We start from the raw sequence: 68,715 nt of genomic DNA, 5'->3' as shown, positions 1-68,715 counted from the left end.
ACTGAGCGACTTTGGCAGGCTCTTCCGTGGTTCCTCAGGACTTATGCAAAAAGTTCAGAACCTGTGTACCACAGCGTGAAAACCCATGCGTGGCTTACTAACCTCCAGTTCAAACCCAGTCTCTCCCTACAGCCTAATGATTCCATTGGCTCTAGCTACAAGGAATCTTTGGGGGGTTTTGGACACATATCTGGCTTAAGGAGCATAATCTAACATCTTTCAGTACCCTTTTCAAATGCGGTCTCTAAGAAATTCCTCTTGGAGCCCTTCTGCCCCAAGCAGGAAGTCTCAACTGCAGCTCTTTGTCTGGCTCTCTAACTGCCTGAAGGTCTCTTACCTTTGTCCCCATAGCTCTTAGGCGGCATCTCTCTCCGTTAGTGTAAATTTAGAGGTTAGTATAAACTTAGAGCAGGAACATTATCTTGGTTCACCAGTGCCTCCCAGCACCGAGAATGTCTGGAACAATGCCTGCCACACAAACGATGCCCTATATGTTTTCATTAGATGAATGAATTGTTTCTTGAGTGATTAGGGTTCTTCTTCAGGATTCCCAGACCCCAAACCAGTCCTCATCTCCTAGGCAGAGCAGATGGCCCAACTGTGGAGTGTAGATGCTCAGGATCCCCAGGTGGATGTCTGAGAGAAAGAAAGATGAGAACTAGGGGTTATGCTCCAGGTCCAGCGGGAAGGGAAGATGTTTATTGAACAAGAAATACCATCTAGGGGTGCCTGGGTGGCTCAGCTACTTAAGTGTCTCCCTTTGGTTTGGGTCATGATCTCCAGGTCCTGGGATTGAACCCCGCATTGGGCTCCCTGCTCAGAGGGGGAGTCTGGTTCTCCCTCTCCATCTGCTTCTCCCCTCACCCTCCACTCATGCTCTCTCTCACACATAAACAAATAAAATCTTAAGAAAAAAAGAGAGAGAGGGGCACCTGGGTGGTTCAGTGGGTTAAAACCTCTGCCTTCGGCTCATTCATGATCTCAGGGTCCTGGGATCAAGCCCCACATCTCTCTGATGAGCAGGGAGCCCTCTTCCCTTCCTCTCTCTCTGCTTGCATCTCTGCCTACTTGTGATCTCTGTCTGTCAAATAAATAAATAAAATTTAAAAAAAGAGAGAAAAGAACAAAAGAAAAAGATCATCTATATGTTCCTTACTATGTTCTGCTGGCTTAAATTTATGATACCCATTGGAGACTAGAATCTTGACCTTCTCTTTTTCACTAATTGACTGAGGCATCCAGGATTCCCAAGGTCAGGTCACACTGCACAAATTACCCAATCTCTAGGTCAGCGGCAGTGTATGAATTAAAGTTTAGGTTGGAAGCAGTTCACCTTTCTGTCTAAGTGCCTGTGCTTGTAACAGCTGTTCCTCTGGTTGAGGGTATCTCTTTGGGTTGGTCCTGAAGTGGGAATGTCCCTGACTTGCTGTGACCCCCTCAATTGGTCAACACAATCTAGGTGGGTGCTTCCAGGGGCTAAGCACTCATCTGCACTTGTGAAAGTTGATTCTGTCACCTGAACATTTAGTAGAGTTTGACTGAACTGGACAAAAATTAAAATTTGAATCTGCTGTGTTTCAAAGGGCCACTCAGAAAAAATGATGTATTTGGAAGAAACCAGCAGAAGGAGTCTACTGGGGAGTTGTCATGAGCCTCCGGGGACACTAGCTTGGTGTCTGAGCCTGGGGTCAAAGCATCCCAGGTAGACAGGCCTTTCCCAAGCTCCAACTCTAGACCCAGCCTCAGTGACTTGTACTCACACAGCACCTGCTGAGAGAAGGCACACTTTGCCATGACCTTTCACCTGACTCAGTGCATTCTGAAGACAAGCCTTTGTCCGTGCCTAGTCCTGTTTCTGCCAGGACTAGGCACCTGTTTCTGCCACAGCTAGTACCTCTCATGCTACCTGCTGACTCACACAGGCAAGCTATCTTATTCCTGTCCACAGTGTGGAAGGTGCTTCAGGCAGAGGACCACCAGTAGACCCCAGTGCCAGCCTGGTGCCGTGGACCTCAAGGGCTGACACACGGGTGTGAACTCTGCCCTGGGCTCTTCCTCAGGAGCGTCCGGACCCATCTGTGAGTTTCCAGCACCACCCAGACCTCTTCCAGGCCTGTGTGTGAGAAGCATCACTGTGAAGGGTGGGCAATGACATGATAAAATGCCATTACTCTTACTGAAATTTTGTGTTTTTGTTTTGTTTTTTCTCCTTGTGTCCTTCAGGGACCTGAGGCTAGGGGTAACTAGGGCTCAGTCAGATCCCTGGGCAAATCTGCATCCTTACCTTTTCCCAGGCTTTTTGTCTTTTCCTTTTCCCCCTTCTGCTTTGATCACCTCTACTTGCCCAGCTCCTCTAGTGTGGGGAGAAGCATCCACCAGATACAACGCATTAGGCAGAAGCCTCAGGAAGACCTCTGGAAGAAGGCAAGCAGAGAGAAGCTCCAGACTAGACCCCAGACGTGGTGAGGGGAGGTGCATTTCCAAGAGGTATGTGAAATGCAGTGATTTAGGCAGCCAAAGGAAAATTATCAAGTCTTCTTAAGGTAGAGTATTTATGGGGCGCCTGGGTGGCTCAATGGGTTAAGTCTCTGCCTTCCGCTCAGGTCATGATCTCAGAGTCCTGGGATGGAGCCCAATGGGCTCCCTGCTCAGCAGGGAGTCTGCTCCCCCCCTCCTCTCTGCCTGCTTCTCTGCCTACTTGTGATCTCTGTCAAATAAAGAAAAAAAATTTTAAGAAAAAAAGTAGAGTATTTATGAAGGCATGTGGGGACCCAGAGAACGCCATCCATAAATGTGTGGAGTGAGAGAGGGAGGCTGGAGGTAGAAAGGATAGGGAGCGTTGATGCCATTTGTTCATAAGGTCCCAAGGAGGAGCCCGCAGGGAGAAGAGAGAGATGATGAGTTCAGCTGGAGCCCGGCCTAGTGCGAGGTGCTAGTGGGAATTCGTGCGGGGTGGGGGTGGGGGGAGGTGGCTCTGTGATCAGAGCTTAGGAGCGAGGCTTGAGCTAGAAGTAAACAAATGTTTGAGAGGCCTCCTGCAGGGCATGTAGGGAGAAAGTAAGCCTGCAGAAGGTGGGTCTTTCTTTTTACAGACCTTACCCAACCCCCTCCCAGCCGCCCCCACGATCTCCTGAACTATAAGCTCCCAGAATTTCAGGCTCGAAGAAGCTTCCAGTAGAGAAATTGGGAAAAGTGCGCTGTCGCCCAAGGACAGGCCCAAAGCCGGAAACCCACTTAGGAACCTCCCGGCGACAAGTCTCGTGAAACTCACAGGGGCAGAGCGGGCGGAGTCCGCCCGCACCTCCCGCCGCGCTCGTCCCGCCTCCAAACCCCGGCGGGGCTGAGGCTGCACCTCCCAGTGCGGCGGTTGGTGCGGGCCCCTCGCAGGGCAAGGGTGGCCCAAAGCCACCCCCTCCCGCACTGGTAGCCGTCGCGGCCATTTTGGCTGAGGGCTCGAGGACAAAGACACTTGGAGACCCCGGGGGAGGCGTCATCGGGACACGGTTGCGTAGGAGCAACGTTCGCGCGGCGCGTTGCCGCCATTTCTGTCCGATGCTCTGTGTCCCTTCCGCCAGCGGCTCTCAGTGTTTGGCCGTGGGCCCTCGAGGGGCCGGCTGCTGCGGCTTCGGCCCGGCTGGCTCCGCGGACCCCGGCCTGGCCCTTGCCATGTCGCCGCTGCGGACCCCGCTCCCCGCGCGGGAACCGGTCGGCGCCGCGCGCGAGCGGAGAAGGCCGGGCGCCGTGAGCTTCGCGGACGTGGCGGTGTACTTCTCCCCGGAGGAGTGGGGCTGTCTGCGGCCCGCGCAGAGGGCCCTGTACCGGGACGTGATGCGGGAGATCTACTGCCACCTGGGCGCGCTCGGTGAGGCCCCGCCTGCTCGCCCGGGCCACATCCCCGCCCACTCCGCCCACCCTCCCGGGCGGGCGCCTACAGTGGGAGGCCCGAGAGCCCGGGATCCGGGAGCGCGGGGGTTGTCCTCCCGGCAGCGTGGGGTTTGCGTTCTCCTCCTCCAGGGTTCCGAGGCACCAAGCCAGCTCTCATCTCCTGGGTGGAGGAAGAGGCCGACCTGTGGGGCCCGGCTGCCCGGGATCCGGAGGTGGGAGAGTGTCTGCCAGAAGCAGACGCAGGTGAAGTATTGGGGACTGCGTCTCCTGGGACCGCTTCTGGGCCAGAGCCATCCAGCTGCCCTAGGCCAACACCCTCCCTGCTCCTCATTTTCTTCCCTGGATTGCTTTCCCCGCTGAGGTTTCCATGGCGGCCCCTGCCTCGCTGCAGGGTTCAGTCCAGAAAGTGTCTGGGAGTGTGGCCCCGGCCTCTGCTAGCGCGCAGGACCCCAGCTACCTGCCTCTCCAGCGAATCTGTGCCCCTCTGTTCTTGTTGGTCCGGAAGCTCTGTGGGGTGTTCCATTGTCCTGCAGCTTCCCTACACTTCAGCTTCTCTGCCACCTCTTGTGTTTTAGTATCCTTTCTTTCTGTTGTATTTTTGTGGGCGTCTCCTTTCTCTTGGGTTCCACTGTTTACTTCCTCCCGTTTGTCCTTGCACTGTACCCCCTCCCTGTGAACTTGTCAACGCCGGCCACCTTCCTGCCTCTCCTCCACTGTTCCTGCTGCCTGGAGTGTCCTGAGACCTCCACTCATCCTCCGTGGTCCAGCGAAAATGTCCCCTCTGCTCCCGTTTCCCCAGCTCTGAGGCAGAATGTATGGTGCCTGCCCCTCCCTCCCTCCCTTCTTTCTTTCTTTCCTTCCTTCCTTTCTTCCTTCCTTCGTCTCCGGGTCTTTTGTGTCCTCTGCAGCCCAGGAAAAGGTGTCACTCCGAGCTTCCCTGCCTGTCCCCAGCTGAGTCCCAGAGGCTGTGGTGGGTCCAGAAGGTGGCTGTGTCTAGAAGGCTTTTCTGTCACCATTTGAGGTTTGGCCTTAAGGACCAGGATAAGCCAGGGTCTGAGCTCTCCCCTTACCTCCCAGCAGATTCCAGAAACAAGGAAGAGAAAAGACAAGGAGAAGGGACTGAGGCCCTGGAGAAGAGCCTTTCTGTGGAAGCTGGGCCTCCTGGACTGAAGGCTCTAATGCAAAGTTCTTCTGCTGGGCTCCCTTATAGCTTGGAGCAGCCGTCCAAGGCACCTCGCCGGAGTCGCCCCCAACTCTGTGCTCACCCCCCTGTCCCAAGAGCCGACCAGCGTCATGGCTGCTACATGTGTGGGAAGAGTTTTGCCTGGCGCTCTACGCTGGTGGAGCACCAGTACACGCACACGGGTGAGAAGCCCTTCCGCTGCCCGGACTGTGGCAAGGGCTTCAGCCAGGCCTCCTCTCTGAGCAAGCACCGGGCCATCCACCGCGGGGAGCGGCCCCACCGCTGCCCGGACTGTGGCCGGGCCTTCACCCAGCGCTCTGCCCTCACCACTCACCTAAGGGTCCACACGGGCGAGAAGCCCTACTGCTGTGCCGACTGCGGCCGCTGCTTTAGCCAGAGCTCTGCCCTCTACCAGCACCAGCGGGTCCACAGTGGCGAGACTCCCTTCCCCTGCCCGGACTGTGGCCGCGCCTTTGCGCATGCGTCAGACCTTCGGCGCCACATTCGCACGCACACAGGCGAGAAGCCCTATCCGTGCCCAGACTGTGGGCGCTGTTTCCGGCAGAGCTCCGAAATGGCAGCCCATCGGCGTACCCACAGCGGTGAACGCCCCTACCCCTGTCCTCAGTGCGGCAGGTGCTTCGGCCAGAAGTCAGCCATGGCCAAGCACCAGTGGGTCCACAGGCCTGGCGCCGGGGGGCACAGGGGCCGTGGTGCCAGTGTGTTGCCTGTGCCTCTGGCCTCCAGCCAAGAGGACCTGGGCCCACCTGTGGGCTTCCAGCACTACCCAGAAATATTCCAGGAGTGTGGGTGATGGTCTCAAAGATGTCCAGGCAAAGGGTGACGATCTAGACATTGCCTGAGGCCCAGGTTGGGCTCAGGGGCCTGAAACTTCTGAGGCAGCTCTAAGGAGGTCCCAGAATTCCAGGCAAAAGGTGGACCTGGGGAATGAGGACCCTTTTCTCTTAGGCCTTCACAAGCTTGATCAGCTGCCACCTTGCTCCCTGTGGCCCCAGACCCCAGACACCCCTCTGTTCCGTGAGGGCTGAGCTAAGCACATGCACAAGACCTCCGCTGTGCGGGAGAAAAAGCTGGTTTCCCACTTAGACACGTGAAGAGGATTGAGGCAGAAGGGAAATTTGCTGTATCCATTGTCTTACTGCCGGAGTTAAAAACTGATGGCCATGAATCTGGCTTGTAGCAACCTTTCACAAATTCTTTTTGGTCCAACCAACATTTAAAAATGTTACAGATCATGGTTAAGACTTAAAAGGATATTTCACACAAAAATTCAGGTTTCTGGCCTCTTTGGAAAAAGCCAAGGATTTGACAACCGGACCCGAGCTCCCACAAAAGCACAGTTGGCAGGAGGTACAGGGCAGCTGCTTGGCCTTGCCCACTAGCCCTTCCCAGCTTGCAGCCGGTGTCAGCTGGCCCTTGTCCCCGCTTGTCCTTGTCCCTGGTACAGCAGGCCCTCTCTGCTGGCCATTTTCCCCTTGTTTTCCTGACCCGTTGGGCTCCTGTAGCCATTTGAGTTTGCAAACTGGTGGACAGCATTCATGTTGCCCTGACCCAGGGATTCTGGGCAATGGCGCCTGTGTGAAAGCGCGGTTGGAAAGAAGGAAAAGCAGGCTTTATTTCAGACGTTTGCTTGTATCACGTTCTCTGGTTTACAAAGTCTTGTCCATCAATTCATTTTGCCCTTGTAACTGCCCAAGGAGGGAACCGTGTAGCTGGGAAAGAACAGCCCAGTCAGGAAGAGGCTCTCAGGGCTCTCTTTGCGCCAAAACGAGAGGTGTCTCTGCCCCACCACGGGAGGACTCTGGACTGATGGGCAGTTCCTAGTTTTGAAGACGAAGGCTCTCAGTATGCCTTCCAGTCCTCCTTGGGCCTCCCTGGGACAGCCCTACCGCTCAGGCCTTAGCCACCCTCCACCCAGCCAGAAGGGACTCATCACATTTTGGAACTGGAAGAGATCTTAGCTTTTCCATCCTTTTGCATCTGAGGACTCTGAGACTGGGGAAGGCAAACAACTCGTTCAAGGTCACATGCAGAGTGAAACTCCAGGGGTCTTGGTTTACTGCTGTCTTTGCCACACTACTCCTGAATTCCTTGCCCGTGTCTCAGCCAGGGTTCTGGAGGCATCTGCTCCCTCCCTATGATGGCTCCCAAGCAATGAACCTGGACTGGGGACAGAGCAACCCAATGCCAGTGAAGCCCAGTTCCAAGATGACAGAACAGCCACATAGTAAAGCAAGGCAGGGAGCAACCAGCCTGAGATGAGAGTTCCAGGGCAAATAGAAGCAGAGCTTCCCTCTTCTCTTTTTACGTATCTCATTGTGAACAAAGAGGGACAAGGCCAGGAACACTTGGGGTTAGTAGCCAAGGGAACGGCTCATCTGTATTCCCAAGCCAGGTCCCTTGTGACTCCATTATTCATCAGCCACCCAGTTCCGCTGTGGTCAGAGTCCAGCCTTGACCCACTGACGAAGCAGCAAGCCACAGGCACACTTGTTCCTGCCTCCCTTACCCCCTCAAGGAGGGGCTTATGTCTTCTGCTGGTCTGTGCGCACCTGCCTTCCTCCAGCTGTACCCCATATCCTGTCTGGCTTACCTTAGGAAGAAACCAGATTTGTCAACCCAGAGAAGCTTCTAAAGGAAGAGGTAGAAAATTTGGGGGAAAAGACACTGTTCAGGTCAAATAACCAACTGAGTTGACATCAATTTAATCTTCAAATCTGACCCCACCAGGACCTGGCTTACCCTAACATTTACTGGGAGGGTTGGCTCAGGTGCCATCTCGTCACAAGGGAGACATGCAGTGAAAAGAAGTACCTTGGCAACAGGAACTACCTTTGTGCCAGCTTTTAACTCCCTAAAGAGAAGCCAGGGTGCAACCCTTCCCTTGCCTCACCCTCAGCACTGCCCGGGGAAAGCCCAGCCTGCAACACCAGTTGTCAAATTCAAAGCCATATCTGGATCCTGCCCTCAGCTTGCCAATTAAAGTTACCATAATTACTACTTTTCTCCAAGTGCTTTGAAGTTTTCAAGGCTCGTTTAGGGCCCCCAAACCAGACCGAGCTCCTCTGCTTCCTGTCCTTGTGACCCATCTTTCTGCCATTTAATTGATTTTTGAGTGTCAAAATCATGAAATCCTTCGTGAAATTCACTTAATCATGAAATTAAGTGAAATGCTTAAGCCTCAGCCTCACTCCATTCTCAGCTCCTCATTTCTTGGCATGGATACTCCCACCAGAGATGGGGCTCCCTCTTCTCTCTGCTACCATAGGTCTTTAAAGGCTAAGACCCCAAAGCACTTTAAGCCGGAAGAGGGTTTTCCTACTGTTCCCTTGGTGCATCAAGAGAAATGCTTGTCTGAACCATAATAAATGAGCCCCATCCACATGGCCAGATTGAAAGGTCAAAGTCATGACCACATGACCCATTCCTAACTAGTCTAAGCCATGTAAAATAAGGGCAAGTGTTGATTTGCGCTTTTAAAGACCCCTAAACATTTTTTTAAAGGATTTTATTTGGGAGAAAGCACAAGGGGGAGAGTTGGGGTGGCAGGGGAGTAGAGAGAACCAGGCTCCCCACTGGGCAGGAAGTTTGATGCGGGATGTGGGGCTCCATCCCAGGACCCTGAGATCATGACCCGAGCCAAAGGCAGATGCTTAACCGACTGAGCCATCCAAGCGCCCCAAGACTCCTAAACATTTTTAAATATTTATGTGTGTCTCTCCAAGAACAGAATGTATAAAGATGTTCATGACCCAAATAGGCCAGTATTTTTCTTTTTTTAAAGATTTTATAAGAGAGAAATGGAGCACAAGCAGTGTGGGAAGGGGCAGAGGGAGAGGGAGAAGCAGACTCCCTACTGAGTGGGGAGCCCAATGTGGGGCTTGATCCCGGGACCCCAGGATCATGACCTGAGCTGAAAGCAGGTGCTTAACTGACTGAGCCACCCGGGTGCCCTTAGGCAAGTGTTTTTCAAAGTAAGGCCTTTCTGCCACAGAATCCCACTCAGTAACTTTAAAACATAGCCAGCTCCCTGGGGTCTATCTCTGGACTATTAAATCAGAATCTCCAGGGATGGACTCTTATACCTGGTAATGATGCTCTGAACAAAATATTACACTCCAGCTGCTTTTAGTTTTGCAAATGCTTGAGGTTGGAAGATGAGCTAGCCATATATAAAGACTCCCATTTTCTTTGTTCTTCTCAAAGGGGCCTGTGCCATGGCCGAGCTCTTGCTGGGCACCTCAAATCTTCTTGAATATACTGGGGTGTCTCTTGTAGCATCTGACAGAAGGTCCCTTAGAGGGCTTGTCCGCATACAGGGAAAGAGCAGTTCACGCAGGAGTCCCCCTCACACCGAGGACCTTCGTTCAAGTGTCAGTCAATTTGGCCAGACCAGAAGTCTTGTCTGCACACTGAACACCTCGGCCTCATTGCTGCCGCACACCAGGAATAACGCGGCAGACAAAGTGGTTCCCCGACTGAGCTTTTCTTCACCAGGACACGTGGTAGAATAAGGTCAGTGGACTCTAGCCTTGAATTAGCTGGTGCCGGCTCAAGCTGGGACCTACATCAGAGGATTCCCTGGTCTTGAGCCTCTCATTGCAATGGGTGAGTGGTTGGCAGGCCGGTTGTTTCTCCAACCCACTGCGTGGATAGGACTGGTGCTGGAGGAGGCTGCCCGAAGTCAGCGACTCTTCTGCTCTGGGCACTGGGAAGACTGGTTTTCCACATGGTAATGTGGGTGCCAAAGCAGCCTGCAGCCTTGGCCTGACTTCCACTACATTTGGGCCTCATAGAGAGGGCTGCAGGCAATAGGACGGGGGTCAGAGCTGTGGCTGGAGGCCTTGCCACACACTGTGCTCTCCTGTGTAAATCTTCTAGTGGGTTAGCAGGTTGGAGGTCAGAGAAAAGAGTCTCATGAGACTTTTGCTTCTCATTTGTGTGAGTGCTTTGGGAATGACCAAAGGGTGCTCCAGGCCCTGCTCCTTCCGTAGTCCATACCCATGTCGGGTGTCCTGCCCATGTGGGGCCTCTAGTGCTGGATGGTGTGAACCATTCTTCACAGAAGGCTTTAGGACAGATAGGGAGTGGGAGACAGGTCTGGAGCTGGAAGCTGTTCCTCTGCAGGGAGGAAAGTGCTCCTGCTTTATTTGTAGGAAGGTAATTGTGATTCTTTGTGTAAGCCTCTGTTTTCTCTAAGCTCGTACTACTTGCAATTCTCCAGATTCTTGTTCTCATCTCTTTTCAGGAGAATGGAAGGTGCCATCTTTCCTCCTAAACCAGTTTCTTTCCTTCATTTGTCTGGGAAGGCAACGAGAAAACAATCTTGGCCTCTGCATCACTCACACAGTGAGAATTTGGCTCATCAATTGTCAAAGATCGCTACCAAAATACTTTCAGCAGCAAGGGTAAAAAACGGGGATAAGAATTGTTTTCCAGAATCACTTTTCCCTTGATTCAAAGCGGCACCAAGGGCAGTGTTTCTTAGGTTTCCTTCTACAAGCTTCTGTTCAAGCCAGGACTGGAGAGAGCTTAGCTCCTTTAAAGGCCAGAAGTTTCTCTGCTTCTCCTGAACTTGACCACCCCCCTCACCTGGAAGTAAGTCCCATAGGATCCCTGCCTCTCTGGGAGAAAATCCAGGAACCAGGGACTAAGGCTCTCACTTCGGGGAAAGGTGGAAGGGATAGGCAAGTAATAGAAAAGAAAGCAGCCTCCTCTGCGGGAGGATCCGCCAACCGGCCCCCTCGGCACCTGGAACCTGTTGCGAGAAAGGAAAGTGCTGGGAAAGGAAGCATGCGGAAGACCAGGGGAGGAAGGTTGTCCCTTTCCAGATCCCTTGGCTTTCTTCAGGGAGATAAGACATAATGAACGGTAAATGGGGGCGGGAAAAGTTCTGAAAACACCAGGCCGACCCCTGGAAGGGAGACGCGGGGAACCTCCCTCTCAGCCTTCTCGCAGGCCTTTCTGATCGCTGGGGAGGTGGAACCGGCCCGCCCTCCCCCCCATCCAATCAGAAAGGCGCCTCGCGTTCCCTGGCGACCAGTAACGCCTAGCAGTTGGTGTAGGGGGAGGAGGCGGGACGACGAGAGGACGAGCTCCCCCGGCCAATCGCTGTACTCACTGGGAGGTAGGGGCGGTGCCTCCGGAAACCGGAGGCGGAGCTGTTTCCTTGGCAACGATCCTAGCCCTCCCAGAGGGGGTAGGGTGGAGATTAGGAGGAGCGGAGAGGGAGGGGGTCAGGAGGAGGTGGAGGGGGGGGGGGGGGGCGCCGGGGAGGAGGAGTAGAGTTCGGGTGGGGGGGGGGTGCAGTCCCAGATTCAGGAGCTCAAGGCTGGGGGTACGTCCAGGTTCCCGAGGCGCGGCCGGAGCTCACCCCAAGGCCGGGGAGGGGAGGGGAGCTAGACGCCGCCCCCGCTGGCGCCGGGAAGCGTCGCTCCTTCGTGCTGACCTTGGTCTCGCTTGTCGCCTCGCCCTTGGCCACAGGCACTGACGGATGCAGGGCCCGGGTGACGGATAGATAGGCTCCTGGACGGACGGAGACCTAGGAAAGAGCACACTAACCACCCCAGCTTTTCCCGCTGGCTGCAGGGCTCTTCGTCATCCCCCACCTCAAAGCCGGGGCCATCCAGCCCAGGGTTAATGCCAACGAGTTTCCACCTCCAGCCGCTCCTAGAGAGGCCGTGGCGCGAGCCAGCGGGGGAAACTGGCCTCGGACGGACACTTCCTGTGCTGGGGGGGAAGGGGGGAGGGGGTCGGACAGCCGCAGCCCAGCCGGGGCTGGGGGGCCAGACGGCGGGGTCGCGGGCGGGGAGCGGCATTCGGGGGCGGCAGGGCGAGTCGTGAAGACCCTCACCACTGAGGCCACGACGCACGGGGGCCTTGGAGGGCCCCAGGGCAAGGCGAGACCTTGGGGGTGGGGGCGGGGCCGCGGGTAGGGGAGGGGCCCGGCCGGCCAGAGAGGCCCAGGGTCAAGACGTCCGGCCTCAGGGGCCCGGGCTGGGCAGCCGGGTCCCCTGGGCGGCGCTGAGCAGGCGAGCGGCGAGGGCCCGGGTCTCAGGGGACTCAGGCCTGATCGTAGGATCGTCCGCCATCGCCGCCGCCGCCGCACTGGGAGCCGGCGGGGATGGAACGGGAAGCGTCGCCGTGGGGCCTGGAGCCCGGGGATGTGCAAAGCCCCGACGAACTGGGGAGCCCCGAAGGGTCTCTCAAAGGTGAGGGAGAGAGCGCCTTTCCGAGGAGCGTGCCTGGGAACGGGAGCGGGAGAGGGGGCTGTGGGCCGTTGGGAGCCGGGGGGGGGGGGGGGGGGGGGGGGGGGACACCTGGGACTTGGAGGAAGCGGGGGCGGGGACTGGACGTCCTGGGTCCGCGGAGGGGGAGGTGGGAATTTCAGCACCTGCTCAAGGGCTAGCGACCCTGCTGGAGGAAAGGGAGACGTTTGTGGCAACTAGTGGTGGGACCAAATGACCTTCCAGGCCCCACACTACCTGGATTTTCTGTAATTCTCTGATCCTGCAGGCAACATGAGTGAGAATGAGGAAGAAGAAATGTCTCAACAAGAAGGCAGTGGGGACTATGAGGTCGAAGAGATACCCTTTGGGCTTGAACCCCAGAGCCCTGGGTTTGAGCCACAAAGCCCTGAGTTTGAACACCAGAGCCCCAGGTTTGAGCCTGAAAGCCCAGGATTTGAGTCCCGAAGCCCTGGGTTTGTGCCCCCAAGCCCTGAATTTGCACCCAGAAGCCCTGAATCAGGTTCTCAGAGCCCTGAGTTTGAAACCCAAAGTCCTAGATATGAGCCCCAAAGCCCTGGGTATGACCCCAAAAGCCCTGGATATGAACCCCGGAGCCCTGGGTATGAACCCAAGAGCCCTGGGTATGAACCCCAGAGCCCCGCATATGAATCCCAGAGCCCGGGATTTGAACCCCAGAATCCCGAGTTCAAAACCCAAAGCCCTGAATTTGAAGCTCAAAGTTCCAAATTCCAGGAAGGTGCTGAGGTGCTTCTGAATCCCGAGGAAAAGAACCCCTTGAGCATCCCCTTGGGAGGCCACCCCTTGGACTCCTTCACCCAGGGGTTTGGGGAGCAGCCCACAGGGGGCCTACCCCTAGGGCCACCTTTTGAGATGCCCACAGGGACCCTGCTGGCCACACCACAGTTCGAGATGCTCCAGAATCCCCTGGGCCTGACAGGGTCCCTTCGGGGCCCAGGCCGGCGGGGTGGCCGGGCCAGGGGTGGGCAGGGCCCTCGGCCCAATATCTGTGGCATCTGCGGGAAGAGCTTCGGGCGGGGCTCCACCCTGATCCAACACCAGCGCATCCATACGGGTGAGAAGCCCTATAAATGTGAGGTCTGTAGCAAGGCCTTCTCCCAGAGCTCTGACCTCATCAAACACCAGCGCACCCACACGGGCGAGCGGCCCTACAAGTGTCCCCGTTGTGGCAAGGCCTTCGCCGACAGCTCTTACCTGCTTCGCCACCAGCGCACCCACTCTGGTCAGAAGCCCTACAAGTGCCCGCACTGTGGCAAGGCCTTCGGCGACAGCTCCTACCTCCTGCGGCACCAGCGCACCCATAGCCACGAGCGGCCCTACAGCTGCCCCGAGTGCGGCAAGTGCTACAGCCAGAACTCTTCCCTGCGTAGTCACCAGAGGGTGCACACGGGGCAAAGGCCCTTCAGCTGTGGCATCTGCGGCAAGAGCTTCTCCCAGCGCTCGGCTCTCATCCCCCACGCCCGCAGCCACGCCCGAGAGAAGCCCTTCAAGTGCCCGGAGTGCGGCAAGCGCTTTGGCCAGAGTTCGGTGCTGGCCATCCATGCCCGCACCCACCTGCCAGGCCGCACCTACAGCTGCCCCGACTGCGGCAAGACCTTCAACCGCTCCTCCACGCTGATTCAGCACCAGCGTTCCCACACGGGCGAGCGGCCCTACAGGTGCGCCGTGTGTGGCAAGGGCTTTTGCCGCTCCTCCACGCTGCTCCAGCATCACCGGGTCCACAGCGGGGAGCGGCCCTACAAGTGCGATGACTGTGGAAAGGCCTTTTCGCAGAGCTCCGACCTCATCCGCCACCAGCGGACCCATGCAGCTGGCCGCCGCTGACCTGGGGCCCTGCCTGGGGTGGGGTGGGGAGGCGGTGGGCGGAGGAGAAGGGGCCGGGGAGCTAGAGAAATTGTTAGAGGGAATAGTGGAAATGCTGGGGGAGGATGGAGGAGCTGAGGGCCGGGGTGGAGGAAGGTACATGCCCTGGAGACTTCTGGCAAATGGGCTCTGAAGAGGGGTTGGAGAGAGGCCAAGCAGGCAGTGGGAGGTTCTGGGAGAGATCCAGAAAAGAGGTCAGCAGAGATCTGGCCTTCAGCAGCAGCTTGGCCCTTGGTAGGTGCCTGGCTTGGCAAAGCGCTAGGCGGGGGTGGGAGGGGAGGGGGGAGGGTTACTTAATTAGAGTGGGGTAGCTTAGATTGGTAGCTACTGAGACCCTCATTGAGTCAGGAAGGGGTGAGGGTAGGTGGGGTGGGGAATTGGGCCCTGGGTGGGGGCTCCTGCCTCAGTGCAAACCCCAGCCTCCCTTGTCTTCCTCAGGCTTTGGAGCCCCTGAATTTGAGTTCAATAAAAACCTTTATGTGATAAAAGAGACTTGTCCTTAAAATGTGTACATGGGCAGTGCCCTGGGCAGTGGGAGACACTCAGTGATAATAACTACACAGAGCTGGTAAAGCCCTAGGGACCTGTCTAGGAAGTGCTTTTATGTTCCAAGTTTCCCTGGAATCTTAAAATCTGATGCTCAGGAGACACAACCTGCCCATACATCCCCAAGTTTTGTCTCCTGCTTTGAAGCCGGCACAAACACAGAGGGAGGTCATTGTAGGAAGTGTGAGAAAGCTTTTGACTTTGTGGGATATCCCTTTTACCAAACAGGGTGTGTCCTGGTCCAGAGAACAGACCCTGTTCTCATAGCCAGGCATAGAGCCTGTGCTCCATCTTTTTGGCTCCCAGCACCTAGCTGTGCCATCCTCCTCTCGCCTCCCCAGCCAGAACCTCTAGTCCTCCCGTCATGCAGACCCTGAATGACCAGAACCACAGAGAGTGCCTGGAGTCCCGGCCCCACCTGTAGGGGGCACACGGGGGACCCAGTGAGAGGATCAGAGGACTCTAGCCTTTAAGATCCACCCATCAAGCTGGGCCTGATTTGCCACACCTCTGCCTCTTTTTTAGGACCCCTGGGCCTATTGGTATCACCCTGCTCCCACCCCACTTTTATCCTGATTTTCTTTCCTATATGAGTCTCATCCCTCCTAATACGTGGCCCTCAGGAAGGAATGGGGAGTTGGAACCTGCAGTGAATCTGTGGGATCCTGGGGTGTGGTCTGCCTTGACCTTGGTTGAGTAGGACAGGCCACACCTAGGGGAATCACCCAGCTGCCGGGAGCATCTTCAGATGAATGCCTACAAGGGCCCAACGGCCCTGCAAAGATTTTTTCATTCCATTTCAGGGATAACTGACCTGCTTAAAGTCACTCCGTGGACAGAAGGCAGGTGAGACATTCTGACCACATCTGCCTGGCTCCATCAGTCCCAGCGACTCGGCCACATAGGCAGAGGCGAATCAGGGCTCTACAAAGGCTCTTGGGCCTCAAATCCTTGAGTCACCCCCAGGCCCACACCCATCCTCAGGGCCTTATAACTTGCCAAGAGCAAATAACTTCTCTAAGGATCTTTCTTTCTTTCTTTCTTTCTTTCTTTCTTTCTTTCTTTTTCTTTCTTTCTTTCTTTCTTTCTTAAGATTTTATTTATTTATTTGACAGAGATCACAAGTAGGCAGAGAGGCAGGTAGAGAGAGGGGGGAAGCAGGCTCCCTGCTGAGCAGAGCCCTAGCTTGATCCTAGGACCCTGGGATCATGACCTGAGCCGAAGGCAGAGGCTTTAACCCACTGAGGCACCCAGGCACCCCTCTAAGGATGTTTCTGTCTAGCCTCTTATGTTCTGCAAGCTCTGAAAGGAGCCTTAGAAGTCACATAGTTTGGGGCGCCTGGGTGGCTCTGTCAGTTAAGGGTCTGCCTTCTGCTTAGGTCATGATCTCAGGGTCCTGGGATCAAGTCCTGCATCGGGCTATCTGCTCAGCTGGGAGTCTGCTTCTCCCTCTGCCTGCCATTCCCCCTGCTCGTGTGCACTCTCTCTGACAAATATATAAAATCTTGAAAAAAAAAAAAAAAGAAATCACACAGATCAACACAGTTTGGTTGTGTTTGGTGGTGCCTTTTTTTTTTTTTTAAAGATTTTATTTTTTTTTTGACAGAGAGAGAGATCACAAGCAGGAAGAGAGGCAGGCAGAGAGAGAGAGAAGCAGGCTCCCTGCTGAGCAGAGAGCCCCACTCGGGGCTGGATCCCAGGACCCTGAGATCATGACCTGAGCCAAAGCCAGAGGCTTAAACCACTGAGCCACCCAGGCGCCCTGTGTTTGGTGTTTTTTTTTTTTTAAGTTTTAATTATTTTTGGAAGTAGAACATTATTTTTCAAGTAAAATATCTTGGTCTTTTAAAGATCTGTGTAAACTTTATGCACATTCTTGTATAGGTACCCTACTGCATGTAATTTCAAATATTAAAATACTCCAAATTTAATATAGTTCATGTATGGAACTACAAATGTTAAATAGAAATGTATTTGACTACCGACATATTACATTTACTTTAACATTTATTTCAATTATACAATTTAATTTTCATAGTTTGGAGGTGACTTTTTTTCCCAGCTCCCAAACTTGTTTGAAGGCCACTGAAAGCCGGGAGGCCCCAGGCACAGCCTAGAGTGTTTCATTGATGAAGTTGCCTGTTTGCTACTTAGGAACCTTGGTATTTAAAGCAGGTTGTGGGGGGTGGGGGGCGGGGCTCAGCTGCTCAGCTGACACACCCTTCTTCCACATAACAGCTCCTGAGGTCCTCCAGATCCCAGGTAGAGCAAGCCCAAGAAGGGCATGCATCTTTCTCAAGGTCAAGCCCAAGAAGGGCACACATCTTTCTCAAGGTCACGGTGAAAAACCAGTGCCAGGTCTTTTGACTTGCAGTCTGATGTGCTGCTTTGACAGCACTGTCCTGCCCAACTAAACTACTTTTTCAAAAAATTAATAAATAAAATAAAATAAAAATATAAATAATAATAAAATAAAATAAATAAATAAAATAGAAATAAATAAATAATAAATAATAAATAATTTTGTTTATTTGTCAGGGAGAGATAGAGATATCACAAGCAGGGGGAGTGGCAGGCAGAGGGAGAAGCAGGCACCCCACTGAGCAAGGAGCCTTGATCCCAGGACCCTGAACCGAAGGCAGATGCTCAACCAACTGAGCCGCCTAGACATCCCCACAATAAACCACTTCTATTCCTCACCTTTTTTTTTTTTCTATTCCTCACCTTTATCAAGCACAGGTGTGCTTCCAAAAGTTCCAGACCATTCGCAAGTGTTACATCATGTTCAGGACAGCTCTGAGCGATAGACAATTATTCCCATTTTACAGATAAAGAAACGAGTCCCAGAGAGGGTAAGTGACAGCCCCACAGGGCACAGCTTCGAAGCAGCAGAGCCTGGACTCCAGCTGGCTGATTAGTTTTGACTATTTCCCAGCGATACTAAGGTGTTCCTTTTTCACTTTGTGCCACGGGGATGGTGTTTTCTAGAGGCTACATGGCCTATGAGAACATATGTCATCATTCTGACTGCTTGTGGATCATGTGGGTTTGGGTGTCCATATGTTTTACGTTTTTCTCCATTTTAATTTCGAATTGGATAAACACCACGAGGTATAACCCATATAAACAAAAACTCTGGAGATCTTTAATTTTTCAGAGTATAAAGGGGTCCTAAACCCAAAACATGTGAAGGCCACCGAATCAAACACTTATTTGGACATCTTTTCTGTTGCCAGCCCTGATGAGGGGCCAGTGTTGGTAACACAAGTGAGCAAAGACTGAATCCTGCCTTCTAGAACCTCCCAGTCTCGAGAGAGGAGCCCACACAGTCAGTGTCCTATGTTCTGATGGGGTATTAAGTGAAGATGAAATGGATCATTTTGTCTAGGAGCTGAGGGGATGAGAAAAGCTTGGAAGTGCTTTGAAGTAGGAAGATTTTAAAGGATAGAAGGGGGTGGTGGACCTGGACAGGGTGGAAAGGGGTAGAGCATTTGCAAAGACACAGGCGGGGAAGGACACATAGGTATTTGAGGACGGGGGCTGTTAAGCGAGTCGGGATATAGACTCCTGGGCAGGACGAGGGTAGGTTCCTGAAACGAACCTCCCAGATTTTCTGTGCTATTTTGCTCCCATCCCTGATGAAAATATTCACACTTTGTGTGTGTGTCACAGAGCATCACCAATGTGAGAGGACCCTCCCAATCCCTCTCCAACCTGCTATCTTGCTTTACCCTCTTCACAGCCTCCTCGACACCTGGAATCACATTTCTACCTTTTCACTCTGCTTTCCCACTGGGGTGATGCTTCCTGGGGGCAGGGACTTGTCTGTCATGTTCATTACCGTGCCCTTGGGACACAGAACAGGCCCTGACACAGATCTTTCAAGAAATACTGCATGAATCCATAGGAGCCAACAGAATTTCAGAAACCTACAGATAACTGCGTACTTTTAGCATTTCTGTGATATTCCTGCCCTTTAGAACATTCTTTCCCCTTCTCTCTGGGAAAATGGGCCTCACTTCTTCATTCCTGAGGTCTTCCTTAAGAGCCAGCCCCATGGTTCCCTGGGTGCTGGACCAGAAGGGGGTTGATGAGGTTGAAGAGGCCAGCAGGCTTTGAAATACTGTTCTGGGCCTTGTGTGCCAGGCTTGAGAATGTTCGTTTACTCCCCTGTAGGCAGAAGGCAGCCATCAAAGGTCACTGCTTGGGAGACCATAGGTTGCTTCTCAGCGTCCAGTGCTGGACCCAGAGAGCTGGGCTGAGAATTACCCCATTTCTACCCCTAAAACCACCCCCTTCCTGGGGGTTCTACTGACCACAAGAGGGCAGCATCGAGGAGCAGGACCGCACCCCCTCCTAAAGATGGGGGCCTCAGGATCAAGCCCCACCAATTGTTATTGTTGTTTTTAAAAAGACCAGGAAGGGTGTGCTCTCACACCTTAATGAGTTGTCAGTGCCTCCTGCAGATCAGTCTCTGAGCGTTGTCATAACAAGAAAAGAAAAAAAAGAGAGAGAGAGAGAGAGAGAGGAAACAGCCGTTTGGGTCCCATTTAGAGAAAAGGTTGAGAAGGAAATATTCATTTCCTTGAGCCAGGCTGAAATGGGGGACCAGCATAAAAACATCACAAAATTGGATGGATTTTCACATTTACTGGGTAAACAGAGGCAGGCACTGTGCTTGGTGCCGGGAGCCAGATGGACAGACTCTGCCTTGAGCTCATAGCCTCCCAGTGGTGGCCGAGATGGGTCATGAGGCATCTGGGGTGGGGGTGGGGGGGTTGGAGCAAGGGGACAGGAGCCCGGGGAAGACCGAGTCTTGAAGTGGGGGAAGATGTCACGAGCTCACCCAAACGTTTTCTCAATCCTCTCACAGGCACCCTCACTAGGTCGCTGAAATTGTGGCAGCCGCCTACTGTGTCTGGCTCTGTGACATCTCCAAGGTGAACATGACCGGTATGGTCCTTACCCCCATGGAGTCCATGGCTGGATTTGAGAGAGGAACATTAAGTAGCAAACATGAGCTGCGCTATGAGGGAGAGTGCAGGCGAAAGGAAGCTTGTGTAATAGGGGAAAGGAGAACACCCTTGTGGGGTGGGGGGCAAGGGGCTACCCTGAGGCCATTCTCCCGGAGCTGAGAGCCGAAGGCTGACTGAGAGCCAGGGAAAGGGCTAGGGAGGAATGTTGCAGGCAGAAGGAACAGTCTGGGTGAAGGCAAGTGAGACAGGAAGGAGCTTGGCTCCTGAGGAAGGCAGGTGTAACTGGAGCTCAGGAAGGGAGGCGGGGAGTCTCCGGAGGAGGCCAGGAAGGCAACCCTGGCATGTTAGAGATATTCTGCAGGTTCTGGAAGGCATGGTAAGGAAGCCAGTGTCCAGCCCCAGAGCCAGGGGTTTGTAGAAGCACTGTAGTGACACAGATCAGGTTTGCTCTCTGGCAGCAGACGGAAAGCTGACTGGAGTCCAGGCAGGAAACTGAAGGTTCTGGGAGTCTGAGGCCTCTGGGGACATCCAAGAGCAGGTGGGTGTGAGGGCCGGGTCGCTAGGTCCTGAGATGACAGTTCTTCCAGATTTAGATTGGATATCCTCTTCTGGGGGAGGGTACTAAGAAGAACCGGGGGAAGCCAGAGCCAGCTGCTCAGGACAAGGCCTGCCCTCTGTGGCCTGCCCGGCCATCGCTCATGGACCCTGACCAGGAGCCCGCAGAGCAGGCAGCCAGGAGGGAGCTCTGTGTTAAAACAGCGACACCGAGACCTGGGTGGGGGCAGTGACTTGCCCGAAGACACACAGCGAGACACAGGTCGAGGCAGAGGGACCCCAGGCTTCCCGAGTCCAGTCCTGGGCGCTCTGCGTCGGGCCTGGGCCTCAGTCTTTGCCACCTCCGTCCTGTGCTTCCTCCTCGTGGAGGGGCTCCAGGCAGCCCGGGTCCCCAGCCTCTTCCATGGACTCTGGCTGGTCAGAGGCTTCTCCAGGGATTCCGTTGGAAGCTTCCGCAGTAGCCTCCATCCTCTCCTTCAGGTTCCGTTTGAAGAAGCCAAACTGCAGGAAAACAAAACCGGAGTTAGCACAAGGACCATGGAACACTCTGGGCCCGTCGGCCTCGCAAAACATGAAAGGGCCCCCATGGTCATGAGTCACACATGGTACCCGCTCCAGGGCTGGGGCGAGGCGTCTGCCACACCGGCTTCCTGACAACATGCCGAGAAGCTGAACGCTCAACAGTTCATTCTTCAGGCTCGTCAAAGTGTCCTGGACCAATATTTGGGGCAGGCAGGTTGACAATATCCAGTAACACTAACAGAAGGGCCTGCGCTCCCATAGCGCTTAGTGCGGGTCCCGTACTCTCTGTTGAAAGCTCAGAACATACATATTCTTTTTTCCCCAAAACATGTATGTTCTTTGGCTCAGCCATTCCAGCTCCAGCAACTAATTCTAAAGAGCTTTTGGACAAGTGCGCAAAGATGTGGGAGCCAAGAGCCTTTTTCGGTCACTGTTTAAAACAGGTGGATATTAGGGGCACCTGCCTGGCTCAGTCCATGAAGCGTCTGGCTCGGGGCATGATCCCGGGGTCGTGGGATGGAGCCCGAGTCAGGGTTGGGGGTGTCCCTGCTCAGAGGGTGTCTGCTTCTCCCTCTCCCTCTGCCCCCCCGCCCCCTGCTTGTGCTCTCCCTCGCCCAGCTCGCTCTCAAGTAAATAAATGAATGATCTTTAAAAAAATAGGTAGAAATTACAAATAATCTAAATGTTGATCAGTGGGGATCTTATTAAAGAAAAGGCGGGGCATCTGGACAGTGGCAAACCAGCGCAGGTTACAGAGCAAGAGGTGGATGTGAGCGTGCTCTCGCGGAGAGACAGCAGCACAGAATACTCGGTGGGAAACCCAAGCTCCTGAGCAGTTTATATGGGATCCTTCCATTTACGTTTTCTTTTCTTTTCTGTTTTTTTAGATTTTATTTATTTATTTGAGACAGAGAGAGAGCACGCAAGCAGGGGGAGCAATAGCAGAGGGAGAGGGAGAAGCAGACTCCCCGCTGAGCGGGGCTCGATCCCAGGACCCCGGGATTATGACTTGAACCAGAGGCAGCGGCTTAACTGACTGGGCCACCCAAGCGCCCCCCTTTTATGTTTTCTACCTATATACACAGACGCTGACTTTTTCCCTCTGCCTCTCTCATGCTCACACGTATACACATATTTAAACAACAAAATTAGAACCTGGAAGAACAGAAACCAAATGGTTGTTAATGACGACCCTGGGGGAATGCAACAAGAAGAAACTGATTTTCTGTGCTTTTCTGGAGGATTTGAGGGTTTCTTATGGAACATCTGTCCTCCGGCATTCTTCATCTGGCGACTCCTTCAAATCCCAACTCAAACGCCTCCTCTCCTGGGAGGTCTTCCCAGACTCCCCCAGCCTAAGTGAAGTTCCAGCGTACAGGCCTTTGAGTGGAGCCCTTATCATGTGTGTGCCTGTCTCTGCCATTAGATTGGGAGCTCCCCTCTCCAGTGCTCCAGTCTCCACCATTAGACTGTGAGCCCCCACAGTGTACCTGTCTCCACCATTAGACTGTGAGCCCCCACAGTGCGCCTGTCTCCACCATTAGACTGTGAGTGTCCCAAAGGCAGGGACCATGTTTGTGGTATGTCTCTCTGTGTCCCAGGGCCCGGCCCTTGAGTCGTGGGCGCCCCCTCCTTCCCTGGGTACCCAGTCCTGGTTCTGCCAGCACCTGGTGGAGGGATAGGGGGGAAGTCTTGTTTGCTCTTGGGGCTTCATGAGCCTTATCTGTGGAAGGAGGGAGTGGGCCGAGGCCACCTTGATCTTTAACGGTCCTGGATCTTGACAGTCTCTGCCCTGACTCCTGCGAAACCCTTTTCCTCAGCTTGGCTGTCTAAGGCAGGCCCGTGGCTCCCAGAAGCTCCCACCTTATAGAGAACGGCGAAAATCACCAGCAGCACCAAGAGCCCTCCGATGCCACTCAGCACGTAGACGTAGAGCATTTCCTTCTCATAGACGATATCCACCTTCATAAGGACCTGCAGGCGGAGAGCTGGGGACATGAGAAGGCTCTCCCACCTCTGACATGCTTGTGAATGGCTAGGTCTTCGCGGCTCTGGTCAGGACTGCTGCCCCACACTGCCAGGCTGGCCTGGATGCCTCCCTCCAGGGAACCCCCACCCCCACCCCACACCATGCAGCCCCGGGAGCCAGCAGGCAGACATGCACATGACCCAGCGGAAGCCCTGATGTAGCTGTCTTGAGGCCAGAATGAAATGTCAGAATCTCGGCCCAGCATGCCAAACCTTCCAGAACCTGGCTGAGGCTTACCTAATGAGGGGCAGCTTCCCTTCCCCTGCTCCGAGCTTCCTGCTCTGCAAACCGCCTTGCCACCCTCTTGCCTGGGTGGCCTGAGCCCCCATGCTCACTGCTTGTTCTGCTTAGAGCACTTTCCTGTCACGCTCCGAGTGGGCAGGGGGTGGGTACCCTCTGCTGAGCTGCCAACACACTGATCTCTGCCTGACGCATCTCATCAGACGGGTGACCTCATAGCCTGACTGCTTGCCCACCGGTGGTGGCAGGGAGCCCATGGCACTGCCCTCCACGGCCCTCGCCAAGACCAACCGCTCTGACTGCCCGGAAGCTCTTCCTTTTGGGCCCAGCCGGGGGCCCTCTGGCTTCTGCTCTAGCTCCTCCAACTCCGCCCCCCGGGGCTCTACAGAGCCCTCCACCGACCTCTGTTCCCGGGGCTTCTGAGAAGCCAGAGCCCTACCTGGGCCAGGGAGGCGTTGCTGCCGTAGAGGTGGAAATGCTTGCTGCTGTTGAAGGAGACAGAGAGGGAGCTGCAGAGGCTGAACATGGAGGGGGCCTGTGGAGGAGAGTGGGAGACGTCAGGCCGGGGAAAACAAGGACCAGAACCTGCTGACTTCTGCACCCCACCTTGACTCAGGGGGAGAAGCTGAGGAGAACAGGCCCTGGTGGGGAGCACCACGGCTACTGATTTCTCCACTGGAGCATCCTAAGGGGCCACGCCCCACTGCTGGAAGGAAATTTTCCCTACAAAGAACCCAGAAGAACCATCCGTAGGCCCAGGAAAACCGCCTGGCAAATTCCAAGCAAATCACGGATGTCTTTCATCGGCTGCTGTGAAAAGATCAGGGCTTTGCATCAGGGTCATAAAGAAAAATGTAGGAAGCCCATCTGGTGGGGAGTCTGCTGCTTGTCCCTCAAGCACCCCCGACCCACTGCACCTGTTGCCAGCAGCTGCTAACCTTGATCTCCCCCACCAGCTCCACAGTCCCGGTCACTCGGACGAGGATCTCCTCCTTGAAGTCAAGTGGACAGTGGAACTTGGCTCTGGGCAAACAAGGCTGCTGAGAAGGAAGAGAGCGGGGGTCAGAGAGGCCTGTCTTCCCACCTGCACTCTGCCGGCCCCCACCCCAACTTCTGAGCCCACCGGACCTCAGCCTCGCTGGGCAGCCTCTCCAGATCCTCACGATAGCAGGTCACAGGAGAGTCCTAGGAGTGATGAGATGGGGTCCTCGCTTAGTCCAGAGCAGAGAGGGAGGACGCTGGCCCCTTAAGGCCAGAGCGTGGCCTCCCTCTCCGTTCCTCAGTTCCGGAGCATCCCAGGACACTCCCACTGGCTCTTGGCAGGTTCAGAAATCACTGAGCCCAACAGGACGCATCCCTCCTCACTCCCTTCCCACACGTCTGTACCCCTCTTATGAGCTCACTCCCACCAACCCGAGTGTCCCTCCTTCCCCTGGGCCATGGCTACTTACCATCTGCACATTCCACTCGTGTGTGATGGGCCCCTCGCTGTAAGGCCCCGGCACCCCAACCACGGCCTCCAGGGCGGGCACGTTGTGGTCGTAGACAGAGGGCTGAATCCTCACCTAGGACAGAGGACATGGGACAGCAGAGCCCTAAATGCCGGCCACCCCTCCAGAGGCAACGCTCACTGGCTGAGGCCTGAGGGCCTGCTCTTTGCCAGGCGGCAGGCAAGGACAGCTCGTCCTCGAAGCTTGCCCCTGCGGGCTACATGTGCCTCTCTGCCTTCTCCGAGGGCAAACCTTCAAGGTGATCGGTTGACTCCCCAAGGAGAGGGCAGCGCCCCCCTATCCCCACTGCATGTTCCCACAGTGCTCTGCGTCCTTAGCAGGACATGGGTCTGTCTGTCCAGGGGCTACATGCTCCGTGAGGGCAGCAGCTGTGGCTCCTTTTGCTGACGACTCCCTGCTGCCTGATGCACTATCTAGCACACAGCGGGCCTCCCGAAAAGTCAATGTTCGAATGCGTGAAAGAAAGAAGGAAGGGCATTTAACAAGCATAGATGCGAAAATTGTTTGCACAATGCAGGTTGGGAAGGACTTGCTTTGGTGAGGGCATTGAACTGATTTAAGAAACAAGGCCTGAGTGCCCTTTAGATGAGAGAGCGAGCTTGTGCGAGGGCTGGAAGATCCAGAAGCCGGGAAGGAGTAACTCAGGAGCAGCACCACAGAACGGCTCAGGGAGGCCGAGCAGGGAATCTCAGAGCCAATCTGAAAGGTTCTACCATGGGTCACTTGACAAACATTTGCAGACGCTTGAAAAATATCAGGTCCATTAAATTAAAAAGGCCTACCTCAGAGTGGCCTTTGAATTTAACCATAGAAGACTGAGAGGAGTGGAACAGACGAAGATGGGGGGAGGCCCCCAGGAAGCGAAAATGCAGGGAGTCAGGACAGCACCAGGCGAGTGAGACACGGAGGGAGGTTGGGGCCTGGGACAGAGAGGTGGGACACATGTCTGGAAAGGAAGCTTGAGGTGAGGTTGTGTGACCAGAAGGCCTAAGACCAGAAATCAGGGGACCCTCAACTAGGCAATGGTGAGTCACAGAAGTTAGCTGAGGAGGGCAGGCTCCGGGCGGCTCCCTCACAGCAGGCCTAGAACAGAAAGAAGTGGGGACAGCAGGCCGAGGTCCAAGCCGGCAGCCTGTGCCAACAGCAGCAAGAAGATGAGGGGCCAGAGTCTGAGCGGTCGTGGGGGCCAAGGAGACAAGAGAACACGGACTAGAAGTTGAGGCGGGGGCCACGCATGGAGGAAGGACAAACTCATCCAGACTTGGAAGTTTAACTTGAAGAAAAGGGTGGTTTTGAGCACCCCTGAGGTGGTGTTGGCTTAGAAGAAAGCGACACACTTGGTTTAGAACACATTGAGTCAAAGCCTCAGGAGGAAAAATTGCACTCTTAGGTATATACCCAAGAGAAAGAAAACCTGTCAACACCGAAGTTTGGGCAGGAACATTCAAGCAACACGGTCTATAAAAGCCAGAAAGTGGAAACCACCGAGATGTCCACCAGCAGACGAGCGGACAAATCTAGCGCGGCCTACCTCACAGTGGAATATTATCTGGCAAGAAAAAAGAGCATAGCATGGGCCTGGGCTACAGCGCGGATGACCCCGAAAACACCCTGGGAACCCACAGAAGCCCGTCACAAAAGACGCGGTACTGTAGGATTCCTCCCCTATGTGAAGGTTCTTTCTGGAATAATGAAAATCTTCTAAAATTAGATTGTGGTGATGGTCGTACAACTTTGCAAATATAAGAGTCACTGAACTGCACACTATTTTTTTTAAAGATTTTGTCTACTTATTTGAAAGAGAGACAAAGAGAGCACAAGCTGGGGGATGGGCAGAGGGAGAGGGGAGGGACAAGCAGACTCCCCCACTGAGCAGAGGACCCCAATACTGAACCCAGACCCTGAGATCAGGACCTGAACTGAAGTCAAATCCTTAAGGGACTGAGCCACCCAGGTGCCCTGGATCTGTACGCTTTAAAAGCGGATAAATCAGGGGCGACTGGGTGGCTCAGTCAATGAAGCCTCTGCCTTCCTGCTCAGGTCATGATCTCAGGGTCCTAGGATTGAGCCCTGCATCTGGCTCCCTGCTCAGCAGCGCATCTGCTTCTCCCTCTCTGTCTGCCCCTCCCCCTCATTTGTGTGGTCTCTCTCTCTCTCTGAAATAAATAAATAAAATCTTTTTTTAAGAAGCAGGTAAATCATACGGACTGTGACTTGTATCTCATTCTATCATGACCAAAAAAAAAGATGTTTGAAGACATCCTGGTGGAGAGCAGTGACAGGCTGCGGGGGACAGAGGAGCCGGAGGGTCACAGTGTGGACTTGGGAGCTGCAGGGGGACTCAGACGGCGGGGTGGGCAGCGGTGCGAGCGTGCGGGCCCCCGAGGTGGTCGCTGAATGCTGGATCTAGGCCCCGGGCAGCGCTGTCATCCCTGAGACACAGAGGGGTTGGCTGAGGTTCAGGGAGACTGGTTTGTTTGAAGTGATGGGGGAGCAGAGCTGGCACCTGATCCCCGGCTGGGCCTCCCGAGACTGGGACAACGGTGTTCCATCACCTTCCTCGGATGAGGGTGAGAACAAGCCTCAAAGCAGCCACCGCTTTGCTGGCTGACGTGTTGAGCGCTATGCAGAACACTTCACATGCATCGTCCTGTTTTTCCTCTTAACAACCCCATAAAGTAGGTGCGATTATTATCCCCATTTTACTGACTGAAAAACTGATGCTCAGCGAGGCTAAGCAAACCGCCCAAGGCCACACAGCTGGAAATCGCAGAGCTTCAAAAAGCTTTCAGGCTGGCTGAAGCTTATGTGTCCTAACCGGCCAGGAGAGAGGAGGGGAAGGAAAGGGAGGAAGCAGACCCCCGCTGGCACTGGACTACCCAGCCTGTGGAGCTTACAAAAGACCCCAGGTGACCTCCCTGTGGCAAAAAAAAAAAAAAAAGCCTAACAGGAGAACTTATGGCAAGAGGGAAAGATCACCAGTGTCCCACGCTGAGCTGGGTTTAGTTAAAACAGAGATCATTAGGGCCTTTAGCAAGAGGAGCCAAGCGGTGGGCCAGGCAGCCAAAGGCAGAGCTCGAGATGCTGGAGGGTGCTGAGGTGGCTGGAGGGGGCTGGAGGCATCTGGCCAGGCTGACTTGAGAGAGAGAGAGAGAGAGAGAGAGAGAGAAATGGGGTGTGTGTGGTGGCGGGGAGCGCAAAGGGTTTGCGTCAGTTCCCAGAGGAGTGGGGCAAGGAAGGAAACAGGCTTCCACAGTCGCTGGGGAATCTGCAGCCAGCGTAGAACACCGGCCCCAGCCATTAACCATCACCACTTCCCAGGCACTGGGCCAAGCACCCCACGTGGAGTAAGTAAGCCACTTCACCCTCACGACCAACCCCTGCAAGTTCTTCCAAACGCCATGTGTCACAGCAGTTAACAGTTAACAGTTAAGCCCTTGGCCCAAGATCACACAGAGATCGAAGGGTAGAGTTGGGGCTTGGATCCACACCTGCCCAAATCTTCCCCACTGTTCCACTGGTAAAAGGACTAGTCTGCCAACCTCCTTGGGGAACCCGGAGGCATCCCAGTGAATAGCACTAGAAACCAAGCCTAGTGGCCATTCTCTGTGCAAATGGGCACCTGACCTCCCCAGGGGGGAAGTCATCGTATCCAAGTCAGATGGCTCCTGCCTCTGTTCTAAAGGGGCTAACTGGCTGGGGTCCCTTACTTGCTGGGCTCCTGTGCCAGTCTGCCCTGACGCCAGTGCAGCCTTGGGCAAAGAGAGTTTCTCTGTGGGGCCTCAGTTTCTTCCACAGGAAAATGAGAATGTCCTTGGGGGAGTCAGTACCTACTCCTCTCTCAGAGGTTACCTCTAAAAAAGCCTTAGACCACTCAAGCTTTAGACCCAGAGGCTGGCCTCCCTCTTCTTCCTTCCCATAATGAAGATTGCTATTATAGCCCTGAGCATATGGCATTGAGAAGCGACAGATCATTAACTCAGAGGTTAAACACATGAATTCTGGTATTTCAATAAGTGCTGGAATCTGACCTTTCCCCTTTAGTAGCTGTGTCACCTGGCAAGTCACTTGACCTCTCTGTGCTGTGCATGTCTCATCTGTACGCTGGGAATGGCTACGCCTCTGCCTTCTGGGGCTTTCACAGGTTGGGGGGAGAATCACAGGTGGGGGGGTCACAGAGATAAAGTGCCAGGCACAAAATTTGGGTCAGGTGAGGGGGGCAGGGTCCCTGACTTACGTAACTGCTGCCCCAGCGACTAGCCAAGTACCCGGACTACAGCAGTGGCTCATTAAACGTGTGCATGAAAATCTAGGTTCTCTCTCACCCACAGAGGAAGTATCCGGTGCTGGAGAAAGGGGCTGGGGAAAGTCAGCAGAGGCTGTGAGGTGCTCTAGGAAGGATCACGGGGTGAGGTGGAGGCCGCTGGATTCGCCGAGGACAGGGCTGGGTCTCCGCAGCCTCGGTCCTCAAGATGGGGCTGAAAATTGTGTGACCCCCAAGGGCCTTGTCACACAGAGGCTCATACCTGGTAGAAGTGGTTGACAGAGTGGCTCCTGGGACCCTTGGGAATGAAGCTGACATACAGTGTGGAGTTTTCCTTGCTGTGGAGAGAGGGAAGAGCAGAGGTAGAAAGGGGAAGACAAGGACTGGATCTCCAGCAGAGCAGGGACCCCTAGCCAGGGGAAGCCTCCGAGGGATTTCCCCAAGGATCATGCAGGCATGCTTTCCTGTTACCCAGCGCTCTGCTGTTTCCCTTATGGAAAGTAAGGCTCGTGGAAGGGGGTCCGTCTGCTGCCCAGCATCCTGCTGTGGAGGGCCAGGGCTGGAACCCAGGCGGATGTGCATTGGAGCTGTGTGCTCCCCACCACACAAGGTCCCCCCCGCCCCATGAGGGTCTCCACTGTCCTCTGGGTCCTTTATCTCCCACACAACGGCACCAGCCTCTGGCTCCCTCGCCATCTCATCCTTCCAATGACCTTCCTAATGTCACTGTCTGATCCTGCCATCTACCTGCTCGGAATCCGCCGATGGCCCCCTGCTGCCCGCAAGGGTCAGCCCACAGCACCCCCCATGTCCAGACCTACCCGCTGCACACCCCACATCCATTGTCCCCTGTGCCTGCACACTCCCTGTTCCCCAAACCCACCCCACTATCTGCTGCCTCCTTTCGCCCATGCTTTTCTCTATTGCGACAACGTCCTTCCACTTCCCTGGCCCTTATCTGAACCCCTTCATTCTCCAAACCCCAGTTCAAGCCCCTACATCTCCGTGAATCCATCTCTCTTCCAACTCAAATCACTTCTCCTGGCTCTAATTTCATACCACACTTCAGACAATATCATTGTGTTTAGCATTTGCGTTCAAAAGTACCAGAGACCTTGGCTCAGTCACTGTCCCTGTCCTCTCCCTGAGCCAACTGGAGAAAGCTACTCTGCTTTTTGAGCTTCATCCCCTTTTCTGTAAATGAGAAAATCCAACTGGTGATCCCCATGGGTCCTTCCTGCCGTAGTCTTGTGAGACTCTCTTATTCTGTGTACACATGACCTTGGCTTCTCCTTGTGAAGACTTGTGAAGAGTTTCTCCTTCTCCCTTCCAGGTCCCTCCAGGAAGGGGCTGCATTTAGCATGGGGTTTTGGGGTCATTTAGACCCAAATTCGGACACCAGCAGCCATGCTGCTTAGCTGTACGCCTCTGGGGGAGGTTCCCCCTTCTCTGAGCCTGCCTGTTCCGCGGTAACGTGGAGGGAGGCACAGCTGCCCCACAAGGGGCTGATAAGGTCAACCCTCCATGTGCTTTTTCCTCTATCAGCAAACCGCTGATTTCAGAACTCTTAAAGGGCCTCCGCTCTTCTGGGTGTTGAAAACTCTTGGGCTTGTGGTTGGAAGCAGTTCTGATTACCCCTGGGGGGCCCGAGGAAAGGGGGAGGCTCTGAAGGAGAGCCCTGGGAGGTGAGGCTGAGCCCCGGGTAAGGAGGTGGAGGTGGGAGGAAAGGGCGGTAGGCTGCTCAGCCCTCAACTTACTCCTCGGTGAGGATGTTGATGGGGTACAGGATAGGGATGCTGGTGGTGGCCAAGTTGTTCTCCAAGACTTTTGAGTCCTCATTGTCACTGCGTGGGGGCAAAGCAGAGGGCAGTGTTAGGAGAAGCGCGTGGCCAGGACCGTGTGGCCGTCTGTGAGCCGGGTCAGCGGGGCCCGTGGGGGCCTGCCTGGGGACCTGCTCACCAGCTCACATTGGCGTGCAGCTCGACAAAGTCCCCCCAGGAGCTGTTCAGCAGCGTATGAAACATCACTTGGATGGCAACCTGGCAGGGGAGAAGAAGGGAATGAGGAAGGAAGCATCTCAGGGCGCCCAAGCCCTGATTCCAAAGTCCAAGCTGTCATTCCCTTTGGGGTAGGAGCGGGGTGGGGGGCTTCTTTACCCATTACCTACTCCCTTCCCTCCCCACCTCTGCCCGGCCCCTTGGAGGCTTGTGGAGCTTGAGACACTCACCAAACTGCCTGCTTTAAAGATGGGAGAGCTCACATTGCAAGAAAGGATCCTGGTCAGAAGCTTGGATACCTCAGGGAGCTCCTCACAGCTCACGGGTATGTGGGTGTGGGGCTGGGGGGTGAGAAGAGAAGGAACACACTTCTTAGTGGGCAAGGCCAAGGTTCCCGGAGGCCACCAACCCTCAGGGCTCACACCCTCTGCTCTGTCCCTGGGGGGGCCCATTCTCGGGGTTGGGGGTGGGGCAGAGAATCAGGGGCACAGCCAGAGGCTTCATTCAGAGATGTTCACTGTAGTGCTGTGTATCTTTGTGAAAATCCAGAAGTGATCAAACAGTTCAAAGAGCTAGGAATGGTTCGGCGCCAGGCGAGGACACAGTGAGATCTACACAGTCAGCAATTGTTCTAAAAATGAGCTCGAGGGGCGCCTGGGTGGCTCAGTCATTAAGCGTCTGCCTTCGGCTCAGGTCATGATCCCAGGGTCCTGGGATCGAGTCCCACCCACATCGGGCTCCCTGCTTGGCGGGAAGCCTGCTTCTCCCTCTCCCACTCCCCTTCCTTGTGTTCCCTCTCGGGCTGTTTCTCTCCATCAAGTAAATAAATAAAATCTTAAAAAAAAAATAAGCTTGAGCCCTGATCCTGGGCTAAGCGGCACAGAACCATTCATCTTCATCATCATCTGTGAGGACAGATCTCGGTCTCAAATTGGGGAGGGAATTGGATAAGGAGACCGAGGCTTGGGGAAGTCGGGTGACTTCTCCAAGTCCCACCTCTGGGTCACCTGGCAGGGATCTGGTAGGAATGGGAACAGGGGTCTGTCTGACTCCAGATCTCCAGTTTTTCATCACTCTACTAGATGCCCCATGAGGAAGCGTTTAATGCTATCGGACGAGAATAATTCAAATGTCCGCAGACAGATGACTGGATAAAAAAAAATGGGGTCTATCTATACAATGGATATATTATTTAGCCTTAAAAAAGGAAGTAAATTCGCCCAAGCCACCTCACAAGCCCCACACTAATTGGAGAAGACAGACACAAGAGGCAATATCATATGATTCCACTTCTGTGAAAAATCTAGAGCAGGCAAATTCATAGAGATAAAAAGTAGATGAGAGATGACCGGGGGCTGAGGGAGTTATTGCTTTTAATGGATGGAAAGTTTCTGTTTGAGATGATGGAAAAATTCCACAGACAGATGCCGGTGGCACAACACTGCAAATGTTCTCAATGCCACCGAATTGTGTGCTTGAAAAAGGTTAAAATGGTAAATTTTCTATTATGTATATTTTACCACAATAACCATTTGTTTTAAAAATAAGGAGGAAAAATAACCAAATGAGAACAAAATGCCAATCAGTTAAAACAGGTATAGAATGAACGAAGATGCAATGTAATTTATAAGCACATGCGTAGACACACAGCAGGATAAACACCAAAACGTTAAAAGCAGTAACTGTTGGTTTTAAGAATATGGGGCGATAGTCTTCTCTAAGCTTCTCTGGGATTTCCAACTTTCTGGGGGTGATCATACATTACCTCTGGGCTAATAATTAACAGAGTAAAAGTTGTATCTAAAACAACCTAGGCCACTCCGCAAAAACATGTTGGTCACCTTTCAGAGGGAGGGAGCTGGAGCTCACGAAATCTGTGTCACAGTCTCCACTCATGGGACCCTCTCACTAGCCCTGCAGATGCCCCCAGCCTCACCGGTCGAGGGATCCGTAGCCCACGGAGGGAAGGGGTGGCCATCAGCCTGAGAACCCGGATGTGGACCTAAGGCTTCAGCACGCCAGTTGCTGCCCACACCTTCAGGCTGTCCTGTCTGCCCGAGGTTCTTCGAGGGGAGCAGAAGCTGTGGGGACAAGGGTGGCCTCAGGCAGGCCATGCTTTGGCGCTCACCTTGCGCATTTCCACTTTGCGGAAGGAGAGTCCCTGAGGGAAGCTCAGGTTGAGGCGGACCCAGTATGCGTCTTCTTCTAGGTTACTCAGTGTCAGCGACACGGAGAGGCTGGCAGAGGGGGTCAGACGCAGGACTCCGGATCTGTGGGCAAGACCCGGCAAAAGTCACAAGGGCCCAGGTGTAGAAGCAGGCTCAGAGGTGGGGGCTGTCAGAGCTGAGGGATCAGCCAGGTGAGAAGAAATAAATACACCGAAATCAGCTCCCGTGCACAGGCTTTGAGGGATTCGACCTCATCTGATCCTGACAGGAGGGTCCACGGGACTGGAATTTCTCAGAGAGGGAAACTAAGGCCCGTAGGACACATGTAGTGAGTACAGATGCGGGTGTTCTGTCTCGAAGCCCCTTGTTCTCTCCCACACCCGGGAGCTGCCTCAGGAAAACACCAAGTGGGACAAAAGAGCCCATGGGATTACAGGCCTCACCCTGGAGAGAACGACACCCCCAGGTCTGCCTCACACTGCTTGTCCTCTCCGCAGTTCTTCTCAAAAGGGATCTGAAAGGCCAAGGAGAAAGACTAGGAGGCCCAGGCCCCAGAAGCACGAGGGACAGACCCTGGCCTCTCCAGCTGCCCCTTCCCCCTTACCTCCTTGGTCTCTGCGTGTAGTGAGGGCCTCAGGATGGGCTGTACGTTCTTGCCCTGCTGAGCACAGAATGGTGGGGGGGCCAGGAAACAAGATGGTTAAGTTGAGGCAGCGGAACTGTCGAAGGAGGGCTGAGGAGCTCAGAGCTTGGGGCTCAGCTGGGCCGGCTTGGGGGGCCCCTCAGGAGCTCCAGGTGGCACCTCATCCTCCTGACTCCGCCCCAAGGCCACCTGTGCAGCTCCTTAAGGGAAGCTGAAGCTCAGGGTGTCCACTGGACAGGAGAACCTGGCCTTGACAAAGGAGCTCCAAAGCTCCTCCCAGCCCATCTCCTTCCTTGGGCTCACCTGCCTGTGACTAGCTTTCACTGTGGTCCTCAGCAAACCCCAGCTCCCCCCCCCAGAGCAGCTCTCCTTCTCTCCTCAGATCAAGGCCAGTTTTCCCAACATTTCTGGGGTTTCTGCTGGGTGCACACCAGAGAACAAAAGAAACACACAGCCCGTGCCCCAGTCTGAGGGGAGAAATGACCAGCATCTTCGAGAGTTTGATGGAACAGTACGGGGTATATTCAGAGCCTGCAGAAGGGAATCCTATCCCCCACCTGGGGATGGGAGGCTTCCTGAAGGAATGGATCTCAACTGAATTCTAAACCATGAGCAGGAGAAAGCCCGGCGAAGAGAATGGAGAGGGAGGAAGAAAGGCAAGAGAGATGGCATCTGTGCAAGCGCAGGAAGATGCTCAGACCCCCTGCAGAGTTTATGTGGGGGAGGGGACGTGTGGGGGGGGCAGGGGGAGGGCAGGAGTCCACAGCAAGGTCCAGGTTCCCCTGGGCCCTGAAGCCACGTTAGGCAGTTGGGACTTTATCTTGAGGGTAATGGTGTCATAGAATTGTCCTGTGAGTTATTAGATGAATGTTCTAGAAAGGCTCCAACCTCCTCCACTTCCAGGCCACCAGCCAAAGACCTCCAGACCCTTCCCCCCAGGGCAGGGTTTCTGGGGGCCTCTGCTGACTGCTCCCACCCATCCTCAACACAGATTCCTGCCACTCACTAGACCACAGCCAGCCCCCAAGTGGACATCCAGGGTCTCGGTCTTGCTCAGTTGTCCTTCTCCCAGAAGCTAAGCCCACCTCCTCATTTCCCTTGAATGTACCACCATAGCTTTCCTTATGCTCTTCCTCTTGCCTCTCCTCAATCCACCTACCCAAAGTCGACTCATTTTGCAAGACCCAGAACCAGAGCCACTTCCCCCAGGAAGCCTTTCTTGACAACTGTGAGCCCAAGTCTCTTTTTTTACCCTGAGTTTCTACTCCACACTGCCTGGCTTAAAAAAAAAGAAAAAAGAAAAAAAAAATAGTGCCAATGGCAGAGGCTGCTGGTTGTCTCCATATATCCTCCCTCGCCACCTGCTTTTAAAACAGACCCTCCCCTTTTTATCAGGTTACGGGGTTGAGTGGGGGGGGGGTGCTGGACTGTAGGCTGCGCTTAGTTCAGTTAGGCGTGGCCATGTGGCCAAGTTCTGACCAATGAGATGTAAGGGTATGCATCACGTGGGGTTCCAGTCTCAAAGGGAACAGGGTGCTCTTCCAACCTCTTTCCCACGCCTGCTGCGCTCCCAACGCCTGCTGCGTTGGGTTCTGCCATCTTCGTTGCCTGTGTTCACACTCTGCCTCCTTTCTGAATGTCCGCCTTCTCTGCTCTACCTGGGGACTTCAAGGGTCGCATCTTCCCACGCCTGTCCACAGCCTGTTGTAACTGTCTGTTGACTTGTCTGACCCCCAGAGCAGGCTGGGAACCCCTTCCGGGTAGGGACCATGTTTTATTTGCCTCAGTGGAGCCAGTTCCCAGAACAGGGCTTTGCACAGGCAGGGGCTCAATCAACTTCCCTTAAGCCCTTGATGAGCTTCTGGTGGGCGGGGGCTTTCATTTCTGGGGAGCGTGCCACTGTTCCCTGCAGACCCCTGGAGAGTGAGCATGCTCGGGGGAGCCCTCAGCGGGTGCTGCCAGAAACCACGAGAAAGAGTGCACTTAGCAGTCCCGTGCTCCAGCTCTGGGAGAGGCCTCACGATGTCGTGATGCATTTTATGGACGGGGACACAGTCCGAGAGATGGATGGAACCTGCTCAGATGTTCATGCCAGGAAAAAGGAAATCCACATCTTTGGGCGGGAAGGCTCGGGCTCTTTCCACCAGATTCTGCTGCCTTGAAGCCAAACTGCTAGCTGAGCATCAAGGACTTGAGGAGATGAAATCTGGCCTTGGCCCCGGGTGGGGAGTGTGTGGTCCAGCAGATGAGGAAAGGTATATTTTCCTCTTGTTTTACATCATGATGGTCCCCCAATTCGGCTTTGAGGAAACTACCTGTTCACAACTAAGTACACTTCAGTGAGAAGGCTGACCAGGGTGCCCCGGCCTCCCTGGAACTTGCAGCCTGAGCAGTGTTGGGCTCCTGGGGAGGTCTGAAGCTGGTGCTAGGGACATTCACTGAAGGGGCTGTGTCTGAAGAGTCCACCCGTTATCCCCTCCCCTCAAGAGCCCCCAGAGTCTCCACTCTGATTCTCCTTCTTCCCACTCCTGCTTTGCCAAATACAAGCTCCCATACGTTCCTTTCCTACTGTATTTGGTTTCTATTGCTTAAAACCAAAGACTCCTCAATAATACAGTCCTGCTAAACTGAAATTCTACTCTCCTGTTTCCTATCAATTCCCTAGGTGAACCCTTCTTACCGCCTGTTGGTCCCTCGGTGTCCCTTCTTCCTCCAGGAGAGAGAAATTTAGGGAGATGTTGATGGGAGAGATGAGGTCTTGAATGCATACCTGAGGGTGATGGGAATGCCACTTGTGAGTTTAATCTTCCAGTTAAATGCTCACCTGGCTTGTACTTTACAAATGGTGAGATTCTAGCATCAGGTGTTTATAATATGTCCGGGGTCCCTTCTCAGCACAAGTCAGCTCCCTCAGCCCCAACTCCCATGGCAGACGTTGCTGCTCAACCACCCCACCTTTCCCACTGAGTCCTGATCAAAACCCCTGAATCTCTGTCAAACCGCTCTAGGAAGCCATTACCGAGGTTTGCACAAGAAAAGAATATTCTAGAATAACTAGAATATCCGAGTTCCTTGAGAACAGGGATGGGTCTTGGCCTTTTATGTTATTCCCAGTCCCTGGGAATACAAAACTGGCACTTTGTAAGCACCCAAATCATCTTCCCCTGAACTCCTTCACCAACCCTAAGAGGCAGGCATTATTATCCCCACATTAGAGAGGAGGAACATAAGGTCAACATATCCCCACATTAGAGAGGAGGAACATAAGGTAATCCGAGTTTCCTAAGGCTTAGAGCTAGGAGGTGAGCCCAAATCCATCCAATCCCCAAGTCCAAGGTCTTCCCATCATGACACACTACCTTTTCTCTGGCAAATTTATGTTGAAAATCTCCAAATCTTATGGGGGGTAGGGGTGAATGCAAGGAAGCAGAGGGGCACGGAGTGCAGATATGAATGAACTAGGAGAGTGAGCTCAGAACTGTTAACACTGTGATGGCTGTTTGGGGGTTCACTGAGCTATATTTTCTGCTTTTATATGTTTGAAATTTCCCCATAACAAAAAATTTAAAACGAACCTCAGAATCTTTTTGTTTTTGTCGGGGGGGATGAGGGACAGAGGGAGAGGGAGAGAGAGAATCTCAAGCAGACTCCATGCTGAGTGTGGAGCCCGACCCGGGGCTTGATCTCACAACCCCAAGATCATGATCTGAGCTGAAATCAAGAGTTGGATGCTTAACCAACTGAGCCATCCAGGTGCCCCCAAACTTTAAAATCTTATACACCAATCCCACACTCAATATCTTATTAAATATTTAAAGGATCATAATAATTTACCATCAACCCTATTTTACACAGGACTGTTAGAAGCAAACTGAATTTGGGTGTCTCAGCAGTTGCCCAAATTGGTATTAAGAAAATATTTTTCTGCAATGGATGTTAATAATAAATGACTATGGGCACCTGGCAAACCAGGACACGTGCCGTGACTGAATATTCTGTAGCTATTCAAATACTTATGAAAAGCTGGGTAGCAGCATAAATATATGATGTGTGGAAAAATTAGGGGAAAAAATGGGAAGTACTTTCTAATGGTAACGATGTTAAAACGCCTACGTCCATAGATTAAGAACTAGAGGAAATATGCTAACGGTATTATTACCACTATTACATGAGGAAATGGTGGTGTCAAGAGACCCAAGGGCCTTGTGACCCAGCCAGACAGTGACCGAGCTGAGCTTTGCACTGCTGCTCCCGTCACCGTGGTCAGCTCCGCCACACCCGCACTTCCTAGGGCAGCCCCCACGGCTCCTTACCGGGAAGTGGAACCAGAACTCGGTGCAGGATGGTTGTCTAGTGACCACTGTGTGCCCGCTGAGTTCATGTCTCCCTCCCAGGAACAGTCCCCGGCTTCTGGTCCGATGGCCATCCAGCTGCAGAGTGTAAGTGAGATTGGCAACCAGCAGTCCTGGGCAGGGAGAAAATCAGAAGTTGAAGGGGCAGGGTTTGGGGGGTGTCCTGGGGCCATAAGCAGCTGCTCTGGGAAACGACACTGACCTTGAAATTGGAGAGTGAGAGGCTTGACCTGGAAGCAGACTGTGATGTTAACTCCTTCTTTCTTCTTGTTACTGGGTGAATAGGAGCATTCCACTTCGTGTACCGGGATCTCCGCCGGGGAGAAGGCTATCTGAGTGAGGATGTCCACCACGGGCCGGGAGCTGTGGAGTGGAAAGCAACGCTCTCCCTGGGCCTCAGCAGTATTCCCAGTCAGACCTGGGGCTCCTTCCACAAGCATCCAGAGGACTCTAATCCCCGAAAGCAGACCTCAACAGCCCTGTCTCCTCGAAACAGTAATAATAATGGTAATTCATTAGGGCTTCCCATTTCCTTCTAGAGGCCCTCTGACCCATTTTCCATATGGAAGAATGAGCTTTGGGGAAGTGAGGGGGAACAAGGAGAAAGAGACAGAGAATCCCGAGCAGGCTCCACGCCCAGGGCGGAGCCCACAACAGAGTTCCATCTCCCGACTCTGAGCTCAGGACCCGAATGCAAACCAAGAGGCAGACACTCAACGGTCTGAGCCACCCAGCTAAGTGACTGGCTAAGGCCACCCAAGAAGTAAATGGCAGAGCTTGGACCTGCATCTGGGTGACCAGTTTCTAGAGCCATCCCCGGCTGCTGCTTCTCTAGGAGGTTGTAATGTCAGACCGGCCTGGGTTCAAATCCCAGTCCATCACTGAATTGCAGCCATTTAAAGCAGAGTAAGACATGAAGGCTGTGCGGGAGGAGAACCTCTCTGCTGGGGCTGGGGGAAGACTAGAGGAGTCCTACTACATGGGGAGCTGTTTGAAGGACGAGAGCTGTGGTCATCCTCACTCCTGTCTTACCTGAGCACAACCACCAGCCCCTCGGCTCCCACAGCCACATCCGTCAGGCCGTCTCCTCCGAGGTCTTTCACCCCATGGATGGATCGTCCAAACCATCGAATTCCCGAGGACACCTGGGTCCCTTTGATCCGCTGAGATCAAGAGAAAAATTCCTGTTAAGCTAGGGAGAGGACGGGCCGGAGGGTGGGACGAGTTGGGCTGGGGAGCGGGGTCTGGGTTTGGAGGCTTCTGGGTGCTTGGGAATGGGTTTGGGGGGCCAGGCAGGGCTCTTCTCACCTGGCTTGGCCGGGGGCTCAGTGCCCCATGCTGCCCGTTGAAGATGTACACAGCCCCCTGCTCCTCCAGAGGGGCCCCTACAGCCACGTCCACCAGCCCATCCCCGTTGATGTCCGTCAGGGCTGCGATGGCTGCTCCAAACCGCCCAAGCGGGTAGCCAGGGTCCCCCTGCAGCTCTGAGATCACTTCGAACCTCAGCTAGGAAGGAGCAAAGTGACAGGCTCCACCTCAGTCACTTGGCCAGCATTTGCAGGGGGCAGCCCTGCGTGCTTGGAGAATGCTGAAGGAGGGTCGGGTGTGGTCTCTCACAGAACGGGCCCAGTGCAGCAGACTGACCTGGGCTCAGGTCCCAGCTCCACCGCTGGTTGTCTGGGTGGCCTTGGGGCTTTGGAAGGTGACCCAGCCTTGCTGAGCCACAGTGATCCCGTTTATGAAGGAAAAGCACAGGGTTTCCCAGAAGGTGACTCTGTGAGGACCACCCAAGGTGTCCTGTAAATAAAAGATTTGGCCCTGGGCCTGGCACACAGCCTACCCTCCCTGGGCACGGAGGCTCAGGTCCTCTGGTTCTAAAGGTCCATTCCACTGTGACCCAACAAGGAAAGCCTTTCCAGATAATTGGGACCCGGGTTGGCTGGGAATCTGTTTCTCCTCCCACCTCCTGGCGGTCCTGGTCCCCACCTGTTTTTTCTGGTAGATAAACACCCGGCCTCCTCTCTGCTCCCCATAGAACAAGGGGGCTCCGATCAGCAGCAGCTCTGTCTCCCCATCGTGGTCCATGTCAACGCCACACAGCTCACCACCGAAGTAAGAGCCAATCTGTAGGGAGAGGAAGAGGACCAAGGAAGCCCCGTGAGTGGGTACATGCTTGCAGACAGCAGGGAGCATGACTGGCGCCCTACCAGTCCCTGACCTGCAGAAGACCCCAGGGCCATGCTCACCTGGCTGCCATCTATTTTCTGGATTTGGTTCCAGTGTCCTCTGTCCTCTGACTCCTGGAACAGCAGCACCCGCCCCACGTGCTGGTAGCGGGGGGCTCCAGTGGCCAGCAGCAAATTGAGCCTTTGGGAGGGCAGCAAGGTCACTGTGTAACCTGAGGGGGGTGAGAGAAAGAGAGAGAGAAAGAGAGAAAGAATGGGCAAGAGGGAGGACAGGGGCTTGGAATCAGGAGCACAGTGGCGGCTGGAAGAAGGTAAAACCCAGGGACAAAAAAGAGCAGAAACTCTGGGAAACTGGGTTAGAAGCAAAGATGCTGTGAAACAGAGGACCTTCCCCAGAGAAAAGCAGCCATGTGCTCCAAGGGGCACACATCCCGCCATCTTGGTCTGAAACTGCATTTCTCAAACTGTGGCCAACGCACAGGCCCAGGAAAATGCAGCCAGGAAACCTGGAGCATCTTCCTGAGCCTCAGCTGACCAGAATGTTGAGAAAGGAGACTACACTATTTTAAAATAATCACATAACGGGGCCCCTGGGTGGCTCAGTCAGTTTGGCATCTGCCTTCAGCTCGGGTCATGACCCCCGGTTGGGCTTCCTACTCAGTGGGGAGTCTGCTTCTCCTTCTCCCTCTGCCCCTTCCCCCTGTGTGTGTTCTCTCTCTCTCAAATACATAAATAAAATCTTTAAAAATTAAAGTGAGATATAGTCATAAGATGAATGAAAAATCTGCATGAATATTAAAAATAAGGCAGGAGACTTGAACACATTTTGTTTGGAGTTGTCTCTTCAGGCTACCCTCCTAGTCCACAGCTTTTATGGGCAACGAGGTTTCTCCCTGTGAGCACGTTGCTGTGACGGCTGAGGAAATGCTGCCTGAAACTGGACCAGGGATCGTGCTCTAGCCAGCACCCATCCATTAGGGACGCTCTGATTCAGGAAGACGACTTACTGACCCAATTTCATCTTCTCTGCTTAGAGTAGTGCAAAGGAGCGACACAAACAGAGCCATCCGAGACACCACCATGCAGGAGAAGAAGGGCAGAGAGGCTGAGCCCCTTTCCCCTCCATTCGTGCACGTTCTTGGAGTGCGGGAGTTGGGAATTTGCCAGTGGAAATCAGGGGCGAGGTGGTATTCTCAGTGCCTAAACCTCCCAGCTGTGTGATCTTGCATAATTACGTCACGCCCTGAGGCTCAGTTTTCTCAACCAAAACACGGGATAGGACAGGATGGTTTTGAGGATTCAAGATGACCACATATGGAGGAGGATAGTACCAGGGCTCCCAAGATCATTTATATATATATTTATTTATTTATTTATGTTAGCAGGAATTGAAAATTTTTTCTTTTTTCTCTTTTTCTTTAATCATGTCCATATATACACAATATATGCAGCGTGTGTGTGTGTGTGTGTGTGTGTGTGTGTGTGTGTGTGTGTGTGTGTCTAGTGGGACCGGTGCCTAATTAGAGAGTAAAATATGGATTATTTTTTCTTGAACCATCAATGTTGCTGGCTGGCTCGCAGAACACTGTGGGATGCAAAGCTCCTTGAAGGTGATAGTGTAGGAGCTAAGTGTAATAGGGCCGCCGGCGGGGCGGCGGTTGGTTGAACAACCAACTTTTGATTTCAGCTCAGATCATGATCTTGGGATCCTGGAATGGAGCCCCGCGTCAGGCTCCGTGCTCAATGGGGAGTCACCTCCAGGACTCTCTCTCTCCCTCTGCCCCTCCCCCCCTGGCTTGTTCGCTCTGGAATGCACGTGCTCTCTATCTCTAACAAAAACATAGAAATATTTTTTATTTTTATATTTTATTATATTATATTTTAATTATATTAAAAAATAAATAGTGTACGTAATAAAGATACCTACTAGCATGGTTATAGTAAGAATAAAATGAGATAAAATTTGTCAATGCATGTCATGCGCTTAGACCAGTGCCTGACACATAATACTCAGTAAAGAATGTCAAAAGGGAGAGAGAGAGAAAGTCATGGAGGGTAGCTTTCCTTAGAAGAGTAGATGCAAGATGAAGGGCACTAATTTTCCCAAGGAAATTATGTAATGAAGTCTTTGTTTCTGAGAGTTTATTTTTTAAATTTTTTATAAAGCATAGATACATTTTTAAGATTTTATTTATTTATTTGTCAGAGGGACAGAGAGAGAGAGAGAGCACAAGCAGGGGGAGTGGCAGGCAGAGGAAGAAGTGGGCTCCCTGCCCAGCAGGGAGCCCACTTGCGGGGCTCAATCCCAGGACCCTGGGATCATGACCTGAGCTGAAGGCAGATGCCCAACCGACTGAACCACCCAGGCATCCCTGTTCTGCGAGTTTAATAAAGACATGGCCCGCCCCTATACACTGGTCATGGATGAGGCAGGGTGAGAGGGTTTCTAGGTAGAGCCTGGAAGCAGTCCTATCCCAGGGCTCTTGAAGCCAGTCTGTGCCTTGACACAGGTTGACTACATGAGCATGAACCAGAAGAGCTATAACCTCTGTGCACAAGAGTAAGGCCTCTCTGTGCCTGAGACTGTCAACCCCTTGGGTTGACCAGCAGCCCCAGAACTGTGCAGGACAAGCTCACAACAGGGACACCATGAGTCAGAGAGAAGCAACTGCAACTGTGGACTGACCAGGTGCCTTTTTTCCGCCCTTGGCATCTGAAGAACTCTTGAGGTGAATCAACCTTGGAGTTCGTGGGCAATTCTAGAGAAGGAAGCCTCAAGGAGGACCCTCAGGTCCCCCTACTAATGAGGCAGGCTGCTGTAAAATGGACCCAGAATTTAATTTATGGGTAAGACACAGAGAGGTCGCTGAGTAGGCAAGCTTGAACAAGCTTTGGATGGGACGGTTTGAACAATGCTGGCTGGCACTGGTCTACAAAGGGTGGTCCTTAGCTAACTAGAGATTCATGTCGGGGGGAATACTGGCTTGGTGTGTGAAAGTTGGGTAAAGAAGGTGGCTGGGGATACGGGCTCAGGGTTGGCTGGCTGGCAAACTGCTCACAGGCCCCTTGTTCACTATCTGTAGGAGTTAGCTAGCCCTGGGAGGGGCAGTGTCTCTGGGATTCACAAGGCCTCAAGATGTCCAAGCATCATAAAATTCAGAAAACAAAAACATGACTACTACACAGCAGAGGAGATATTAAGGGGAAAATTAAGAACATTATAGCCCTGGGGCACCTGGGTGGCTCAGTGGGTTAAGCCTCTGCCTTTGGCTCAGGTCATGATCTCAGGGTCCTGGGATCGAGCCCCACATCGGGCTCTCTGCTCAGCGGGGAGCCTACTTCCCTCTCTCTCTCTCTGCCTGCCTCTCTGCCTACTTGTGATAAGTAAAATCTTAAAAAAAAAAAAAAAAGAACATTGCAGCCCTATTTAAACTCTGAGTTTGTTCATGCTGGTTGCTTAACTACCTTCATTACGGTTTTGAAAGCTGTTCTGAGTGACCCTGGCCCCTCAGACCAAAAGAAAGCAGCAGAAAAGTACTCACCCAAATAGCCTGATCTCGCTTCCGGTGTCAGTGGCTCATTTCCAACAAAATTATCATCCTGCAGGTCTGCCGTCAGGTCTAGGAAGCCCCCAGCCCAGTCCTTGGCTCCAACCGCCCCAACGACGCCATGGCCCTGCCCAGGAAGGAGACGAGCAGGCTTAGCCTAGTGCCCACAACATCCTTCAGCCCACCCCCCCACTTCAGGGCCGCCACTCACGTGGCTGAGGTCAGCGCTGATCCCGCTAGAGGACAGCTCCATGTTGAAGGATGTCAGGTCCTGTTTGCTGGTGCCTAGGGACGAGGTAAAGAGAATGGGTGGACACTCGAGGAAAGACCGAGAAAGAAGCATGGCACCGGCCTTTGGGCAAGGTAGAAACCACCTGCACGCCCGTCAGACTGGGCAGTGACATGGGCTGAGCTCAGTGTGAACCCGGGCAAACAAGTAGCTCTGTGGTTCTGCTCCCACTCAGGCTTCCCCACCACATCACCAAATCAGGATGGTTTTAGGTTCAAAATGCATCTGCGGCCTTCTCTGAAGAGCGTGCAGGCCACCACACAGGGCCCAGCCATCCTCGCCTTTTGCCTGACAACTGTCCTCACTTACCCATTCAGCCCCTGACTTCGTTCTTCCTCTTGTCGTGTCTTTTTTCTGCAGAGCAAGCTGGAGTAATCTTTTGAAAAAATGTCTATCAGACCACATGTTTCCGTTTCTCAAAAACCCTTCATCCCTTGCCATCGCTCTTTAGATCAAAACCCCAGCTGCTTATAAGGAACTGGAAGGCCTGGCCTCTCTCTCCCACGTTGTCTCCCTTGCTCATCAGCTCCTGTCATGCTGACCTTTTTTCTGTTCCTCCGGCTCGCCTGCCCTTCCCCACCTCTGGGCCCCATGCTGGCTCTTCTCCGACTTCAACGGTCTTTGCCCACATTCCTCACGTGGCTGTTCGAGTCTCATCTTTCGTGTCTCGGTTCGAATGTCATCTCAGAGTGAATTCTACCTCCGTTAAAAAATAAAGCATCTAGAAAGGCCTTTTGAAAAGCCCATCTCACGCGGCTTCCCCCAGTGAAATCTTTCTATCCAGTTTATTAATTTCCTTTACAGCACCTATCATCATCTCTAATTACCCTGTTCTTTTGTTTTCTGCCTTTCTTTATCCAACCTGAATATGAGCCCCACGTTGACAATATCCCTGAGTGTATTTTTTGCTTTACTTTATTTATTTATTTGACAGAGAGATAGCACAAGTAAGCAGAGCATCAGACAGAGGGAGAGGGAGAAGCAGGCTCTCCACCGAGCAGGGAGCCCGATGTGGGGCTCCATCCCAGGAATCATGACCTGAGCTGAATGCCACCGCCCAACTGACTGAGCCACCCAGGTGCCCCTGAATGTCTTATTCACAGTACCTGGTTAGTGCAAGCCTGAATTAATAAAATGAAAATCATCCCACCAGCCTTGCAAAGCTTCTGAGAGGAAGGAATTAAATGATATAGAAAAAGTGCCTGTTACCTTGTAAAGCTTTCAAGAAACACAGCAATTACCATGATTTTGCTCATTGTTCGTTCACTGCATAAATAATACTGCACATAATTTAATACAATGTAAGCTTCGGGGCCTCTGAGAGGGAGCATACAGCCCTTAACGGCGGCACCCGGAAAGAAGCCCTCAGCCTAGACTCAGGTTTGGGGAGAACTTATCAGAGGAAGTGACATCTAAGATACTCTCTGAAGCATGAGTCAGGGCAGGTCAGGATAGACGATCAGAGCCAGAGATAACCAGCTCTGCGATTTACAGAGGGCCTGCGAGGTACCAAGCACTCTGCTAAGCTGGGGTTGGGGCTTGAATTGTGTTGTCTAAAAAAAAAAAAAAAAAAAAAAGTTATTTTCACGACCTAAGCCCTAGTACTTGAGAATATGACCTTGTTTGGAAATAGGGTCTTTACAATGCACTCGGGTTAAAATGAGGTCACTGGGGTAGGCCTCGATCCAACAGGATCCAATATTTTATAGTGTCCCTATGAAAGAGGGAAGTGTGGACACAGACAGACACGCACAGAGAGAAGAGGACGTGAGGACAGACATGCAGGGGCTTGTAGACACGCAGATGACAGAAGTGATGCAGCCACAAGCCAAGGGATGCCAGGGACTGCTGTGGACGCCAGAAGTTAGAAGAGGCGTGAAGTGTTCTCTCTAAGACCTGTCAGAAAGAGCCTGCCCCCGTCGGCCCCTTGACCTCCGACTTCTGGCCTCCCGAAGCACAAGACACTAAATTCCTATTGGTTTAAGCCTCTCGGTTTTTGGTACTTTGGTACAACAGCCCTAGGAAACTAATACAACAGTCAAACCTCCCAAAGCTGTGAGACTGATATTATTAGCCCCAGTTAGTGGAGAACTCAGCAAGCCTCAGAGAGAGAAAGTAACCTGGCTGAGGTCACACAGCAAAGGCAGAATGCCTTCCTGAGTGGTCTGCCCAGTCCCATTATATACACCACTTGCTTCTTCAACCGAACCAAACACAAAGCCCGTGTTCTAGCACAGGGGCCTTCCCAGAGGGAATCCTGTAGCTTTCAGCAGACCGGGATTCCTGGGAAAATACCCCCCACCCAGAGCAAGTCCTCCATCCCAAGACTGCAGTCCAAACCTTCTCTTACTGCAGACCAAGAGGGCCTGTGGGCTCCCTGCACTTGGTCCCCAGCCCACTAGTCCACCTTAAGTAAGTGGAGACAAGGGAAAATGAGGGAGCTGAGTCAGGTTGGGGAGGGTGGGAAATTCTACTTCTTCCGCAGGCCTCGGTTAACAACAGCAAGCTAGAGGTCAGTTCGGGGCCTCACCCTGGCCCCAGCTGAGTTTTATGAGGAAGATGGAATTTCAGGGGGAAACAGAGGCTGCTCCTCAAGGGTCCCTCCCCCAAATCCCCCCCCAAGGCCCTTTTCCAGGAGAGCCCTTCTTACAGCCTCAGACACTCTGAGCTCCTGTTACCACCATCACCCAGCATGTCGCTAGTCTGATTGTCCCAGATGAGCTTCTGTAAGCGACTTCCCCTCTCTCTCCCCAACCCCGGGTTTGCCACTCACCCTCAATGACATAGATCTTCTTTTGCAGCTCAGTGAACAGATCTTTAAGCTTCTCAAACGTGTCCAGGATCTTTACAAAATCCTTCGCAGGTTTTGAGGCAAATTCATGGAGCCTTTCCTGACTTTCCTTGGTCTCAAAATGCTTCCCAATCTGTGAGAAAGTGAAGACTGGAGAGTTGGCGTCCCCAGATTCACAGATAAGGCCCTGCCTCTCCCCCCCTACCCAGGAGAAAGGGGAGTGGGGATCGGGAACAGGAGAGGCAGGATAGGACTTGGGAAGTGGCCAGCACCCGACCATACCCCGATGATGTAGCGGGTGATGTCTTTGGCTGAGTCAATGTTGGCGTGGTCAGTGGCTTCCCCATCAGTGATGATGATAAGCACTTTGGTGGCATCTGGCCGGGCCCCCAGGTCTTGCCGGAACACCTCTGTCCTGTGTCCCAGAAAAGGCACATGTGAAAGTCTCCCCCACATCATGTGGGCTCCCCCCACTCACTCAGCTCATTAAGTCACTGTCCTGCTGGTTATGCAAAAGCCCTTCTCCCATCCTCCAGGCAGGCAGGTGTTCCCAGACTTCCAAGTTCTCTTCTGAACTTCCTACCTCACCCCGGCTGCCACCCCCCTCCTTCCAGACCAGTAGTCTTTGATGGAACTCTGGGTTGCCAGGGGTTGTCCTGGAGCCCATGGGCAGTGACAGGGAGGCTTTGTGAGGAGACACTCTGGGCTTCCTACTCTCCAGTTCAACCACACAACAACTACCCTTTTATTGGGTAGACATGTTGGGGATCCAGGTGCAATTTCAATATGGAAAACGGGCTCCACGGCTAGAGAAACTTGGGAAGTCATGCTTCCAGAACAAGCTCATCTGGCAGCGCCCCACCATTGATGGCCAGGCTGCCTGTAGGTGTCTCTGCTACAGCAAGTCTCCCAGGGAATGGAAGTCACCTATTTCGTTTCAGTTTTCCCCAGATCACGAGTTCCCCAGGGGAGGAACATATCTGGTTTGCTCCTGTGTCTCTGGCTCCTGACACAGGGCAGGTGCTCAGCGCATATGACATAAAAGGGAGAAGGGAGTCCTGAACACTGGACAGGCCCATGCTCCAAAGTCGCACCTGCCCACGGCCTCCTTCTGGATGAAGACAGGGTGCCCACAGTTTCTGTTAGGACAGTAGTTCTCCCTGTGCCATCTGATCCTTTCCTCCCCACCCCACAGCTCACTAGAGATGGACAATTAATCCAAGAGCAGCCAGTCTACACAGACTACAGCCCTTGACTTATGACATAACCTGACTTGGGAGGAGAAGCTGAAAGTCACACAGCAGGGTTGGGGGGGGTGGAAAGTGACAGGTGGAGAAGCTCTGATGGGGCAGGGCCAAGGCCTCTGTTCCATCTTGGGTGCAAATTGTTTCCCCAGCCTCTGTCCACATGGACATGGCCTCTCATGGCTCCTGTTCATGGATTTCTACCCTGGTTTAAACCGCCATCACCTCTCATCTCTATTTTTCAATAGCCTTCTACCTGGCCTTCCTGCTCCACCCCCGTCCCCTTCACAGCTTAACAGCCCTGCAACCAGAGGAATACTTCTTTAAAAATATATATTTTATTTATTTATTTGAGAGAGAGCACAAACAGGGGGTAGGCAGAGGGAGAAGCAGGCTCCCACTGAGCAGGGAGCCTGAAATAGGGCTCAATCCTAGGACCCCAGGATCATGACCTGAGTGGAAGGCAGACGCTTAACCGACTGAGCCACCCAGGCACCCCAGAGGGATCCTTTTAAAAACATAAATCAGATTATCACCCCTCTGCTCAAAACCTCCAGTGACTTCTCATCTCACTCTGAGGAAAAACCAAAGTCCTCCCTATGGCCTCAAAGGCCCTAAGTGCTCTGGACTCCCACGGTCTCTCCGACCTCGTCTCCTACTACTTTTCGCCTTCACTTACTTCTCCCCAGTCACACTGTTGTCCTGGTTCTTCTTGGAACATCCCAAGCATTTACTATTCCCTCTGCCTGGAATGGTCTTCCCAGGTATTGGCATGGCTGCTTCCTCGCCTCCAACCAGTCTTTGTGCAAATGTAACCTTCCCTCATCTTCCTACTGCCTACTGTTTTCTTTCTCTTTATAAACCTTCCATCTTCAGGAGCCTGGGTGGCTCAGTGAGTTAAGCCTCTGCCTTTGGCTCAGGTCATGATCTCAGGGTCCTGGGATTGAGTCCCGCATCGGGCTCTCTGCTCAGCAGGGAGCCTGCTTCCTCCTTTCTCTCTCTGCCTGCCTCTCTGCCTACTTGTGATCTCTCTCTGTCAAATAAATAAATAAAAATATAAAATACATATATTAAAAGAAACAAAAACAAAAACTTCCATCTTCTACTACATTATCTAATTTACACACTGATCCTGTCTATTGCGTTTCTCTTCCCTAATATAATGTTAAACCATCAAGAGAGTAGAGACTTTTGTTTCATTCGTTGCTATAGTCCCAGAACCCAGAACATGACAAACAACAACCCATAGGCCAAAGCCAGCCCACAGATCACTTCTGTGTATGGTCCATGAGCTAAAAATGGTATTTACATTTCTGGGACCCCAGAATCCATGTCTGTGCCATGTGACTTGATGCCTAAGGCAGAGCTGAGTGGACCTGTAGACACCCAGCCTCAGCCAATCAGATTTTCTCTCCTGGAAGCTGGAATTCAGTTTGGTCACCTGGACTGAGGAGCCAAGGCTGTCATTTTTTTTTTCTGGTGGACTTGCCTTGCCATGTACCCACCAAAGCTGTCTACAAAGAGAAGAATGAAGTGGACATGACAGGTCAAGTGAGCCTCAGAAGAAAAGGGCTGGGAACACTTCTGTAGAGCCTTGAGAAGAGTCATCCCATGCATATTTAACTTATGCAAATCCAGCTGTACAATCTTGGCGAAGAAATAAGAATCAGAAAAATAAGTGTCATGGCCCAGGAAATCCTTCCTGCTTTTTGACTTAATTTTTGTGTATGACAGGGGCAGCATGAGAAGGAAAGATACAATTCTCTTATTTCCCAAATCGTTTTCAGGTTCTCTGACCACTTTAACGTGTAAAGACAGATATTTCTATTTTTAAAATTGTTGTTACTACTACTATTATTATTATTTTAAGTAGGCTCCTTGCCCAGCACGGAGCCCAGAGTGGGGCTTGGACACCTGAGCTGTGATCAAGAGTCAGACACTTAACCTACTGAGCCACCCAGGTGCCCCATAGGTATTTTTAAAAAATATATAACACGGGCTCCTGGGAGTTGTAGTTCATTCCACTGGCACTGCTGTGGCTCGATGCTGGCCTCTGTCTGTGGCACGTGCCACTGTGGGGCTTAAGAACAGCCCATGGATGAATTCTATGAAGAGGTGGGGATTAGGGTCATACGGCAGGCGAGGCCGTGTTTGGATTTCCAACAGCCACTCTGCTGGACTCTCATGGAAGATAGGCCCAGAGTGTAGTATTTTTCAGTGACCATGATGACAGAAGCCCAATGCAAATATGATCACTCTGAGGCCATGGGATCCTCCAGCTGGGATTTCCAGAATTCCTTTGAAGGGAGAAACTGGAACAAAAATCCCCAGATTCTAAGACACTATAGGAAGATTCACCTGGAGACAGAGGGTCTATGAGTGTCATGAACGTGCAAAATCCTTAGGGCAAAAAGGCAGTCTAACCTTGCACAAGAGAATCCACACTAGTCCGAAGCCTTTTGAGTGTACCTATTGGGGAAACAGCTTCGGGGCCAAGGGCAATCTTGTTACATATCAGCAAATATACACAGGAGAGAAGCCAATCAGAGCAAGGAGTGCTAGAAAAACTCTAGTCAATGAGGTAGTCTGGCCATTAGTGAGAGAACCCACACTGGACAGAAACCCTATGAGTAGGCTATTTGTCAGAGAAGCTTCAGAAATCAAACCTGCTGTTCATAGAAGAGTCCATAGTGGTGAAAAGCCCTATAGATATGGCCAGTGTGGAAAAGCCTTCAGTCAGAAAGGAAGGTGAATTGGTCACATCAGTGTCCACACAGGCCTGAAACTCTATGCCTGTACGAAGCGTAAGGAGAGTTTCCACACCAGGGAGCATCTGTCTCCTGCAAGGCAAAATCCACACAAGAGAGACACCCCAGCTGTGTGTCCCATGTGGGAAAAGCTTCACTCAGAGAGGGAGTTTGGCTGTGCACCAGCGAAGCTGCTCAAAAGACTCGCTCTTCGATTACTCTCTTCAAAGGAGTTTCTCTTTATGAATGAAAAGTACAAAATCCTCAGATCAAGCAACCCATCCCATTCTACAGAATGATGGAGACTCTTCCAGAAAGACCATCATTGAGTTGGGCAAACTGATTTTTCTCCTTTCCCCCAAATGAGTATGAAAATTAAATGTCTTGTTTATAATCATTAACCAAAAAAAAATCAAATAAAATATACAATATGGCCTTTCAGCACAATCTAACTGCATTCATCCAGGCCTCAATTGAAACACAGCCACCTGGTCTACCTCCAGGAGGAAGACCTTCTAGAGCAGATTTAGGAAATCAGGATATGCCAGCTTCCAATGAGGGACTCGAGTATACTGAATTTTATGAATAATTCAAGGAATTCCTCAAGGAGAATTTTCACTAGCAGAGATTTTTGTTCACCTGCTGACTTCCAAAGCTGATCCCCAACTCATATGTGACCCAACCATGGCTGTCATGTTCACGATCACTTTCCAAGTTCTTAGTACTAGATCCTCGTGAGGTTTGGCATTACTCCCTGTCCCAAAGGTTCATGATCTACCCCTGCGTCCTCCCAAGAATTGCCGTTGGGGATTTAGTTAGTATGAAGTAGATTCCTGGACTAGGGGATCCTGGGAGACTCAGTCAGTTAAGCATCAGGTCATGATCCCTGGGTTCTGGGATTGAGTCCCGCAATTAGGCTCCCTGTTCAGTGGGGATCCTGCTTCTCCCCACCCCCGCTGCCTATCCCCCTGCTCATGCTTTCTCCTTCTCTTAAGTAAATAAGTAAAATCCTTTTAAAAAATGAAAGAACCTGGACTAACATGGCTCCACTTGAATTCCTACAATAGCCTGCCCCTTGCTAAGCCCATCTGTTGAGTTCCTATACGCTGCAACCTGAGGGGGTCAGTGCAACTGACACGTGGGCTGTCTCCCACAAATGGGGACTCACGCGACATAGTTGATGGCACCAAAGGTGTTGGTCAGTTGGCGCATGTGTTCTACTTTGCCCAGCAGAACATCAGGGTTCTTCGTCTTAACATAATCCAAGAAATTAAATTCTGTTTTGTGGTCCGTGGAAAACTGAACGGCAGCAAACTAGAAAAAGAAGGAAGAAATGAAATATCACTTCATATCCCTTCCTATTTGTCTGCTCCAATCTATTTTTTTTACTTTTTTTAAAGATTTTATTTATCTATTTGACAGACAGAGATCACAAGTAGGCAGAGAGGCAGGCAGAGACACAGAGAGAGGGAAGCACGCTACCTGCTAAGCAGACAGCCTGACAGGGGGCTCGATCCCAGGACCCAGAGATCACAACCTGAGCCTAAGGCAGAGGTTTAACCGACTGAGCCACCCAGGCGCCCCTCACTTTATTTTTAAGTAATCTCTATCCCCAACATGGGGCTCAAACTCATAACCCCCTTGCTCTTCCAACTGTGCCATCCAGGGGCCCCTTCTAGTCAATTTCTTATCTGGGACCTGGGTAACCCAACCCCACATTCCTGCCTCAGAGCATTCTTTTGAAAATGAAGTAATATATACACAAACACAGAAATAAAATTAACTAAACCCCTGATCCATTATGTAGTGCCATCTGCTGAACTCCTATCCTCTGGGGATGGTTCTGCTGAGGGACCCCGCTAAGCTGGATACAGCTGGTTGGGCCACACATGCCACTCAGCTGAGGCTAGGCCAGTGAGAATCTATTCTCCAAGAGTTTGAAATTTGCAAAAGGAGGGGTTGGTGGAGAGGACGGGAAAACCCTCCTGAAACTTTAATTTGTGAGCTTAGGAGCTTTCCACAGGCCCATGTGATCCAAAGAAGCTGAGGGAGTCAGTGTGTGGAGAGAGAAGAGGGAAGCAAAAGCCAAAAAGAAACAGAAATGAGAACTAACAAGAATCCCAGACACTTTTTACTTCCTAGTTTCTTGTCTCTTCCAGAGGTCCAGTCCAACTATGCCTTTAGGTTCTGAAGACACCTCATAGTAAGTTTTTTCTTTTATGCCTTACGTTAGCTCAACCAGGCATCTATTGCCTACGATCAGGAGAACTAATTAATATATTTACCTGGTAGGAAGAATTGCTGAGTTTCTTCATCACATCCTTCATGAAGTCCACAATCTTCTGAAATTCATCTGTCTGCAAGCTCATTGAACCATCAAACAGGAACACCAAGTCCACGTTGCCCTTTATACATTCTAGAGAAGCCAGACACAAAGGGACTCGGTGAAATGTCTCCATGGGTTGGCGGGCCCATGCTGTTTCCATTACACGGGCAGCTACGTGGGAGAGATTTTTACCCACTGGATCCCCAGCTCCTTACCCTGATAACCAGGGCGCCCTTGCAGCACAGGACCCTTCAGATTCTGGTGGAAAATGTAACACAAGCCACTTAGGTAGACATTCTGGTCACATGTCCGAGATAGCCCAGGATCACATGCCTGAAGGAAGCAAATATTCAAAAAAAGGGGTGGGTGGGTCTTCTTCCTTTGTGTCTTCTGGGCCCCCTCAGCCAAGAACAAGAATCTTCAGAGTCACCACCCCCTGACCTCACTCCCTACAACCAACAGGTGACCAAGGCAAGGTAATTCTGCCCCAGGTCTTATAGCTGCCTCTCCATCCGTACTGCCAAAGCTGTGTGCCAGGCGAGGCTCACTGCCTACAGGATAGAGTTTAAGCTCCTGAGCTGGGCATTCATACTGTTTACAGTTGGGCCCTCTCCTACATTTCCAGGCCTATCCCCTTCCATTCCCAATCACATCTTGTTTTTAAGGCAAATCACCCACTATTCCCAGAACATACAATATTATTTATTTCATTTATGACAATATTTCCTGCCAGACTGCAATTTCTCAAAAGTCCGGGCTCATGTTATCTTTATCACTCACTTGTCTGACCCCGTAGGAGCCTAGCACATTGGCTGGCATGTAAAAGTAGCTAAGTAAACAGGTCTCCATCGATGCTAGCTAAATGCTTCACTTAGCCAGCCTTCTATCTCATACACCTGTGTCAGAAGATGCTGCTGGGATGAACTGTAAAGACCAGCAGGCTTGGAACCAAAGGGGAATTTGATTCACATCCTGGCTCTACCTCTTTAAAACCATGTGACCTTGGTCAAGCCTCTTAAGCCCTTGGGTCTCGTTTCCTTGTGTGTAAAATGTGTATAAGGATCCCTAATCCTTCCCGAGTGTACTGAAGGTTAGAAAAGAGAACTTCAGGCATTTGTGCATCACTTCCCAATTTCTGGGCATATTATGCAGACTAGTATTTATTTAATGTTTTATTTACTTCAAATTTATTTTTTATTTAAATCTTAGCCTCATCTCAAGAAATCCGATCCAAGACATCATTTATTTGATGTGTCATATATTTTTCCCAACAAACTATTAAATAAAAATATAATTATAAAACGTGGAAAGTCTGTGTACCACCAAAATTCATCTCTGTATGTCAATGGCCACAGTTCATATTTGGAAAAAGAACGACATAAGTAAGGTCTCAAAAATAGCTGGCTCATACTTGGGTTTTTAATAAACGCTGATTGATAATAAACGCAGAATCTCTCTGATGTCTGTAATCTTCTATAGGATCTTTACTCAACTTTCCCTTCCTTCTTTTCCATCTGTCTTTCTTAGCATTGACTGATATCACACTACACAAGATTCTTACCAAAAGCTTTCCACTTGTGAAGTCTGTCGCCAAGGTCATTCCCAAGTACTTGGAGATATAGCTGGAACCTGTAGGCAGCGGGAGATGGGTCTGGAGGAGCTTAGGTAATCCAGGTGTGGTGGGATCAGCCTCAACTTCACTGAGACACCATTCCTCCCAGGCCCCTCATCAGTTACTCACCACTCAGGCTTACTGGTAGGCAGTGGCCAGGGTCTGGATGGCACTGATAGAGGTTTCCTGTGCTGTTCCCCTCACCTGGAGCTCCCACGACAACCCTGATGAAAAGTCTCACCGGTGAGATGGGAATTGTCCCCGTCTTCACCCACCCACTCCTACCCATTAGGGGTTTCAGATCCACAAATATCTCAGAACATTGTAGCCAGTCCCTTTCCGGGAGGCTCAGCCCCTACCTCTTCCCTATCGAATACATCAAACTTCTAGAAAGTTAAGAATCTTTTTCATTCATAGTCTAGAAAAACTGAGGACCAGAGACTGATGTGCCAGAAGGTCAAATTATGAGTTCATTCAATAAGTCATCAACTCAAAAGTCATTTACGGGGGGCGCTTGGGTGGCTTAGCCCGCTAAGTGGTTAAGCATTTGTCTTCAGCTCATGTCATGGTCCCAGGGTCCTGGGTTAAGCCCTGCGTTGGGCTCCCTGCTCACTGGGGAGTCTGCTTCTCCCTCTCCCTCTGCCCCTCCTCTCTGCCAGTGATCTCACTGTCTCTCTCAAATAAATAAAATCTTTCTAAAAAATCATTTATGTCATATATACTACTTGCTAGGCTGGGGCATGTACTAGGGATGAGGGAGAAAAAGAAAGACACAAAATCCCTGCCATCAAGGCGCTCTCTGTCTAGTCAGAGCCCCCATGGGGAATCTGGAAGTGTTGCGAAGCCTTTTAGGGGCTGTGATATCTCCTCTTTTATTAGGCACTTGTGTGGGGATTTAACGACAGACGGTCCTCGTCCTTGTATCGGAGGGCCTCGCTCCTGTTTCTGAGAAATCCCACCGTGACTCTTCCACACAGGAAGACCCTAGGACCCTACCAGTTCCCCTGATCTGGCCCACCCCGGGTGCTGGTGTCCTGGTCCCCTGTCCTGGCTCTGCGGGGCCAGGGAGGGCCTGGGGCCACAGCTCACCCGTCTCCAACCTGCAGGACGCGGTACCCGAAATGCCTCCCGGCGTGTGGGAAGGAGAAGTTTTGCACGTGCCGCACTTCCAGATTGTAGCCGGAGGCCCTGGCTGAGGGAGACCAGGGGGTGCGGTCAGCCACTTCCGGCTGGCCAGTCCCCCGCACGTGCCCCTAGAGCCGCGAGCGCTGATTGGCCGTCGCCCACGTGCCCCCAGGGGGCGGCCGACCCATGAAGACCCGGCTCCTTCCTCGGGGTGCTCAAGCCACGAGCTCTGGAGGCAGAGCCGGACCTTCCCCCTTGGGCTTCCCCTTTCAGGAACTTGACTCCGGGGGAGAAATCTGGAAGCAGCGACGCCTTTACCACCCAGAGCCCGCTTGACCTCCCAGCAAAGAAGGAAGGATGAGGAGGCGGAGGTCCGTGAGACAGAGGCAGATGGAAGGGGCCCCTCAGGCGATGGGGTTGCCCCCTGGCAGGGTGCATCTCCCTATACACCCACTTCTCCTTTGGGCCTGAGACCCGAGATATTAGCCTCAGGCTTCTGCCACAGACTCATGGTTTCAGGATCCCCTATCTCTGTGGAACTGCTTCTCATCTAATGCTCCCTTACTGCCCACGCCACCATGCACCAGTCTCTTCCATCAGCTCTCAGATTCCCCCATGTCACCCCCCACCTGAAGCAGCCCAAGCATCCTCTACAGGTCCCCAACTGTCCCTTTGGGCCCCGCTTTCCTTCCAGGCATCAGGCTTCTTTCTGCAGCATCCTGGGATGGCAGAGAAGCTGCCCCACCATTTGTTCCATCAAACAGACTGAGGCACAGAAAGGGGAAAGGGCTGAGATGGTGGCCCACGGTCGTACCTCGAGCAGGACCAGACCCCAGCCACAGCTGCAGGTACCCATTAGCCATCTGCCTCCTTTTAAGACACCACTCCGCTTCTCTGTTGCCACCTGTGTCTCCCTTCTCTGTCTCCCCCCAGAACGTGCTTCAACTTTGGACTCTTGACTTTCTTTCCTTTCCCCGTTCCCTCCAAGATTCCTGAGCCTCACCGTCACCTATGGCCCATCCCACCCCACGGCAGCTGCTCGTTTACTCCAGTTCCACAAAGCCCTGCTGTTTCTGGCCACATATACATGTCCCTTCCCTTCCCGGCCCCTTTCCCCTTGCCTACCAAAGAGAAAAGGCCCACACAGCAGTAGCCTCATGACGGTGACGCAGGAGTTCATCTTTCCAGCTGCTGGAGGGACCTAATCCAACACTCTGGTTTCAGAGAGTCCTGGGGATTTGCCGGCAACCCAGACAGGGTGAAAGAAGGAAATGATAATGCCCCAGGGCCTCTTACAGTGGGACTTTCTCACACAGGCGACAGGCTGGTGACACTGGGTGTGGGTGAGCCTGCAGGGGTTGTGAAACCACATGGGTTGAGAGGAAGTACAAGCAGGTTAGAGACACTTCCTGTGCCCGCCTGAGTTTTCACAGCATCCAGGAGCAGACAACACAGTAGGTAGATGTCTGCTTGTCCTGCCCAGGAGCTGCCGATCCCTTGTCTTTCACCAACACACAAACCGAAGACTATAAAGCTCAGCAGAAGACTTGTCGAAGAAGCTGTGGTACAATCATAAATGAATGCCACCAAAAAAAAAAAAAAAAAATGGGGACGCCTGGGTGGCTCAATGGGTTGAGGCCTCTGCCTTCGGCTCAGGTCATGATCTCAGGGTCCTGGGATCGAGTCCCACATCGGGCTCTCTGCTCAGCGGGGAGTCTGCTTCCTCCTCTCTCTCTGCCTGCCTCTCTGCCTACTTGTGATCTTTCTCTGTGTGTCAAATAAATAAATAAAATCTTTAAAAAAAATGAGAGCGAAAGGAAGAAAAAATGTGTAAGGTAGGAAAAGGGAAGAATGACATAGTTTTCTCTTGACATTGAAGGATGCCCATAATACACCAACGGAGAAAAAAGAGAAAAAGAATATCCACAGAACAGGAGAAAATATTTGCAAATCCTGTATCTGCTATGGGACTTGTATCTAGAATATACAAAGAACTCTCATAACTCAACAGTAAAAAGAAAAATGATCCAGTGTTTCAAATGGGCAAAGAATTTAAATACACATTTCCCCAAGGATGATATATAAGATTTTATTTTATTTAATTTAGAGAGAAAGCGAGCCCGCAAGTTGGGGGAGGGGCTGAGGGACAAGCAGACTCTCCACTGAGTGCGGGGCCTGACATGGGGCTCAGCACAGGGCTCCTCCATCCCAGGGACACCGAGATCATGACCTGAGCCAAAACCAAGTCAGAGGCTTAGCTCACTGAGCCACCCAGGTGCCTCTGGGTGATGAGAGGTAAACAGGATGATAAGGTAAAAAGCAACTCACAGAGAAAAGATGTTCAGTATCATCAGTCCTTAGGGAAATGCAAATCAAAATGAAAATAAGATACCACATGTCTAGAATAAGAAAGAAAGAAAAGAACACAGATCGATGAGGGTGTAGAGAAATTGGAGCCCCTGTACGTTGCCGGAGGGACGTAAAATGGTGCTGCTGCTGTGGGAAACAGTCTGACAGTTTCTCAAAAAAAGTTAAACATAGTTACTACACAACCTAGCAATTCTAAAGGAATGGAAAATGGACGTTCATACAAAAATGTATCTATGAATACTCATAGCAGCCTTATTCCTATTAGCCCCAAACTGGAAACAATGCAAATGTCTTTCAACCGATGAACAGATCAAGAAATAGACTCTATCCACACGATGGAATATTATTCAACCATAAAAAGGAATGAAGCACTGATCCATGCCTCAAAGGGGACAAACCTTGAAGACCTTACACTAAGCACATATTGTGTGATTCCATTTAAGTGAAATGTCCAGAATAGGTAGATCTACAGAGATAAAAAATAGATTAATGGAGGGGCAACTGGGTGGCTCAATGGGTTAAAGCCTCTGCCTTTGGCTCAGGTCATGATCCCAGGGTCCTGGGATCCAGCCCCGCATCGGGCTCCCTGCTCAGCGAGGAGCCTCCTCCCCCCTCTCTCTCTGCCTGCCTCTCTGCCTACTTGTGATCTCTGTCTGTCAAATAAATAAATAAAATCTTAAAAAAAATAGATTAATGGTTGCCAAGATGGGTGGGGGGAGTGGGGAATGAGGAGTGACTGCTAATAGGTATAAGGTTCCTTTTGGGGGTGGTGAAATGTTCTGTAATTAGTGGTGATGATTGTGCAACTTTATGAATATATTAAAAACCACTGAATGGGGCACCTGCCTGGCTCAGTCGGAAGAGCATTTGACTCTTGATCTTGGGGTTGTGATTTTGAGCTCCATGTGGGGGGTAGAAATTACTTAAAATTTTTTTAAAAAAATCTTTAAAAACCACTGACTTGTACACTTATTTTTAAATGGCAAAGTTTGGGGCACCGGGGTGGCTCAGTCAGTTGAGCGGCTGCCTTCAGCTCAGGTCATGATCTCAGGGTCCTGGGATTGAGCCCCACATCGGGCTCTCCACTCAGTGGTGAGTCCGCTTCTTCCTCTGCCTCTGTGATCTCTCTTGCTTTCGCTCTCTCTAATAAATAAATTTTAAAAATCCTTAAAATGGCAAAATTTATGGTATGTGAATTCTATCTTAAGGTGCACTTGGGTGGCTCAGTGGGTTAAGCCTCTGCCTTCGACCCAGGTCATGATCTCAGGGTCCTGGGATCAAGCCCCGCATCAGGCTCTCTGCTCAGCAGGAAGCCTGCTTCTCTGCCTACTTGTGATCTCTGTCTGTCAAATAAACAAATAAAATCTTAAAAAAAAAAAAAAAGAAAAAGAAAATCAAAAAGGAAGTGGCTCAGTCCCTTAGGCATCCGAAGCTTGGTCTGGGCTCGGGTCTTGATCTCAAGGTTGTGAGTTCAAGCCCCACACTGGCCTCCACACTGGGTGTGGAACCTACTTAAAAAAACGAAAGAAAAAAAAAGAAAAGAAAAATAGGAGTTGAAATTGTGTGTGTGTGTGTGTGTGTGTGCTTGTGTGTGTAAAGTCCGAAAGGACACACAACCAAACTCCGAACAGTGGTTACTTCTAAAAGAATAAGGTTTTCATGTTTCTGTATTGTCTGAATTTTTTTTTTTACAATGAGGATGTAAAACTTATGTAATTTTAGAAAATAAAAATAATTAAAAACACAACAGAATAGAGGAACTTGTATTTGTTTCTGGGAAAGTGGGAAGGCCCTTCAGATTCTCCCCGTGTTGTGAGGAAGTCCTGTTTAGCTTGCAAGGCCCCTTCCAGTGTCACGGCCCGTGGGCTGTTTTTGCAGACACATTATCTCTCATCTGCTGGTAGGCAGCTGCAACGTGAGAAGTTGCCTCCTGATCCTTAGATAATATCAGGTAGTCTTTTTCAAATTCAGCTAAAATCAGATAATTCAGGCTGGCTCCTTTGATCCTCTGTATGACAGTTACGTTTGTGTCTAATCAAATTCTTTTGTGTCCTTCTGAAATTACAAAAAAAGAATACTCACTTAAAAATTCAGACACAGGGGTGCCTGGGTGGCTCAGTGGGTTAAAGCCTCTGCCTTCAGCTCAGGTCGTGATCCCAGGGTCCTGGGATCGAGCCCCATGTCAGGCTCTCTGCTCAGTGGGGAGCCTGCTTCTCTCTCTCTGCCTGCCTCTCTGCCTATTTGTGATCCCTGTCTGTCAAATAAATAAATAAAATCTTTAAAAAATAATTCAGACACCACAGGAGCGTGTAAAGTAAAAGGATGAACACGCTCTTTTAATATCCACCCCCCCACACATACCCCTGAATCCCAAAAATAACCATTGGCAACAATTTGGAGCTGTACCTGCTTCGTGACAGAAAAAAAATTGTTAGTCCTAGTAATCAGCCATACAGGTTGGACCTGTTTGGAAAAACTGTTAATTATCTCGCCACAGAACATCTAGCTAGAATTAATAATAGTCAAATTGTCCCCTTCTAGAGTGAAGGTTTTCCTTTGGACTGTCTTCAAAATTTAAATTCTTTTTTTAAAAAAGATTTTTATTTATTTATTGGACAGAGAGAGAGATTACAAGTAGGCAGAGAGGCAGGCAGAGAAGGGTGGGGGGGAAGCAGGCTCCCTGCTGAGCAGAGAGCTCGGAGCAGGACTCGATTCCAGGATCCTGAGATCATGACCTGAGCTAAAGGCAGAGGCTTAACCCGCTGAGCCACCCAGGCGTCCCAAAATTTAAATTCTTAAATTAGGGTGTAAGTGTATAGAAACTTCAGATGTATCGGTCATAACACCTGGAATAGAAGGAATTCAGGGGGGGCGCCTGGGTGGCTCAGTGGGCTAAGCCTCTGCCTTTGGCTCAGGTCATGATCTCAGGGTCCTGGTGTCGAGCCCTGCATCAGGCTCTCTGGGAGCCTGCTTCCCTCTCTCTCTCTGCCCGCCTCTCTGCCTACTTGTGATCTCTGTCAAATAAATAAAAAGAAATCTTTTAAAAATATAAAAAATATTTTAAAAACAGAAGGAATTCAGGAAATGATCTCGAGATCACCACTGCTTGGGTTGTAGCTTAGCTTATGTTTCAGTAGGCAAACGTACTCATTTACATATTTATCAGATTCTGGTTTTCAGTTTAAAAGGAAAGAAGAATGGTTTTTTTTCCCCTTCTGCTGTAAGGACTGTAAGGTTGAGGAAGCTATAAAAGCATAAGGAGGCCCCCAAGGATTCTAGGGTGTCATGGCTCCATGTTGGAGAGAGAAGGTGACTTCCCTGAAGAGCTGGGGTGCAGAGATCTCAGGCTGGGACCAGGTGGGGAAGTGCTGAGGCACGGTTTTCCTTACACAAACACACACACACACACACACACACACACACACACTTACACACTTCATTAGTCCTGGGCCTTCATCATCTCTCATTTCTCTGAGGACCCACTCGGGTCTCTCTATTCCATTCCATTTGTTCAAATCCCCACCAGTTCCCATGGGAACAATTTACAACCACTACAGCTCTTTCTTCCTTCACTCTCCTGCCTCTAGAGAAGGTTCTACCTCCTGGGGAATTCCAAATTAACCTCAAGAAACCTGAGCACGTCTCTCTTAGGCTTTCAAAACTCGGAGGAGTCCCCCTTTTGCATACACAAGATCACGTCCAAGTTTATCGGCATGGCTTTCAAGGGCCTCGTTGTCTCTCCATACTCTGTGCTCTAACTTTAGCTAGCCAATGACTCATCAGGGTTTAAACAGACCAAGTATCTAGAGAGGAGTCAATGAAACTCAGAGCATCGGCCATATTGCCACCCCATCTTGAGGAAATGGGCTTCAGTAGGTGCTTTCTGCTTGATGTTATCTCACCTGCATCAAATGAACAGTATGAAACCGATTGTGCTGGGGCGCCTGGCTGGCTCGGTTAGTGGAGTGTGTGCGACTTTTGACCTCAGGGTTGTGAGTTTGAGACCCACGTTGGGTGTAGAGATTACTTAAAAATAAAATTACTTAAGGGTGCCTGGGTGGCTCAGTGGTTTGAAGCCTCTGCCTTCGGCTCAGGTCATGATCTCAGGGTCCTGGGATTGAGTCCAGCATCGGGCTCTCTGCTCAGCAGGGAGCCTGCTTCCTCCTCTCTCTCTCTCTCTCTCTGCCTGCCTCTCTGCCTACTTGTGATCTGTCTCTGTCAAAGAAATAAATAAAAATTTAAAAAAGAATAAAATAAAAATAAAAATAAATAAAATTACTTAAAAATAAAAATAAATAAAAGGAAAAGAAACTGATGGTGCTGGCATGGTGGCGACAGCTGGCCATACCCAAGGTCAGTGCTCAGGGTGAAGGTCGCCTCAGATAGACTTAACCCAAGAGATGCCAGCTCTCTTTGGGATGGCTTGGTTGTTCCACTTACCTAACTGTTCCAGTGTTCCATGGAAGTGGACTAAAACATATCATCTCATGGGGGAGTGACAAATGAGACTCTCAACTGGGAAGTTCTGGGGTACCCAGAATCTGTGCGTCTAAGATGCTCTCAGCAGCCTGGATGGCTCAGGTCTTTTGTGTCCTTTGTCAGGTAAAATGATTTCAGTTATGTCTTATTTTTCTAAGTGTTCATCTGAAAACAATGAGAATTTTCTCTTGCTCCACTCAAGAGAGTAAACAAGACTGTGTGTCCAGCCATTTCTCATCTTCATCACTACTCATTCCCTGGCCGGAGCTACCATCCCCTTGTGCCTAGACTTTGTGGCAGTCCCCTAAATGGTCCCTCTGCTTCTAACCTTGTCTCTGCTATAGTCTGTTCTTCACACAGCAGCCAGAGAGATCCTTTAAAAATATAGATCAGATCATTTTATTCTCTTGCTCAAAACCCTCCAGTGCTTCTCCATTTCACTCAAAATATAAGACAGAGTTCTCACTGTAGCCCAGAAAGCCTTCACCTATCAGTCATCTCATTATCTCTCTGAAACCCAGTCCCCCTCTTTCTCACTGCTTTTCAACTACACTGCTGTCGTGGCTCTTTGCTCATTCCATCATACCTCTGCCTCAGGGCCTTTGCACTTGCCATTCTTTTGCTTGGCTTTCCCAAGAAAGCCTCATGGCTCATTCCTGCATCATCTCCTTTGAATTTTGCTCCTTAGCACTTGCGGGCTTCTACTTATACTATCCAATTTACTTATCCACCTGGGTTATTGTCCATCTTCCCTATTACAATATAAACTCCACCAGGACAGCTTTATTATTTGTCGTCGCTATTCACTGTTGTATCCCCAGTACCTAAAACAGTGCATGGAGCCTAGTAGATAAATATGTAGTCAGCAAATATTTACTGATGCGTGAATGCTTGGGTCTCCTCTTGCTTCTAAGGACAATGAAGAGGCTTTTGCTTTCCAGGGTCTAGATTCTTAGGAGCAAAAAGCTGTATTGTCCAAGAAAGAGAGATTGGGGAGTTGAAAGTGGAGGCCCAAATTAAATAATAGATTTAACTTAATATATGAAATTAAATAATAAGTTGGTGGCAGGTTAGCAATCAGTTGGCTCCCTTCAGAACAGAAACTGGAGGATGCAGAGGGGATGGGCCAGTTCACAAGGGAGGGGAGAATGGTGCAGACATACAGAGAAATGGATGTCATGAGAGATAATCGTGAGGTCTGTGAACGAAGAGTGGTGATGGCTTGGAGGGCTGCCTCCATTCCCGATGGCCTCCTTAGTTCCAGTACAGCCATGCTGAGCCCTTTCCCTTGTGGTGCTTAAATGAATACAAGTTTGCATTAAGTAAGGGCATGGCAGCGGGGAGCCTCTGAGCTTGTTTGGGGACCAGTGGGCTCCTGGCTGATGTAGATGGCAGCAGGAAAAGCAAGCCGGGGCCTCCCCCGCACCACCCCACCCCCAATCCACCAGGCCTCACTGCCTACAAACCCAGGACAAACCAGGGCAAAGTTCTCTTTTCAGATTCACCCCAAAGATTTGCTGGTGCAAGTTGCCATCCACAGCTGCCTGCTAGCCGGGGCTCCCCACCCACCACTTCCTCCTGGGTAGAATAATATAGGCCACTTTGGTCAGGATGGTTCTAGCAGAAACATCGGTTCATCACAGTGCCCTTTCCCTTGCTTCCCACCTGCCAGGAAGTTAGAGGGAGTAACTACCTGGTAAGGAGGCTGGGCCTTGCGGGGGAGGGGAGGTAACAAAGGCCCAGAGGGCTCCAGAGTGGGTGGGGCTGGGAGGCCACCCCCCTATTCCATGGCTCTTATGATCTCATGGCTAGTGGCAGCAGGGCATTCTAAAGTTCTAGAAATTCTACTTGGGATTTTCTGAGGGAGGGCTGAGCTGAATGCACCACAGGTAGGGATTTTCTGCAAGATGGCTGTCTTGAGTGTTCACGGGCAGGCCATGGAGCCCCGTTGTCACTGGGTGACCTCACTCTGGGGGCTTCACTTTCCAGCCTCTGGGCACATGGTTGATGGTGTCCAAAAGAGCCTATCGTTCAGGGCCAGAAGCCTGGGAGCTAGTTCTAAGCAGTACTGTCTTGCTCTGTGGTGCCACTGCCCTCTTCACCCTCCGGGCCTTGGTTCCCTCCTCCCTCCACAGCTCAGGCTTCTGGGGGACTGTGAGTTCCAGTAGAATCCTATGAATGTGAATACACCTGCCGTTGTGCCTCATTATCCCCAGGGGCTAGTTCAAGATCTCCAGCTTCCTGCAGATCCTCTGCTAGTTCAGAAAATCTTCAGAGATATTTCCCTTGTGCTCCACTCCCTTGTATGTGAGCTGCTCTAGGCTTCACATGTTGGCTGTAGTTCTATAACCAAAACCATAGATAAAATAATACTTGGCTATTCACCCCAAGACCTTAAAACACCAGAGCTGTGGTAAAGTCAGGAAGAGCCTCCCTGTCTGTGGACAACCAGAATGTCACTCCAGGGTTAAGGTCATTCTAGTCTGAGCCTCCCCAACCTCAGGACACTTCTATCAAGGCTCCCTCTCGAATAGGTCTTCTGCTGGGTTACCCTTCTAGTTCTCCAGACGTGCCCCATTGTTCTTGAACTTCCAAAATGACCAAACTTCACATTTGGCCTACAGTGGGGATATTGGTAACCCCAGCCTATCTTATTTGCTGCATCAAGGAAAGTGAACTCATTGCCATCACTCTACTTCTGTGGGGAAAAAAGGAAAACCTTCCCTGTCTTCTGACTAGGTAGCTTGAGTCCATCTAGAAAACAAGTCAGACAGAACCCAGAAGACTTGTCATGGCGGAACATGTTTGTACTGTATAATGAGGTGGAGTGTTTAGCGGGGGAAGCAACCGCTCGGTTGATTATCTAAGAGATTAGGAAGGCCTCCTCCCTGGTCTCGCCACCTATCAGACTCTTCTCAACCCTTTCTTCCACTGCTCCTCCAGCTGAATGTTCCTGAAGCTTCTTCAAGGCGGTGGATGACTCCCTCTTAATTGGGGGGTCTTGGCCAACTGTCACGTCGTGGCAAGTCACAGGAACCCATCTGAGCTGATGGAAAACCAACAAATACATTTGTCTAAAGGGTATCACAAAGCCCTTAGAAAAACCCAAATATCACCAGGTCTTCCAGGTGGCTGGAAGAGAGCCCCCTTCTCCACCTCTTCAACAAAGGCTTGAAGGAGGTTGTCCTTCGGTGCCAACCTCAGCCCAACTTTCCACATACTCTAAATTTCTCAGCAAAGAGAACTTGACCGAGCTGGGGTGAAATGTTCACCCTACGGGAACCAGCTACTGCCAAGGAAACAGGGTCCTAAACACAAACCAGCATCTGGCCACCTCACCCCCAACCTTTGAAGTTCTTCGTTACCTGGGGTAAGCTCAAATCTTACTCCATAACTTTCTTTAGCTTCATGCCCTACTTTTCTCCCCTCAATCTTTCATCAGCCTTTGCCTGGAATGTGCATTCCCATCGCCGCTTATTGAAACCTTCCCAGCCCTGAGGCATCCTGCCAACTTCTTTGTGCCATCCTTTAGGATACCTTGGGTTAGAAGTGTCGTAATAGAGGGCCTGGGGGGCTCAGTCAGGTAAGTTCCGACTCTCGGTTTCAGCCCCGGTCATGATCTTGGAGTCATGATCTTGGGATGGTGATCTTGGGGTCGTGAGATGGAGCCCTGTGTCAGGCTCCGCACTCAGCAGGGAGTCTGCTTGGGAATCTCTCTCTCCCCCTCCCTTTGTCCCTCCCTCCTTTCTCTCTCTCAAGTAAATAAATAAATAAATAAGTAAAAATCTTTGGAAAAAAATAGTAACAAAATTTCAGATTTGAAAGGACTCTCAAATATCACCTAATTCAACTTTGGCCTACTGCACAAAGGTCCCTTATATCATACTTCCTAGTAAATCTTCAACCAGGTTCTCCTGCCAGCCCTCCAGAGACAGGATGCTCACGACTTCCCAAGGAGGTCCACTGCATCTCCTGCGGCTCTGCTCATAGGAAAATGCTTTCTTGTATTACATGTGAGCTTGCCTCTCTGTGACTTCCATGCTTCAGACCTGATTCTCTCCGGCTGAAATGCGCGGGACAAATCCGTTCTTTTTCCCATCTGGAAGCCTCTTCAGAAGTGTGGACACAACTTATCAGTCTCTCTTCCAGGCTGAATAATTATATCTAATATTCCCCTTAAGACAAAGTCTCAAGTCCTCTGACCACCCAGGAGGAACACCTGTTAAAGCGATCCTCCTAAAATCTGGTGCCTTGAAATAAATGCAATGAGGATATTCAAGGAAATACTTTTTTTTTAAAGATTTTATTTATTTATTTGACAGACAGAGACCACAACTAGGCAGAGAGGCAGGCAGACAGAGAGAGGGAAGTAGACTCCCCGCTGAGCAGAGAGCCTGATGTGGGGGTCGATCCCAGGACCCTGAGATCATGACCTGAGTTGAAGGCAGATGCTTAACCCACTGAGCCACCCAGGCGCCCCTCAAGGAAATACTTTAATTAAAAAAGGGAGGGCGCCTGGGTGGCTCAGTGGGTTAAAGCCTCAGCCTTTGGCTCAGGTCATGATTCCCAGGGTCCTGGGATCAAGCCTCGAATCGGGCTCTCTGCTCTGTGGGGAGCCTCCTTCCCCCTCTCTCTCTGCCTGCCTCTCTGCCTACTTGTGATCTCTGTCTGTCAAATAAATGGATAAAATCTTTTTTAAAAAAATTAAAAAGGGAAAAATAGGGACATGTGGGTGGCTCAGTCGGTTAAGCATCTGCCTTCGACTCAAGTTATTATCCCAAGATCCTGGGATCGAGCCCTGCATAGGGCTCCCTGCTCAGTGGAGAGCCTGTTTCTCCCTCTCCATCTCCTCTCCTCTCTCCCTCTCTCCCTCTCCTCTCAGCCTGCTACTCCCCCTGCTTGTTCTATCTCTCTGTGTGTCAAATAAATAAATAAAATCTTTTTTTAGAGGTTTTATTTATTTTGACACAGAGAGACACAGAGAGAGAGGGAACACAAATGGGGGAGTGGGAGAAGCAGCTTCCCACTGAGCGGGGAGCCCAATGCAGGTATGGAACCCAGGACCCTGGGATCATGACCTGAGCCAAAGGCAGATGCCCAACAACTGAGCCACCCAGAGGCCCAAATAAAATCTTTTAAAAAACATAAAAGGAAAAAATAAATTGAATATCTAACAATAATAATAAGTTGGTTATACCAGTTAAGTAAACCCATTTTATGAAATACTACTCAGCCTTTAGCAAAATATGGTAGATTGACATGTACTAGCACAGAAAGATTGTCATGTTGATGTAAGGAGAAGAAAAGCAAATTACTGGTGTGTGTTACATCTTTTTTTATTATTATTAAGATTTTATTTATTTATTTGAGAGAGAGAGCACAGAGGTGAGCTCCAAATATCAGGGCGTCAATCTCTAACCTTATTCACATTCTATTTATTCATTCAACAAAGTTCTCTAAGGCCTTCTCTGCACCAGAGCCCATGCTGGGCGTTGAGCTCCTGGAATCCAGTGAGGTGTGGTCCTAGGTATGAGGACCTCACAGATGTCAGAGAAAATCTAGTGTGATAATTGCTAAAACAAGGAAATTTCAGGGTTATAGGGTCACAGGGGAGGGATTTCCTGAAGTCTTAAAGATAATAGGGTTTGTTGGGCATGAAGCGTTGTTGGGTAATTAACAGTGACTGGTGCAAAGGCCCTGAGGCAGAGAGAACTGTGCTGTGTTCTGTCCATCCCATACCCTACTTTACCCTAGTCCAAGTCGCCACCATCCTCTGCCACAGCATTCCCTTCCTGTCTGTTCTTGATTTAGCAGCCAGAGTGATCTTTCAAAATCACAAATACAACCATACCACCTCCCTGCTTAAAACCAATCCTGTGACTTCCCCTTTCTCTTAGGAAAAAAATTACAAAATTCCTTCACATGGCCCATTGGATCTTTTAAAAAAAAATTTACTTATTTGAGAGAACGAATAC

At 51.4% G+C, this 68,715-nt stretch overlaps 3 protein-coding genes and 1 pseudogene across 10 annotated transcripts; 3 read left to right on the top strand and 1 right to left on the bottom strand.

Annotated features, from left to right (window-relative positions):
* Window positions 1-3,279: 3,279 nt before the first annotated feature.
* Window positions 3,280-8,268, top strand: LOC111162246 (zinc finger protein 764). 4 transcript variants are annotated; one of them, XM_022526523.1, is made up of 4 exons: window positions 3,280-3,862; window positions 4,015-4,128; window positions 4,966-5,433; window positions 5,686-8,268. In XM_022526523.1, the coding sequence occupies exons 1-4, from the start codon at window positions 3,553-3,555 to the stop codon at window positions 5,880-5,882; spliced, it is 1,089 nt and encodes a 362-aa protein (XP_022382231.1). In that variant the 5' UTR covers window positions 3,280-3,552; the 3' UTR covers window positions 5,883-8,268. The 4 variants fall into 4 exon arrangements, with proteins under 4 accessions (XP_022382231.1, XP_022382233.1, XP_022382229.1 ...); XM_022526525.1 differs by having other exon boundaries at window positions 4,963-5,433; XM_022526521.1 differs by having other exon boundaries at window positions 4,966-8,268.
* A 3,565-nt stretch (window positions 8,269-11,833) lies between these two features.
* LOC111162291 (zinc finger protein 768) lies at window positions 11,834-14,699 on the top strand. Its single transcript, XM_022526596.1, has 2 exons — window positions 11,834-12,300; window positions 12,605-14,699. Exons 1-2 carry the CDS (start codon window positions 12,213-12,215, stop codon window positions 14,179-14,181), a joined length of 1,665 nt encoding a protein of 554 aa, XP_022382304.1. The 5' UTR covers window positions 11,834-12,212; the 3' UTR covers window positions 14,182-14,699.
* A 3,190-nt stretch (window positions 14,700-17,889) lies between these two features.
* On the bottom strand, window positions 17,890-57,203 carry LOC111162178 (integrin subunit alpha L). Of its 5 annotated transcripts, none has more exons than XM_022526388.1 (31): window positions 57,017-57,203; window positions 55,856-55,958; window positions 54,896-54,990; window positions 54,716-54,783; window positions 53,370-53,487; window positions 53,114-53,244; window positions 51,997-52,142; window positions 47,120-47,252; window positions 46,820-46,970; window positions 43,969-44,042; window positions 43,752-43,884; window positions 40,270-40,421; window positions 40,010-40,147; window positions 39,332-39,529; window positions 39,056-39,186; window positions 38,226-38,386; window positions 37,985-38,136; window positions 36,352-36,441; window positions 33,633-33,689; window positions 33,472-33,542; window positions 32,989-33,130; window positions 31,091-31,201; window positions 30,823-30,902; window positions 30,621-30,707; window positions 29,126-29,201; window positions 24,540-24,653; window positions 24,217-24,273; window positions 24,027-24,128; window positions 23,528-23,623; window positions 22,683-22,793; window positions 17,890-20,798 (listed from the first exon to the last, which is right to left on the bottom strand). In XM_022526388.1, exons 1-31 carry the CDS (start codon window positions 57,069-57,071, stop codon window positions 20,625-20,627), a joined length of 3,507 nt encoding a protein of 1,168 aa, XP_022382096.1. In that variant the 5' UTR covers window positions 57,072-57,203; the 3' UTR covers window positions 17,890-20,624. The 5 variants fall into 5 exon arrangements, with proteins under 5 accessions (XP_022382096.1, XP_022382097.1, XP_022382098.1 ...); XM_022526389.1 differs by having other exon boundaries at window positions 24,027-24,125; XM_022526390.1 differs by having other exon boundaries at window positions 33,633-33,686.
* On the top strand, window positions 47,596-51,074 carry LOC111162337 (annotated as a pseudogene).
* Window positions 57,204-68,715: the final 11,512 nt, after the last annotated feature.

Source organism: Enhydra lutris, unplaced genomic scaffold (genome assembly GCF_002288905.1).
Source record: "Enhydra lutris kenyoni isolate GAN:26980312 unplaced genomic scaffold, ASM228890v2 scaffoldscaffold90, whole genome shotgun sequence".
Classification (NCBI taxonomy): domain Eukaryota; kingdom Metazoa; phylum Chordata; class Mammalia; order Carnivora; family Mustelidae; genus Enhydra; species Enhydra lutris.
Note: the sequence above shows the minus strand (reverse complement) of the source record. Positions and strands in the feature narration are given on the sequence as shown.

Coding starts and splice junctions, on each gene's coding strand:
- LOC111162246 (XM_022526522.1), top strand. CDS start 3,553: ATGCTCTGTGTCCCTTCCGCCAGCGGCTCTCAGTGTTTGGCCGTGGGC. Junction 3,863..4,014: donor CTGCCACCTGGGCGCGCTCG/GTGAGGCCCCGC, acceptor CTCCTCCTCCAG/GGTTCCGAGGCACCAAGCCA. Junction 4,129..4,962: donor TCTGCCAGAAGCAGACGCAG/GTGAAGTATTGG, acceptor CTTACCTCCCAG/CAGATTCCAGAAACAAGGAA.
- LOC111162291 (XM_022526596.1), top strand. CDS start 12,213: ATGGAACGGGAAGCGTCGCCGTGGGGCCTGGAGCCCGGGGATGTGCAA. Junction 12,301..12,604: donor CCCCGAAGGGTCTCTCAAAG/GTGAGGGAGAGA, acceptor CTGATCCTGCAG/GCAACATGAGTGAGAATGAG.
- LOC111162178 (XM_022526388.1), bottom strand. CDS start 57,071: ATGAACTCCTGCGTCACCGTCATGAGGCTACTGCTGTGTGGGCCTTTT. Junction 52,143..53,113: donor TCAGCAATTCTTCCTACCAG/GTAAATATATTA, acceptor TTCTTTTTCTAG/TTTGCTGCCGTTCAGTTTTC. Junction 24,654..29,125: donor CTGTCAACCACTTCTACCAG/GTATGAGCCTCT, acceptor CCTCTGTCCTAG/GTGAGGATTCAGCCCTCTGT.